The sequence below is a fragment of the Dendropsophus ebraccatus genome, chromosome 2 (assembly GCF_027789765.1).
Source record: "Dendropsophus ebraccatus isolate aDenEbr1 chromosome 2, aDenEbr1.pat, whole genome shotgun sequence".
NCBI classification, from domain to species: Eukaryota; Metazoa; Chordata; class Amphibia; order Anura; family Hylidae; genus Dendropsophus; species Dendropsophus ebraccatus.
The window spans coordinates 93,162,495-93,223,595 of NC_091455.1; the positions used below are offsets into that span (position 1 = coordinate 93,162,495).

Sequence of the window (61,101 nt, forward strand, 5' to 3'; positions counted from 1 at the left end):
TAAACTTATATGCTTTGCAGTATTATTGCTGATGAGATAATGTATCACAATGTAAAGTTGTTTCAAGGTAGTGAATTAAACAAACTCTTATCCATGCCATCTAGGTAACAATGTTGTGGTTTAAAGGGAATATGTCAGCTCTATATTATGCTCAGTGCTTAAATGTCAAAGAATCGGTACTGAGACGTAGCATGTATGTTTCCTCCCTCCCCCACTCCTCCATGTATTGACTTATAGTTCTTGGCTTCCAGCACTAAGCACTGTAATAGTCAAGGCAAAGAGGGTGGGAAAGGGAAGAGGTATACAGTACATGGTGCACATCAGGCCCATCTCCTTGACACTTAAGCTCTTAGCATGATATAGAGCTGACAGATTCCCTTTTAAGGCTGAAACATGGAGCCTAGAATATGCAATACAATTAGCATTAAAGGGAATGTGTCTTTAGAAAATGACCAACTGTTTAAATAATGTTTTTATGTTAAACATATTTTTAAAGATTTTTGGTGACATTTTCATTTTTTCTATCTATATTATGAAATAATGCTGAAATCTTGCAGTTTTCATTCTCACCACTGGGGCTAAAGCTGAGACTTCCTGTTGTGTCTGTAGGGAGAAGAGAGGGCTGCAGTAAAGTGATCTGTACAGAATTGCAGCGATATGTGACCAGTAGATAGAGGAGACAATAGCAGCTCCCTGAGGAATGACCTTTTCAAAGGTCAAAGATTATGCTCAGTAATATTTCTCTCAAGAGGACAGAGTCTGTCTATTCTCGCCTATGTCCATGAGTCTTGCTGTGAAGCATGTCACTAAATTCTGTTAAGAACAGCCCAGGCAAGATGGCAGCTCCGATAATGTACAATAAGTAAAATAAAAAAAATTACAGTCAAAAAGTAGATTAGAAACAGATTAGCATGAAATAACAGTTTAGTATCTGAACCTAATCAGTAAAAGAAAAATTAGGCTATACATGCCTTTTAAGTAAGGAGAGTTCTATAGCTAAACATAGTGGCTTAAGATCCCACTCAAAATACAGTGGTCCCTCTAGTTACGATATTGGTTCTAGGGTAAAAAAAAAAAAAAAATTATGTTAAAACTATTGTTTCTTTAGTGGTTCTGCAGCCCCCAAAATGTCATCCAAGAATTAGAAAAAATTAATATTGGAGAAAATAAAGCAGATAACTAAGACATAAAGCAAGTCTTACATATAAAAGTCAGAAAGAGCTACTGGAGACTGTAAACATTTCAGTGCATGTAACTGGAGTTTTTTTAAGGTCCTGAACAGCACACACTTTCATCAGAAAAATAAAATGGAACTGTCCTCACCTGGCATCCAAAGGAGCAACCAATCCTGGCACAGCTAAACAGCAGTACATTACTGCACTATACTATAGGTGCAACTACTACTAGACAGACAATCATTGCATGTAATTCAGTAATACAGAGGTTTTATCAGTAAACTGCCCTCTCTGATTGGTCGGATCCTCCAGCCAGTCACACGAGACATAAGTTCAGACTGTCTGTGGCATTGTATATTGAGTAAGGTTTCAAAATGCAATGGTCCAGGAAAGACCATTGTATGTTGAAAATATTGTAACCTAAGGCCATTGTCAGTTAGGGGTAACTGTAGTTGAAAAGGTCCATACAGACTTGGGTCTGAAAAGTATGACACATAATAGGTTTTCCCATATTTCTAAAGGGCATAAGTTAAAGTAATATCGGTGTGTACAGAAACATGCCGAACACAGATCGCAACAGGAGAGAAGACAAGTGAACTTTTGCAGAAGATTAATTTTTGCTAAAAACGGTTGTTGCCCAGACCGCTGTTACATTGGCCGAAGGTGACTAATACAAATGTGCAAAAGAGCATAAAGAACCTGATCTCCAGGATGTCATCTTGATTTATGAATTATTACCTTCAGCAGTTATTGGAAGTGTCCATCTCTGCCGCTCGCTGCAGGTAATCAGTTCAGAAGCAGGGGTAGCATCATTTTCACGTTAGACTTATAGCTGCTGTTTGAAAAATGATAAATTTGTCAGCACTGATAAAATAATTAGATCCAGTAGATAGCAGCCGGCATCACTCACAACGAGAACTTTTACTGTTTAGCTGCTGTGATTGATGCTTCTCTTTAGCTATTGGCACACTGGGAGAATGAATTAAATGGCTAATGCAGATTTTTACATTTATAGGGTAGTCCTATTTCAGTATTTAAATCTAGCAAAGGAGTAATATAAAGCCAAAATTTTAAAGAATGTCCATTACAGGATGGGAGGATGAAGAGAATAATTGTGGGTATAGCTGAAGCAACAATTAATGCATGGCAAATGTGTGAAGGAAAAAGATATGATGGAGAGATAACAATGATGTAGAGAGTTAACAAATAATGCTAATCAGACTTGTGAAGGCACTAAAGTTATTATATGAATACTTCAATGTCACTTTAACATAGCCAAACCTATTAGTCAGCCAATATTAACGGATGGGTCTAAATGTATCAAGTTGCCTGAAACCCGCATCATCTGATTTTTCAATACAGAGTGGGTTTCAGGCAACCTGATAAATCAGGGCCACAGAGTGAGCTTTATAGTGGGCCTTAGGGGACTTAGCTCATGCAGCAGCATCTGGTGGTGTCTTTTTTTGTAGGGCAAATGAAAAGGTGTGTCCTGGTAACAGATTCCCTGATATTATGTGACAAGGTTAAGCAGTTACATAAATGATGCTATTGCAGATGTTATACAAGGAGTCAAAGCTAAAATTATTTGCAGGCAAGTATCTCTAGCAGTGTTCTACAGACTCAGGATATTTGAGTTAATCGGCTTCTAACAGGCTTTACGTTAAAACTAACATACTCTATCAAAGGCATATGATATTTTCATGGGACATTAACAGTGTTGGACTGATAGCATTGCTAGAGTATATATAGATAGATAAATAGATATATAGATATACCATCATGGCCAAAAGTCTTGGCACCTCTGAATTTTTCCAGAAAATGAAGTATTCCTCCCAGAAAATTATTGCAATTACACATGTTTTGTTACACATGCTTATTTCCTTTGTGTGTATTGGAACAACACAAAAACAGAGGAAAAAAGGGTAGATTTTAAATAATTTTACATAAAGCTTCAAAAATAAATGAAATCGCTTGCTTCCTATAACCATCAACCAGCTTCTTACACCTATCAGCTGGAATTTTGGACTACTTTTCTTTTGCAAACTGTTCCAAGTCTCTTATATTTGAACGGTTCCTTCTCCCAACAGCAATTTTAAGATCTCTCCACAGGTGTTCTATCAGATTTAGATCCGGACTCATTGGTGGCCACTTTAAAACTCTTCAGCGCTTTGTTTCCATCCATTTCTGGGTGCTTTTTGAAATATGTTTGGGGTCATTGTCCTGCTGGAAGACCCATGACCTAGGACGCAAAAACAGCTTTCTGACACTGGGCCCTACATTGAGACACAAAATCCTTTGGTAATCTTCAGATTTCATGATGCCTTGCACACAATCAAGGCACCCAGACCCAGAGGCAGTAAAACAGCCCCAAAGCATCTTTAAACCTCCACCATATGGGACTGTAGGTACTGTGTTCTTTTCTTTGTAGGCCTCAATCCGTTTTTGTTAAACAGTAGAATGATGTGCTTTACCAAAAAGCTCTATCTTGGTCTCATTTGTCTACAAGATGTTTTCCCAGAAGTATTTTGGCTTAATAACATACATTTTGGCAAATTGCAGTCTAGCTTTTTTATGTCTGTGTCAGCAGTGGAGTCCTCCTGGGTCTCCTGCCATAGCGTTTCATTTCATTCAAATGTCGTAGGATAGTTCGAGCTGACACTGATACACCCTGCGCCTGCAGGACAGCTTGAATTTCTATGGAACTTGATTGGGGCTGCTTATCCACCATCAGGACTATCCTGCGTTGCAACCTTTTTTTTAAATTTTTCTCCTCTGTCCACGTCCAGGGAGATTAGTTACAGTGCCATGGGTTGTAAAGTTCTTGATTATGTTGGGCACTATGGACAAAGGAACATCAAGATCTTTGGAAATGGACTTGTAACCTTGAGATTGTTAATATTTTTCCCAAATTTTGGTTCTCAATTCCTCAGACAGTTCTCTTCTCCTCTTTCTGTTCTCCATGCTTAGTGTGGCACACACAGACACACAATGGACTGTGACAGAAGTCCCAGCCCCGGCGCACAGGGAGGTCTGTGATGCGCACGCTGCCGGGGATAGGACGGGACACCCCCGGCAGCCGCACATCAGCCGGGGGCAGACGGAGGCTGTAGGAGGAGAGAGGCTCGACTGGGGAGCACGTTGTGAGGTGAGTTGTGTGAGGGTTTTTTTTTTTGTTTTTTTTTATCTACCTGCACAGGGGGAGCTATCTATAAGGAGGGGGGAAGAGGGGGCTATCTATAAGTAGGGGGGTGAAGAGGGGGGCCATCTATAAGGAGGAGGAGGGGAAAGAGAGGGCTATCTATAAGGGGGCGAAGAGGGGGCCATCTATAAGGGGGGGAAAGAGGGGGCCATCTATAAGGAGAGGGGAAGAGGGGGCCATCTATAAGGAGAGGGGAAGAGGGGGCCATCTATAAAAGGGGGGGGAAGAGGGGCCATCTATAAAATGGGGGGGAAGAGGGGCCATCTATAAGAGGGGGAAAGAGGGGGCCATCTATAAGGAGGAGGAGGGGAAAGAGAGGGCTATCTATAAGGGGGCGAAGAGGGGGCCATCTATAAGGGGGGGAAAGAGGGGGCCATCTATAAGGAGAGGGGAAGAGGGGGCCATCTATAAGGAGAGGGGAAGAGGGGGCCATCTATAAAAGGGGGGGAAAGAGGGGCCATCTATAAAATGGGGGGGAAGAGGGGCCATCTATAAGGGGGGGAAAGAGGGGGCCATCTATAAGGAGAGGGGAAGAGGGGGCCATCTATAAGGAGAGGGGAAGAGGGGGCCATCTATAAAAGGGGGGGAAAGAGGGGCCATCTATAAAATGGGGGGTAAGAGGGGCCATCTATAAGAGGGGGAAAGGGGGTCATCTATAAGGGAGGGGGTGAAGAGGGGGCGATCTATAGGGGGGAAGAGGGGGCCATCTACATGGGTGGGGGAGTGAGGGGGCCATCTACAAGGGGGGGAGAGAGAGGGGGTCATCTATAAGGGGGGGAGAGGGGGCCATCTATAAGGGGGACAACACAGGGGGCCATCTGTAAGGAGGCTACATAGAGGTGGTGGCATATATTATTACATAGAGTCAGCTTACCCACTAAATGAGGGTGTAAAGGGGACAATACAGATGTGCACTTTGTAAAGAGATGAGGATGGTGAGGAGTGAGGAGCCTAATATGTTTCTCTGGCAGATTCTCTGGATTCTAGTCTCAGAGAAGTTCTCATAATGCTTTTCTTCTCCACCACTCACAGGGATTATTACATCACCTGTAGGAAGTCGTCACATGGGGAGAGAAAGCATACACCCACACCTAGTCAGTCTTTGTCTACTGGCTGAGCAGAACAGACATACAGTATATGGGAGACTTAGACAACCTTTTCTTGAAAGCAACACTTCCACACACTATGCAGTGTTAAGCTACTCAAGGGAGAGGACAAGTCGGAGAAAACCCCAACCCACGCTGAGAACCAGTGTAAAAGTGCAGGACAGTATGCTGATAAGAAGAGGAACTGATCTAGATAGAATACATAGGCTTCTAGCAACTTTGCTCTATCTCGCAGCGCAGGTGTAACCAGGGAACCTTGGCCACTCTGCTCAACCCAGGTAACAAGGTCTGGGGCTTGTGTCACCCTCTAGGATGGGTCACCAAACACTGAAAGGCAAAAGGTGGTGTAAAGACAAGACGTCAATACACAGGTACAAGTAAATGTCTATTCTCAAGTCTACAGTATTCTTCTTTTTCTTCTTCTAACATTTCGGCAGAGCACATTTCTACCCTGGGTTGGGACTCTTACGACATATTCCTCTCTACTTCTGTGAACCTCCAGTACAAACTCTGCTGTTCTAAACTCTAAACTTCTCTGAACCACTCACAACTCTTCCATATGAAAGGTCCTCAGTGCAGTTCTAGTCTTGTCAGATTAAAAGTATATTATCCGCTATTGCACAAAGTTTTCCTATAGCAAAGGAGATCTATTTATGCTAACAGGACTCAGTGGTTATTACTCCAGCACCTACACAGTAGACACCCTTGGGTCATCTCCCCTTTCTGTGGGTCATGGTCATGGTCACCGATAGTCCAGGTGGAACATCTTGCTGGCTAGGATCGGGCACCATCTTGGGTCAGTGATGTGTCTGCTTGGTGGCCCTGGTCCTTGCGTTGGGGCATGTAAGAGAATTTTTGCAAGACTTGGTAAGTGAGCAGATAGTGATGGCCCCTGCCTCTGTATCTGATGTTACTAAGTCTCGCAAGAGATAGGAAGTGGGGGAGGAAAAAGGCGGCCTCTTACATGCGCCTAGGAGCAGGGCCACCAAGCAGACATATCACTGACCCAAGATGGCGTCCGATCCTAGCCAGCAAGATGTGACAAAAGCATTTTTCTATAGAGTTCAAGACTGCGGATAATGAGTGAAGATAATATGGCACTATGCGGCCAGAAGCAGTATAGGCAGTATATTTAGATGTTATATAACTTTTGTGGGGCAATACAATAGTTAAATATCGATATGGTAGGAGTACCCTTTTAACTTTTGCAATATGTATGAAGTTTAGACTGGTCAGGGTCTAAACCCCCTCCAATCCTTAGCTATAGCCAAGTAAAATGCACAGAAGCATGGTTCACTCCCCAGCTCAGTGCACAGTAGCATGGGTCACTCCCCAGCTCAGGGCATAGTAGCATGGGTCACTCCCCAGCTCAGTGCACAGTAGCATGGGTCACTCCCCAGCTCAGTGCACAGTAGCATGGCTCACTCCCCATCTCAGTGCACAGTAAAAGGGTCACTCCCCAGCTCAGTGCACAGTAGTAGGGTCACTCCCCAGCTCAGCGAACAGTAGCATGGGTCACTCCCCAGCTCAGTGCACAGTAGTAGGGTCCCTCCCTAGCTCAGTGCACAGTAGTAGGGTCACTCCCCAGCTCAGTGCACAGTAGTAGGGTCCCTCCCTAGCTCAGTGCACAGTAGCATGGCTCACTCCCCAGCTCAGTGCACAGTAGCATGGGTCACTCCCCAGCTCAGGGCACAGTAGTAGGGTCACTCCCCGGGTCAGTGCACAGTAGCATGGCTCACTCCCCAGCTCAGTGCACAGTAGTAGGCTCACTCCCCAGCTCAGAGCACAGTAGCATGGCTCACTCCCCAGCTCAGGGCACAGTAGTAGGGTCACTCCCCGGGTCAGTGCACAGTAGCATGGGTCACTCCCCAGCTCAGTGCACAGTAGCATGGTTCACTCCCCAGCTCAGTGCACAGTAGCATGGCTCACTCCCCAGCTCAGTGCACAGTAGCATGGGTCACTCCCCAGCTCAGTGCACAGTAGCCTGGCTGACTCCCCAGCTCAGGGCACAGTAGTAGGGTACAGTAGCATGGGTCACTCCCCAGCTCAGTGCACAGTAGCCTGGCTGACTCCCCAGCTCAGGGCACAGTAGTAGGGTCACTCCCCGGGTCAGTGCACCGTAGCATGGGTCACTCCCCAGCTCAGTGCACAGTAGCATGGTTCACTCCCCAGCTCAGTGCACAGTAGTAGGGTCACTCCCCAGCTCAGTGCACAGTAGCATGGCTCACTCCCCAGCTCAGTGCAAAGTAGCATGGCTCACTCCCCAGCTCAGTGCACAGTAGCATGGGTCACTCCCCAGCTCAGTGCACAGTAGCATGGGTCACTCCCCAGCTCAGTGCACAGTAGCATGGGTCACTCCCCAGCTCAGTGCACAGTAGCATGGCTCACTCCCCAGCTCAGTGCACAGTAGCATGGCTCACTCCCCAGCTCAGTGCACAGTAGTAGGGCTCACTCCCCAGCTCAGGGCACAGTAGCATGGTTCACTCCCCAGCTCAGTGCACAGTAGCATGGTTCACTGCCAGGCTCAGTGCACAGTAGCATGAGTCACTCCCATGCTCAGTGCACAGTAGCATGGGTCACTCCCCAGCTCAGTGCACAGTAGCATGGGTCACTCCCCAGCTCAGTGCACAGTAGCATGGCTCACTCCCCATCTCAGTGCACAGTAAAAGGGTCACTCCCCAGCTCAGTGCACAGTAGTAGGGTCACTCCCCAGCTCAGCGAACAGTAGCATGGGTCACTCCCCAGCTCAGTGCACAGTAGTAGGGTCACTCCCCAGCTCAGTGCACAGTAGTAGGGTCCCTCCCTAGCTCAGTGCACAGTAGCATGGCTCACTCCCCAGCTCAGTGCACAGTAGCATGGCTCACTCCCCAGCTCAGTGCACAGTAGCATGGCTCACTCCCCAGCTCAGGGCACAGTAGTAGGGTCACTCCCCGGGTCAGTGCACAGTAGCATGGCTCACTCCCCAGCTCAGTGCACAGTAGTAGGCTCACTCCCCAGCTCAGAGCACAGTAGCATGGCTCACTCCCCAGCTCAGGGCACAGTAGTAGGGTCACTCCCCGGGTCAGTGCACAGTAGCATGGGTCACTCCCCAGCTCAGTGCACAGTAGCATGGTTCACTCCCCAGCTCAGTGCACAGTAGCATGTCTCACTCCCCAGCTCAGTGCACAGTAGCATGGGTCACTCCCCAGCTCAGTGCACAGTAGCCTGGCTGACTCCCCAGCTCAGGGCACAGTAGTAGGGTCACTCCCCGGGTCAGTGCACCGTAGCATGGGTCACTCCCCAGCTCAGTGCACAGTAGCATGGTTCACTCCCCAGCTCAGTGCACAGTAGCATGGCTCACTCCCCAGCTCAGTGCACAGTAGCATGGCTCACTCCCCAGCTCAGTGCACAGTAGCATGGTTCACTCCCCAGCTCAGTGCACAGTAGCATGGGTCACTCCCCAGCTCAGTGCACAGTAGCATGGTTCACTCCCCAGCTCAGTGCACAGTAGCATGGCTCACTCCCCAGCTCAGTGCACAGTAGCATGGCTCACTCCCCAGCTCAGTGCACAGTAGCATGGGTCACTCCCCAGCTCAGTGCACAGTAGCATGGCTCACTCCCCAGCTCAGTGCACAGTAGCATGGCTCACTCCCCAGCTCAGTGCACAGTAGCATGGCTCACTCCCCAGCTCAGTGCACAGTAGTAGGGCTCACTCCCCAGCTCAGGGCACAGTAGCATGGTTCACTCCCCAGCTCAGTGCACAGTAGCATGGTTCACTCCCAGGCTCAGTGCACAGTAGCATGGGTCACTCCCATGCTCAGTGCACAGTAGCATGGGTCACTCCCCAGCTCAGTGCACAGTAGCATGGGTCACTCCCAGGCTCAGTGCACAGTAGCATGGCTCACTCCCCAGCTCAGTGCACAGTAGTAGGCTCATTCCCAGGCTCAGTGCACAGTAGCATGGGTCACTCCCCAGCTCAGTGCACAGTAGCATGGTTAGCTCCCCGGCTCAGGGCACAGTCCAGTTGATCACAGGAAATAAGCTCCATAGACTATAATGGAGCCCGTCTCCCATAATCAGTTGCACTGTAAAGCCCCTATTACACAGGGTGACTGTGAGAAGCAAACAAGCACTGTCAGGGCTCGCTTGCTTCTCTTTTCCCGCTCGCAACCGCTATTACACAGGGGAGGCCGCAAGGAGGTGCAGGGGGGCTGCCCGGGTGATCACTAGATTGTCCGGGCTGCCCATAGAAGATAGTGGCGGTCTACTGTCGCTGTTCCTATTTCACGGAGCGACAGCAGCAGATCGCTGCTATCATTGTCATTTTTATTTCAACATGTTGAAAGACAAACAACAGCAACGATCAGCCGACATCGTTCATGTCGGCTGATCATTCCCTTCTATTACACAGGATGATTATTGGCCATAACGGACGATATCGGCAGATATATATATAAAATCGTTGGCGATGTCTAAGCAGCCCTTGCCCTAGTGTAAAATAATAAACCTTAGCACACCTGCCCACGCTTCCGGTATTCTCACTTCTGTCCGCAGTCGCCACTGGAGCTTCTGAACTTATCTCTGAGGTAACAGGCCGCTGAGTCAAACATTGGCCGAGACGGAACCACTCTGGCCAGTAATTGGCTGAGCGGCCTGTCACCTCAGAGACCGGCTAAAAAGTTCCAGCGGCAGCGGCTGCTGGGAGGAGGCAGAAGATAGAAGGACACCGGGGAACGTGGAGAGGTGTGCATAAGGTTTATGTTTATTTTTTGCACATTCATCAGCTGGCTGATAGTTTCATTTATCCCAGCCTAAAAATCAGCAGCAGCAGGGCATGCATCACTACGTGTAACCTCACAGCTGATGATTTTTAAGCTGGAATAAATAAAATTATCAGCCAATGATCTTTTTATCAGCTGATCGTTGGTGATAATCTGCCAAATCAGCATGATTTGGCAGATTATCGCTCCGTGTAATGGTGCGTTTACACAGAGAGATTTATCTGACAGATTTTGGAAGCCAAAGCCAGGAATGAATTTGAAAAGAGGAGAAATCTCAGTCTTTCCTTTATGACCTGATCCCTGCTTATAGTCTGTTCCTGGCTTTGGCTTCAAATATCTGTCAGATAAATCTGTCTGTGTAAACGCACCCTTATGCTGGGTTTACAGGAAGCGATAATTCGCCCAATCAATCGTTTAACGATTTTGAAGCAACGATTTGGCTGTTATAACGATCAGCATTTAGACTAATAAATCGTTAGAAAAATCGTTAGAACATTCGTAAGAAGAATCATTATTGCGATCGTTTTTAAGATCGCTTAAGCCCATCTTTTACATAAAGTAAATCGTTGAAAGGCTGTTTACACGAAGCGATCTACGAATTTTTAGCGAACGACAAACGATGATTTAAGAACATGTTGAAAGATCAAAATGAACGATTTTTCGCTCGTCGATTGATCGTATGCTGTGTTTACACGGAGCGATTATCGCTCAATGCAATCGTTATCGCGAAAAATTCGCCCGATAATCGTTCCGTGTAAACCCAGCATAAGGGTATGTTCCCACTGAGTAAATCAGGTGGAATTCAATCCCACCCGCCTCAGTGTGCCATAGCCTGTCTATGGGAGAGCGTGCGCGAGCGTGAGCGTGCGCGTTCTCCCATAGACAGACTATGGCACACTGAGGCAGGTGGGATTCTGTAGCAGAAAGTTCCGCTGCAGAATTCCGCCTGGTTTACTCAGTGTGAACATACCCTAATAGGGCCCTAAGCTAAGCACTCTGACAGATCTTAATTCTTTACATGTTTGTTTAACATGTTAAAAATTTATTTAAATTACAGAAAAACTTAACTCCAAAAACTGCTAGTGTTTTTTGATTGTGTGACCCTGCTGATCTGTCACTGTAGCCGCCAGGGCAGTTTCTAGGTCATTTTGACAACAGGGCAGATCTTGATAAAAGCGCAAGCCCCCCCCCCCCCCCCTCACTCAGTTCAGCCCTGGGGAAGGAAGGGGGGCTTTTATCAAGATTCGGGTTATTAGAAAGAAGCAGTTTGTATATTGCGGCATAGAACAGTGTTGCACCCCTGCCAAATAATGTTCCACTGAATACAAAATCATTATACAGGGACTCACAGGTGACGTCTTCTTTGATCTGACGGGTCCCTTTTCCTCTGCATCCCGCCCCGGCCTCCATGACGGTTTCTTGCAGCTACAATTCATCTCTTCTGAACCTGCCAGACAAACATCACAGGCTCCGCACTCATTTCCAGCAACTTCCTTCCCCCTTTCCCACTTATAAGGTCCCAAATTGTATGCTGGGAAAGCTGGTGACCTCCATTATACACTGACATACAGGATACTGGGAAAGCTGTGTGACCTCAATTATACACTGACATACAGGATACTGGGAGAGCTGGGTGACCTCCATTGTACACTGACATACAGGATGCTGGGAAAGCTGGTGACCTCCATTATACACTGACATACAGGATACTGGGAAAGCTGGTGACCTCATTATACAATGACATACAGGATGCTGGGAGAGCTGGGTGACCTCCATTATACACTGACATACAGGATACTGGGAGAGCTGGTGACCTCCATTTTACACTGACATACAGGATGCTGGGAGAGCTGGGTGACCTCCATTATACACTGACATACAGGATACTGGGAGAGCTGGTGACCTCCATTATACACTGACATACAGGATGCTGGGAGAGCTGGGTGACCTCCATTATACACTGACATACAGGATACTGGGAAAGCTGGTGACCTCCATTACACTGACATACAGGATACTGGGAAAGCTGTGTGACCTCCATTACACTGACATACAGGATACTGGGAAAGCTGGTGACCTCCATTACACTGACATACAGGATACTGGGAAAGCTGGTGACCTCCATCACACTGACATACAGGATACTGGGAGAGCTGGATGACCTCCATCACACTGACATACAGGATTCTGGGAGAGCTGTGTGACCTCCATTACACTGACATACAGAATGCTGGGAAAGCTGTATGACCTCCATTATACACTGACATACAGGATGCTGGGAGAGCTGGATGACATGTAAACTTTGGCGCGGTGGGGCGGGGCTTATCGCGGGGGCGGGGCTTATGGCGGGGGGGGCTTATCGGGACATATCGGGGCTCCCTCTGTGCAGGATTCCCCCACCAGATACTCACCTGTCACCCTGCTGCCTCCAGCTCCTCTTCTCCGTGAGTCCGTCCTCTTCTGGCTTCCGGTGCAGGCAGCCATCCTGTCATACAGAGGCCGCCTGCACAGGAAGCCTCTGTGTCTCTGCCCCGGCTGCTGTTCCCTTTAGCTGTGCGTGCTGTACGCACAGCTAAAGGTCTCTCTGGCCAGCCCTGAGGATGCGGGGGCTGCGGGCTGGGTTCTGTCGGGTGCCGCAGGGCGCCCCCTAGCTGTGGGCGCCCTGTGCGGTGGCCCGGCTCGCCCGCCCCTAGAAACGGCCCTGGTAGCCGCCCAGCTCCTCATTCCTACAAATTCCTATAAGAACAGCTCTGAAATGAGGAGCGAAGCGGCTACACTGACAGATCAGACATATGGATAACCTTGCTGAGTTTAATGTACAGAATCCTACATACAGGTTATATATATATATATGTGTCCACACACACACACTTTACATACCATACATCATATACACACAGACATACAGTATACAATACATATAGTGACACTGTACACAGGTATACACACCTATGCACATTACATACTTACATCCATACTAACACACACACTTTACATACCATACCGCACAGACATACAGTATACAATACATACAGTGACACTTTTCACAGGTATACACACCTATGCACATTACAGACTTACATCAATACTAACACACACACACACGTGCATTTTCCATACTATATATCATACACAGACATACAGTATACATTACATACGGTCACACTTTACACAGATATACACACACTTATGCACATTGTATACTTATATCCATACTAACACACACACACACACACGCGTGCATTTTCCCGGGGGTAACGTGGAGGGGGCCCTGTCTGTGTGTACACCCTCCTGCCTGTGTATAGTAGACACAGAGACAGGCAGGAGGGAACTGTGCGCTGTACAGCTGTCAGGTCGGCCGGGCCCCTCTGATCCTGGTCTGGGCCCGGGCCCCTGACAACTGTACCACCAATACTGCCCTGATGGCGGCCCTGCCTGTGTGCCCAATCGGCCCTGGCCTATACCATCTGGCTAAGCTATATTCCAAAAAACCACCACAGAAGTGGCGTCACACGTTACCATCTAGCAAGTGACCGGTCAACGGTCAAGCACACACCACACCAACACTTTAGGCCATGACTGTATATAGTGTATGTATCAGGCATAGGTGTAAGACAATTTTCTAGGTATGATGTTAAATACCAATGTGAATACACACACGAATACAAATGCGATTTTTCTTTCTTTATATGCAAATTTTCACATCTTACATGTAGTAAACATTTCACCCTTGGTGCAAATAACGCTTGTGAACGAGGAAGAAATGAATCAAGTCCACGGCTCACATGGAGCTCTTACGGTCCTCTCGGAGCAAGGTCTTGACGTCCGTGTTGACATGCTGCGACGTTTCGAGTGTATTCACTCTTTTTCAAGCAAAAAAGAGAGTGAAAAAGAGTGAATACACTCGAAACGTCACAGCATGTGAACACGGACGTCAAGACCTTGCTCCCAGAGGACCGTAAGAGTTCCATGTGAGCCGTGGACTTGATTCATTTCTTCCTCATTCACAAGCGTTATTTGCACCAAGGGTGAAATGTTTACTACAAGTAAGATGTGAAAATTTGCATATAAAGAAAGAAAAATCGCATTTGTATTCGTGTGTGTATTCACATTGGACATTGTTGCTGGGGTGGCAGGCCCCCAAGTCACACGCACTTTGGTACGAGGAAGTGGCAGCCTTTATTTATTTATATTGCATGATGTTAAATACTTCTAAGTAGTACAGTCATAGGCTATGTTGCATCGTTGTCTTTTTTACGTGAAAAATGTCCGTCTTTTGATAAAGCCATATTTATATATATATACATAGCCATACAGTTACCAAATAATATCAGTATACAATGAACAGATATCTCCACCATACATATTACCATCATGCTGACCAATTCTTGTATACCAAGACCAATACTACCAGTAATACTGTACTAGCATACAAGAAGAAAATATTATGACCATACATATTACCATCATACAGTTCTTGGCCAAATCCAGTATACAAGACCAATATTACCAATATTATTAGTATACAAGGAGGAATATTATCACAATACATATTACTACCATACTGTTACTGACAAAATCCACTATTCAGAGTTAAATAATACCACCACACAAACCACATATAACCACCACATAGTAACTCTAACATACACAAACCAATATTCCCCTTATACAGTGACCAAATAGCTGTAAATACCAGCTGTACACAAGCTCTGTATACCATATAAGTAACCATACAGGCTCATCCAGTGAGACACAGGTGACATCTTCTCTGATCAGAGCTGGTCAGATTTCTTTTCCTTCTCCATCATGAAAACGTCTTCCAGCCACAACTCATCTGCACAGGATCTGCAAGACCCTCTTTCCTTTCTCTATACAAACTTCCATCATAGTGCCCCCAAACAGTAATCAGGCCCTCCTTGTGTCCCTCCCTTTTTTATGCCTTAATCTGTAGTTGGAATCCCATCTATAGTAAGACCCCTTCTTTGTACCCATATCTGTTGTTAGGCATACCCCTATCTGTAGTTAAAGGAGAAGTCCGGCGAAACATTTTATTAAAGTATTGTATTGTTCCCAAAAAGTTATACAAATCACCAATATACACTTAATACTGGAAATGCACATAAAGTGGTTTTTTTCCCTGCACTTGCTACTGCATCAAGTCTTCACTTCCTGGATAACATGGTGATGTCACGCCCTGACTTCCAGAGCTGTGCGGGCTGTGGCTGCTGGAGAGGATGATGGCAGGGGGATGCTCAGTGTCCCTCCAGTGCCCTGTGTCCCTCAGTGTCCCCACAGCTCTGGGAGTCGGGTTGTGACATCACCATTTTATCCAGGAAGTGAAGCCTTAACGCAGTAGTAATTGCATGGGGAAAAAAAGCACTTTATGTGAATTTCCTGGAATAAGTGTATATTGGTAACTTTTGGGGGCAATACAATACTTTAATAAACATTTTCGCCGGATTTCTCCTTTAAGTTCTCTCTTCGTGCCTCCATCTGTAGTTAGGCCCCCTCTTTGTACCCATATCTGTAGTTAAACCCCTTTTGAGCCCCCAGCATCTGTCATTAGGCCTCCTCTTTGAGCAAAAAAAAGTGTCACTGATGAACTTTGCCATGTCCCCCTAAGTGTGCTACTGCCCCCTAATAAGTTGTGTCACTGCCCCCTAGATAAATTGTGCTACTGTCCCCCTAAATAACTGTTTCCTAAATAGTGTCTCTTCAGCTGTTGCCTTAATACAATTCCTATTATATCCTGCCAGCAGTCTATGATAGGAGTTGTATCTCTGCAGCAACTAAAAATCCCATTAGAAAACACTGCACTAATAAATTGTTCCTCATATGATTGTTTCCAAAGTGGCTCTTCAGCTGTTGCCAAAATTCAATTCCTGTCAGCACGCTCTGCGAGGATGCTTGACAGGCAGAGAGACCCTTTAGTGGCCTCTCAGGCCGTCAATGATCCCAGCGGAGCAACTAGTCACAGAAGGCTTTCCACACAAATGACCAGTTGCCGCCCCTCTCTCGGTCGTGTGTGCAGGAATAAAACATGTTTTTTATGGGCATAAAGAGACCACTGCAGACACTGCTTAGGGTGGGTTCAACACTGCGTTTTTGCAATCCGTTTTTTTCATTCGTTTTTGTGAAAAAAACGGATGAAAAACGGATTGCAAAAACGGATGCAGTTGTGTGCTGACACTATTTTTTTTGTCCGTAAAAAAAAAACGGATCCGTTAAACTGATTGCAAAAACGTAGTGTGAACCCAGCCTCATATGGTAAGGGAGCTATGCAAGAAGTGTATTGGGTGCAGCAGGGAGCTATATAAGCAAAGTTGTGCTGACTGGTTTCCTTTAAGGACACCAACATAACGCAATGCAGAGAGACTGGATGACTCCTCTTTCCAGCTCTCTGCTATCTCAAGACAGACTCCTCCCACTGAGCCCCAAGCTGGCTCGCTTCGGTCTTTTAGTGGGCCAGACCGACGCAATATATATGGCCTTACAAAGATGCGATCAGCTGACTATGCAGAGTTTACTCATTCTTCAGTTGATCTAACTTTTAAGCTGTGTTCATACATTGAGGTTTAACTGCCTTACTGTTGCAGTACTGCATTATTTCAGTGAAAAAGCTGCAGTACTATGTGTATGAACACAACCTTACATGGGCCCTAGGATATTCTAACTGTTCTAAAAAAGTTTACAATCTTACTTGATGGACTGTATACAATTTCTGAACTTCAAAAGATGGAAAATAAAGTTAAAGGCTCTGTTCACAATAGTAATAGTACTATGAACCTCTGTTGGAGAGTGTGTTGAGGATTCCAACATTGTTGATGGTAAGGATGGCGCAGCACTCAACATTATTAGGGATGAGTGAACTCGAACCTACGTGTTCGTGGATACAAACAGATACACTAACAGTAAGCCGTCTGGTCTTTTATCTGTTCACTGTTCTGCAATAAAGTTTGTTGAAACTTGTTTGTGTCACAATTGCCCTGGCAATCCCGGTTACACCTTCTGCTGCTGCTTAATGTAGGGAGAGGTTGGCACTGCAGGCAGGGGGAGATAGGTAGGCAAAAAACTTTACTTACTCTGTGCTAAGGAGTTGACGGCTGTCAGAACGTGAGAATGGGAAGAAAATTGTCTGCAGATTCAGACCTCTGTTCACACTAGAGAAACGTTGCTGATTGTAGGCATTGATAGAAAAGCCTGAAAAAGTGTACTGAAACAGTGGTATCATCTCTGCTGAGGAACTGGTGGCTGTGAGAACATCAGTGAGACAAGAAAAGGGGGGGGGGGGGGGGGTAAAAGGTGTGCAGATTCAGACCTCTGTTTACCCAAGGGAAAGGTTGCTGGTTGTAGGCAGGGATAGAAAAGCCTGAAAAAGTGTACTGAAACAGTGTTATCATCTCTGCTGAAGAACTGCTGGCTGTAAGAACATCAGTGAGACAAGAGAAGGGAGGGGGGTGCAGATTCAGACCTGTGTTTACCCTTGGGAAAGGTTGCTGGTTGAAGCCAGGGTTAGATGGAAGAGTCGGAGGCAACTAGCATAGTTTGTTTCTCTGTATATGAAAATAAGGGTTCTTGTTCAAATTGAACCACAGTTGCGCTCATTGTTAGGAAATAGAGGCCACTAACACAGTTTTGTTCTCTGTATATCAAATATGGGTTGTTCTTTAACATCTTCACGTCCACAACATGGCTATATACATTCTTGCTGCAGATGCCCCCTGCAGCAGGAATGTATATAAACGATTGTGGCCATGAAGGGGATTTGATGTGTACAGGGACATTTCAATGCAATCGGCCCCACACACATTAGTGTCCCCGGAGTTTGAGGTAAGGACAGGCACACAGCTGCCTTTCATTAAACCCTTAAATGCACATCTAGGGGGAAGCGACAGCAGGCTGTGCTGAAAATGATCTGTCTTGTGGACAAACCCAACGTGCAGGAACTGTGGGTGAGAACAGGGCTGCAGACAGATGAGTGGTTGTTGCTGCTGATCCTAAAGTCCAATAAGGTGATGTGCGATAATGGGCGAAATCTGGTAGCGGTTCTGGGCATAACTGGTTAGGAACACATCCCTTGTCTAGTGCATGTGCTGAACTTGGTATTGGAGAGCTTCCTGGCACATTACCCAGATATGCCATGACTAGGGGTAGGGCAAATTACGGGGGTTACATAAAATGATAACTTTAAAGCACACCCCCGCCATTATCTTACTTTACCCCTCCCCACAATACACCTCCCCTTTACCTTAAAAGAAGACATGACACCTGCTAACGTTGGAATAATGGCCACAGCAGCCTTTTATTGAACAATAAATAACATGTCAAACATAAACACAAACTATTTAAACCCCGATAACTCCCACCCAACCTAACAACATACCCATCAGGGAGGTCATGGATGGCCCAGCAGCAGTATGAACTATTGGTCCCCCCGTCGCACTGCGCCGACTCAGGGCTGGCAAATATGCCCCAATACTGCTTCCCAGAGAACAATTATTCCTCCGCCTAAGCGGTAAGCACCACCAACCATGCCCCATCTCCCTGCAACCTAAAGGAGAGGGGATTGCCACCTTCATGATCTCACCTCCAACACCTCACACAGTGCCATCCACGACCACCCCTCCACAGATGCCGCGACAATAGAGCAACAACCACAGCCAACCACCCACCTACCAACAAAGCAACAGGGCGGGCGGGCGCTTCAGGTCCGGGACACGAGGAGCTGGTAAGTAGGAAACCCCTCCCCTTCCCTTTATACCTCAGCTCTGCTCCCCTCCCCGACGCTATCCCTTGCCCCCCTATTGGCCTTTGCCAGCATCCCCACTCCCCCTGCTCCATCCCCCTTTCCCACTGCCTGACCATGCGTTGCCCTCATGCTCCCCTAAGCCCAAACCCTATTAACCCCCCACTGCCCACCCCTTCATGTCCGGGCTGCAGCTATACTGCGCCCGCTTACGCCCTCCCTTGACTAGGGGTAGGGCAAATTACGGGGGTTACATAAAATGATAACTTTAAAGCACACCCCCGCCATTATCTTACTTTACCCCTCCCCACAATACATCTCCCCTTTACCTTAAAAGAAGACATGACACCTGCTAACGTTGGAATAATGGCCACAGCAGCCTTTTATTGAACAATAAATAACATGTCAAACATAAACACAAACTATTTAAACCCCGATAACTCCCACCCAACCTAATAACATACCCATCAGGGAGGTCATGGATGGCCCAGCAGCAGTATGAACTATTGGTCCCCCCGTCGCACCGCGCCGACTCAGGGCTGGCAAATATGCCCCAATACTGCTTCCCAGAGAACAATTATTCCTCCGCCTAAGCGGTAAGCACCACCAACCATGCCCCATCTCCCTGCAACCTAAAGGAGAGGGGATTGCCACCTTCATGATCTCACCTCCAACACCTCCTCACACAGTGCCATCCACGACCACCCCTCCGCCACCACGAGCGAGCTCGACCCCTTGAACTCGCGAGTCCCGCCACACACCGACCGCCTTCTCCAGCCCATCCTGAATGTCAGAAGACCACAGATCTGTCCCCACCCCATTAAGGTGCACCCCATCACTGTCCATAAACCCCCTAGTAGGGACTTCCAACTCCCGGTGCCGGACCACAATGCCCCGTTGCGAGCCACAAAGCGAGACACCTCGCGGTTAACTCGCCCACGTGCCCGATTCAACTTGTCCACAGAGCGCGCGTGCTTCCACACGAACCTTGCCACTATCTCAGACCATACCACAATCACGCCGGGGAACAACGACCACAGACGCCGCAGATCGCACTTAATGTCCCTGATCAGATCCCTAGAAGATCTGACGCCGAGGTCATTACCCCCGACGTGAAGAGCCAGAATGTCAGGCGGCCTATCCAATCTGGAATAGTAATGGACTTCTGGCAGAACTCCACTCCACAGCATGCCACCTATTCCCATCCAATGAACCTGAATCTCTGCCCGTGTGAAACCCAGCTGACTTCCCTCTGCCCGGATGTCAGCACGGCTCGCCCCCCTCAGAACAAACGAATGGCCGAGAATCCACACCAAGCATGCCGGGCCTACAATAAAACACAAAACAACAACAGCATGAAAAAACAACACCCCGTAAAGCAGCACGCCCCCCCCCCCTTCTATTTTAAAGCAAATCTAACCTAACATAGGACCTAAACCTAGCGGACTCCCACCGACCAATCTGGCGCACCACAGATTCCCCCAACCCCCAGCGAACCGCCTCTGTCGCCGCCCCAATCCGAAAGGAATGGGAAGCGAACTCCCGTGCCGGAAGGCCCAGTCTCGCCAGGCACTTCCGGAACACGGCCACAAACTGAAAGCGCGAGAGCGCTCTCCCATCCCTATGAATCAAGAAGGAGCCCCCAGCACCCCTCGGCCGAACCACACTAAACAACCGCACGCTCTCCACCGGGCACGCCACAGAACCGGAAACCGCGTACAACAACACCCTCCTACCCCTGCCCGCCTGGTCCGTCTTAGAGCGCCGCAACCAACAGGACACATATCCCTGCCCCAGCACCACATCCGCCAGCTGCATCACACCCTGGGCCCCACAAGACGAGCTGACCAACTCCCCGATCCTGAACGCCCCAAAGAACGCAAGCGAAAAGGCCACACTAAACAACAGGCGTTCATAAACATCAAAACAAACTCCTTCCAGGTCTCCCACCAATCGTCCCAAAACATCAAAGGACACCGGCCGTCTCCCGTTCCTAGACACCCGCGACCGTCGATACCCCCTCACCGCCTGCCGAACTACAAATTCTTTAGTCAAATCACGCACCCCAAGCAACTTAAACCAATACGCCAACCCTGACAATTTCCGAACCATCCCCGCACCCGACACCCCGGCCCCAAACAAATCACCAATAAAACACAATAACAAAGGAACGAGCTCACCATGCACACCATCTACCCCCCACTGCCCACAGAAACTCAGCCACTCCTGCCACGCCACCGAATGACTCCGCCACGTGCTTCCCGATACGGCCTGCTGCATCAAACCAAACGCTGTCCAGATACCACTTCCCACAAACAGCTCGGAACGGGCTTCCCCTGTTGCTCCGCCTCCGGGGCCAACAAACGGAACCGATCGAACTGCAAACGAGAAAGTGCATCAGCTATAGAATTAGCAGTCCCTGGAAGATGACACACCAATACCCACGCATTCAGTTCCAGCCCTCGCAACACCAGGCGCCGCAGCAGTCGAACCACCGGTGGGGAAGATGCCGTCAGACTGTTGACAGCCTGCACCACTGCCAAGTTGTCGCAACAAAAGCGGACCCGCTTGTTCCGAAACCTGTCACCCCATACTTCAAGCGCAGCCACTATTGGGAACAATTCTAACAGGGCCAGGTTACGGACCCACCCAGTCTCCTGCCAACTGTCCGGCCACTCTCCAGCAAACCATTCACCACTCAAGTACGCTCCGAACCCAACCGACCCAGACGCATCAGTGAACAGTTCCATATCCACATTCCCAATCCACTCCTCCATCCACACAGACCGGCCATTAAAACTCACCAAGAACTGCGCCCACACCTGCAAATCCGCCCTGTGATCCGCCGTCAACCGTATCCTATGCATCGGCGAACATACTCCAGCCGTGGCCTGCGCTAGTCGGCGGCAAAAAATGCGCCCCATTGGCATGATACGGCAAGCAAAGTTCAGCTTGCCCAGCAGCGATTGCAACTGCCGCAAACGAACCTTGCGCAATTCCAAGAAACAACCCACCAACTCCCGCAGCTCCACCAGTTTGTCACCAGGAAGTCGGCACTCCATTGCCACCGAATCGATCTCGATACCCAAAAACGGATGACCGTAGCCGGGCCCTCCGTCTTTTCCGGTGCCAATGGGATGCGGAACTTGCGGGCCACCTGCTCAACCGTATGCAACAGAAGAGAGCAACAAGTGGACTGCGCCGGACCAATGCACAGGAAGTCATCCAGGTAATGCAACACCGACTGCAAACCCGACTCCCTGCGCACGACCCATTCCACAAAGGTGCTAAATGTCTCGAAATATGAACAAGAGATTGAGCACCCCATAGGAAGGCAGCAGTCCACATAGTACGCCCCCTCCCACACACACCCCAGCAAATGGAAACATTCAGGATGCACCGGCAAGAGCCGAAATGCGGCCTCAATGTCGATTTTGGCCATTAGTGCCCCCGGCCCGCACCGCCGCACCCAGTCCACCGCCTTGTCAAACGACACGTATGAAACCGAGCAAACGTCTTGCTCGATCCCATCGTTAACGGACAACCCTGCCGGATAGGACAAATGGTGAATTAACCGGAATTTATTAGGTTCTTTCTTGGGTACCAAACCTAAAGGAGAAACACGTAGGTGGGGCCACGGCGGGTCCGCAAACGGACCCGCCATCCGCCCCAGGGCCACCTCCTTGCCCAATTTTTCGCCCACCACGTCCGGACGCAACCGTGCGGACTTCAGGTTTGGTGGGTGAAAAATCAGAGCCTCCGTCAAAAAGGGGATCTGAAATCCCCACTGGAATCCGGCCAACAATAACTCCGCCGCCGCCCGATCAGGGTACTCATTTAGATACGGACGCATCGCCTCTAGGCTCACTGGCGTCCGACCCTTTACCGCTAGTCTCCCCGGTACGTCCCTTCTGCTACTTGAAGCATCGCGATTGAGAGTGGTTCCCCCCGCAAGTTCCGCACTCATGCTTGAACTTGCACGAGGAACCAAAACGACAGTGTCCCTCGTTATATTGCCAGCAACACCCTGGCCTCTGGCTGGCCGAGGCTCCGGTAGATGACGCCGAACCCCCGGCCCCAGACCGAAACGGCTGCGACGGAGCGCGCGCTGCTGTCATGAGCCGCATCCACAAGGCTATATCCTTATGATCCCACCTCAGGGATGGGCGAACCGACTTGCGCTGTCTAAACTGCTCGTCATACCGCAGCCATGCCGTGCCACCGTAAACCCGATATGCCTCGCCTATCGAGTCAAGGTAGCAAAACAGGGCCGAGCAGCATTGAGGAGCCTTTTCCCCTACCACGCTGGCCAAAATTGCGAAAGCCTGAAGCCAGTTAGCAAAAGTGCGCGGAATCAGCCGATACCGCCGCTTCTCCTCCTCCTCCTTCTTGCTGTCATCAGGCTTTCCCTTATCTAAATTAAATTTTTCGAGGGGCAGCAGGGAAAATATTTCCACGTACTCACCCCGCCAAATCTTCTCCCGTACCTCCTGCTTGAGGTGGGCCCCCAGGGGCCCTTCAAAGCAGACGTACACCTCCCCGCGCGCCGCGTCATCCAACCTCACCGAAACCTCAGAAGCCGCCGCCCCCCCCCCCCCCGCGGCCGCTGCTCCGACTGCTTGCGCTCCCCCAGACACCCCCACTGACGCCGGCACCAACGCGCCACTCGCCGATCCGACCGCCGGAGCTGACGCAGGCGCAGCACTACCCCCCACCCACGCAGTTACCGGAGACCCCACACCCCCCCGGGCGGCCGCACCTTGCGACAACATCTCACGCATACCTGCCAAAAACTGCGCAACCACCTCACCCATACCAGCAAACTGACCCCCACCACTAACAGACCCCTGAACCCCGGCCCCACTCGCACCCACACCACTCACACCATACGACACAGGCAAAACAGACATGGACCGCAACTCACCAGGCTGACTCGGGACGGACGCCGGAACAGCCGCGACAGAGGATGCTGCACGCCTCGGTGAATCGCTGACGACTTCGCCGTCTTCCACGGCCTCGCTGTCGTCCTCCGGTGACGAAGCCCTCTGGTCCTCACTGATGCCCCCGGCGCCAGGGGCCGGGCTCCCACCCTGCCCCTGCAACAAGTTAGGGCTGCCGCTGAACAGGGAGACGGCCACTGGAGAAGCACTGCAGTAGGCCCCCTGCCGCCTGGACCGCCTGACCTCCACCCGCACATCTGCTGACCTTGCTGGCAGGGGCGCCCCCCCCCTGGGATACCCCCTCAGGCCGGCGCTGGGCCCGGGCGCTCGACTTCGCCCCACACTTCTTATGGGGCCTGTAGGAGGACTCGCTCCGTCCTCTGACTGCCCCCTGCACGAGCCGGTGGGAGGGGCCAGCCGCAACAGCTCCCAAAGCAGAAGCCGGCACCGAGGAGGCAGAGGCTGCTGCACGTGCCTCTCTCCCGGCACCGGAACCCCTCCGCGCTCCGGGATTCCTCCCAGCAGCCCTGCCAGACTGGCGAGGAGAGGACCGGTCAGCAGGGGCTGGAGGGTCCTGGACAGGGCTCCCTACACGGCGGGAGCGGCGGGGCAATTCGGGGCTCAGCCGCTCCGGCGGGCGCCGGCGGCGTACGGGGGGGTGCGCACCCTGGGAGCTTGCCGCCCCCCCCGTTCCCCCAAGTACCTGCTAGAACTGCTCCTGCAGCCAGTCAGCCCCATGGCGCGCCGCGGCCTCCCTCAGGGAGGCAGAGAAAGCCTCTCGGTCCATCCTGTAGCAGGGGCAGCACGTCGCTTCAGGTCCGGGACACGAGGAGCTGGTAAGTAGGAAACCCCTCCCCTTCCCTTTATACCTCAGCTCTGCTCCCCTCCCCAACGCTATCCCTTGCCCCCCTATTGGCCTTTGCCAGCATCCCCACTCCCCCTGCTCCATCCCCCTTTCCCACTGCCTGACCATGCGTTGCCCTCATGCTCCCCTAAGCCCAAACCCTGTTAGCCCCCTACTGCCCACCCCTTCATGTCCGGGCTGCAGCTATACTGCGCCCGCTTACGCCCTCCCTGATCTGCTGCTGCACTTTAGACGTTCCCACCCTGCTGCAGCTTGCCAGTCCGCGCTGCAGCAAAACTTTTGGCTACAAACCCACTGCCTCATATGCGACGTGCCCATGCACTGGAACTCCCACTTGCATATGCTGCAAAGAGTCTGTGAGCAGCAGCAGTTCACACCTTGGTCCAGCCAGGAGACAGTTTTGGAGGAGAACTAGGCGGTGTGCTTACAGCAGGGTTATACCCACAGCAGCTTATGGGTGGCAGTGGAGCATGGCTGGGAGGGGGCAGAGGAGCCAGAGGAGACATCTCTCACTGAGGGCAGGGCAGCATGTCCTGGACTCTGGGCAGCCATGCCCATATGAGGAATTATATGCAGCTCTGCCGCCTTAAAAATTACCCCCTAGTTACCAGGATGTACGCCAGTGCTTACTACTGAGTGTCCACCTTGCTGGATCCCAATATGTCCTTAATAACAAATATAGAGCAGGAGAGAATAACAGAGAGGGCTCGGAGGAGCAACAGGCTGAGGAGGAGGTCACTAAACCAGCTTGGGGACCAGCACTGCCTCGGAATAGAGGGCGAGCATGGCCGCCATGTGGAACACCTTTCTCAGCACTGCACAAAGTGCACCAACATCATCAGCAGATATGGCACGTATGAGGTAGAATTATAAGTACATGGTGGGTGTAATTGAACACCTAGCCAGAGCTCTCCCTCTATGCCTCGGAGGTACCGGCCTACTCTGCAACAAGTGTCCTCTCTAAAAAGGGTATTTAGTACCGCAGGGGGTGTCATCACCAGCAAGCAGGTACGCCTATCCACAGCCAATGTGTTATTATTTTAAATATTTTCCATACCACTTTATTGCCAGGGCAATTGCTTTGTTCACACCCACATTTCGGTTTCATTTCCAGCCCTCTACCCCTTCCTACACCCATTTTACAGCCATTTTTGGAGCACATAGTTTGATTCCCCATTGACTTCAATGAGGTTTAGGTCCATTCAAAAGTCTGGGTCAAGGTGTTTTGTTTTTTGTTTTTTTCCGTTCCAACGAACCAGTCAAATCCGAATATCCACAGATCTGCTCATCTCTAATCATAATTCGTGCTATTATAATGATGAAAACCTTGATGGGCCTTGTAAACTAAAAATAATCAATGACACCAGCATAAACAGAGCCTAACATCTAGGCTTATTCAGAAAGAGCACGTTCTATATTACATGTAGTCATATGAAGTCATCTAAAAGCACAGATACATCTTCATTACTTGTGATAAAATCTAATGGCAGTAGATTATAACTACGTATATTATACGTAGTTAAGTAAGTATATTATAGCCTTTACCTAGTCTCTCTGATGTAACAGCCATACTTACAAGATCTGAACTGGTAAATATGGCTTATTTGGTATTTATCTTTTACATGGCATTCTACATATTTTTGGAATTTTGGCTGTAAATTATGCTGATTGTTGATATTTAATACTTGTGCTACAACCCCTGTTGAATTAGTTAAGCATCATCAGATTCATGTTGCCATTAAATAGGAAATATATTTAGCAAGCACTTGCGCTAAATGTCCTAATTGATCTACAGAGATTTCTCTTGGATGATATCCCAAAGAAGAAAAAAGCAACTATTATGCATGGTAAACAGTTTACACTAACTAAACACAAGCAGTACCCAAGTGTTTTTCTTATTGTTATATCAGTCATTTGGAATTGCAGTCTCTTTTATGAGTAAAATGCAAAGAAACATTCTACATCATATCAAATATCATCAGAAAAGTGTGTTATATGAAAGGATACTTTTGAGACAATTCACCACACGTGGTGTATCCATTTTCTAAAATACTTTTTTAATATCCTCATATTAAGGGTATATTCACACAACTGTACTAACCTTGTAACATGTTGTGAGGTGAAAATACAGCTGTATTTTTATAATTATGGCCATAAATAAAAATCATGATCATTATTTACAGCCATATTTTGGCTCAAAAAATGTGTGAACGTACCCTATAAGTTGAAAACAGCAATGTAAACAATGTTAACATAGCACCTTCACACATCAGACAGGATGTTGTTAATCATACCGTATTCTCACATCCCTGCATATGTGTCGGCATGTCCATTTTAGCCACCTGTTCCTCAGCATGGATGTGTCAGCACATCCATGGACGAAACAGGCACAGAACCTGTGCCGGTACCAACTGCAGTGCGTCCTGACTGTCAATCATAGACAGGCACCCGCCAGAATCACGTTTAGATCCAGACATTTAACTCTATAGATTTTTCAGTCTGTTTACCATTGTGGCTCTGAGAAGCAATTGCAGAGTCACGATGGTAGGCTTGGATACCTGAGGACTCACTGAGGCCTCCAATGCCCTGGCTATGGAAGCCAATAAGGCAGAGGCTGATCTACTATGCCTGTCAGTTTAACCAGATAGGCATAATACATTGCAGTGCAGATCAGCATAGCAGTCTATTATATAGGTGATCACAAAATCAGATAGTCCCCTAGTGGGACAGTAAAATAACATGTAAATTTAAAATAAATAAATAAATAAAATAAACACATACTCCCCCAATGCAAATAATTAAAAAAAAGTAAACATCTGTTTTTGCCGCATGTGTAACAATGCTGGGAATAAAAATATATTGCATGATTTGTCCTGCTTGGTGACCATGGAAAATTCTGTTAGAAAAACGCTAATTCAGCGGTTTTTCATTAACTGTAGGTGTTTTTTGAAAGAAAACCGTAAGGATATCAGCCAAAATTTACCACTAACCTAAAGTACAATATCTCAGTAAAAAACTCAGAAACGCTTGGATAAGTTAAAGCATCAGGAGCATGCAAGCCAATAGGAGGCAGCCACAGGTTGCAGGTTTTTATCGTGTGTACACCGGGGGAAGTATATACGGTAAGCACTTGCATCTGTAAGTTGCTGTTGCACTTTCAGTTTTTTGCCTGTACTTAAGCCACATGCAGCGTGCAACCTACAGTGTGAACAAAGGCATAGGAGTTCTCTCATCGTTTGAAATTTTCCAACTGCAGTAGTTTTTGCTTGTCATATTACCCAAGCATACAGATGTTCAGAGAGGGTAACTTTTGCACATTTTCTTTTTTGTTTAAAAAAATAAAATAAATGCCTGCATTTCTGTTGTTAATGTATCAGTAAATGTACAATATAAATTAATAACTCAGACAGTGTCTTGCCAATGTATTTGCCCCTACAGTAACTTAATATTTTTGTCTCTCTAGAGGTCTAGAATCAGCAATGACTTGATCACTTACATAATGCGTTAGAACAGTGCTTCCCAACCTTTTCCACCTCGGGGCACCCCTTGAAAAAAAAAATTACCTCGGGGCACCCCTACTAAATAATGTTCAACAAAATACAAAAGCGTCATTCATTGACTCACAGGTGACGTCTTCTTCAATGTGAGGCGTCACTTTCCATTTCCTCTCCATCCAGTCCAGGCCTCCATGATGATTTCTTGCAGCTACTTTTCATCTTTTCAGAACCTGCGAGACAAAGATGTTAGGCTCCGCACATTTCTAGCAAATTCTTTCCCTTTCTCTCTCCTATAGGCTCCCGTATAGTAGTAACTGCAGTAAAGCGAGTAGGAATGTGGGCTGACCCTGTAAGTAAAATCCCCTGCTGTACCCTCATATAATGTCCCCCGACGTCCCCTCTTATACTAATAATCCCCCTGGTATGCCCCTTATACTAATAATGCCCCCTGCTGTGTACCCCATGAAACAATAATACCCCCTGCTCTGCCCCCCATCAAATAATAATGCCCCTGCTCTGCCCCATCAAATAATAATGCCCCCTGCTCTGCCCCATCAAATAATAATGCCCCCTGCTCTGCCCCCCATCAAACAATAATGCCCCCTGCTCTGCCCCCCATCAAATAATAATGCACCCTGCTCTGCCCCCCCATCAAACAATAATGCCCCTTGCTCTGCCCCCCATCACATAATATTGCTCCCTGCTCTGTCCACCATCAAATAATATTGCCCCCTGCTTCTCCCTTAGTAATTATATCCCCCGTGATTTGCCCCTACCTAATGTGCACCAATAGTTAAAAAAACAAACATCCTACTCACCTAATCCTAAGAGCAGCTCTCCTCCTCTTCTGGCTCCATCTTGCGAGCCGCGGGGACAGGACCTCCGGCAGGCGTGACATCATCACGCCTGCCAGAGAGGTCACGTCCCGGCATCCCATAGGCTGCTGGCATGAAGTGCCGGCGGCTTATGGGAGTGAATGTAAGAGCAGGAGACACTTCCTGCTCCTACATTATGCTCACTTTAATGTTCCGCCAGCTCACAGTGCGGGCGGAACATGAAAGTGATCCGTGCATCCCGAGAAGCTGCGCGGCCGCAGCTTCTCGGGATGCTTAAAGTGACAGTGCACATTTCCCACCGGGATCCCGCGGCACCCCTGGTGGGTTCTTACGGCACCCCGGTTGGGAAACGCTGCGTTAGAATACAAAGCAATGACAGGCAAACTAAGTCTGATGCTTCCGGAAGACCTGGGGCTTTTTCAAGCATCTAGCAGTCATGGAAACCCATCAGAAATACGGCATCTAAGAAGTTTCTTGGAAGGAACCTCTCTCTGTTAAAAGCCTTATCTACACAGTTGCTATTGTTGGTGGCATCTAAGGGGTTAAGCAGCTGGGATCATAGGTGGTTCCAATTCTGGGTATTGCAGATCTATGTTGGCTAAATGTTTTAGCAGGCAGCTTCTGCTGATAGCCATGACATCTTATTGAGGAAGGAATTCATCAATAAAGACACAATGGTATTAGGGATGGTCCGAACCTGCTGAGGTTCGGGTTCGTATGAACCCGAATGCTCAGCATCAGATTCCCGCTGTCTGCCCGCTCCGTGGAGCGGGTGGATACAGCGGGAGGAACGCCTGGAAAACTGGGATACAGACTATGGCTATGGCTGTATACCAGTTTTCCAGGTGGTCCTCTCGCTAGATCCGCCTGCTGCACGGAGCGGGCAGACAGTGGGAATCATTACCAAGGGTTTAGGTTCGTACGAACCCAAAACGAGCTCGGTTCGGACCATCCCTAAATGGTATGTTAATATATTTCTAGCACTGGATTTAAAGGGAACCTGTCACCCCCCGTGCCGGGGTGACAGGTTCCCGACCCCCCGTTAGAGACCCCTATACTTACCTCATTGCGCCGGGTCCCGCTTCTGAAGATGGTCGGGTCCCGGAGATCTCAGCCGCCGCAGCCCGGCGCGCGCGCTGAGAGATGAGTCCAACACCCATAGAGAATGACGGAGCGCTGGACTCTCCTGTCATTCTCTATGGGTGTTGGACTCATCTCTCAGCGCGCGCGCCGGGCTGCGGCGGCTGAGATCTCCGGGACCCGACCATCTTCAGAAGCGGGACCCGGCGCGATGAGGTAAGTATAGGGGTCTCTAACGGGGGGTCGGGAACCTGTCACCCCGGCACGGGGGGTGACAGGTTCCCTTTAATTTGCAAAAGCCATATATTGTGATAGGTCCCTGTAAATAATATATATTTTTTAATGGTGCCTTTTAAGGCCATTGGCACATTATTGGCCTTTTCAAAATCACAGCTCAAACCACATTAAATAAAAAAATAGGAACCATTAGGTAAATACAGCAGGTAGCTAGAAAGAACATTTTATTTCTATATTCATACAAATCCTACAAAAAAAAAAAAAAAAAAAAAAGAATAACGTTATTGAGCACCAGCAGCTCCGGAGTGGCCTGACTGAGCAGTCAGACTGCTCAGCCAATTACAGGCCAGGAGCTGCTGATGCTGTGCCACGGGACCCGGGGAGGAAGATGGAGCCGAGGAGAAGTCTTGCCAGGTAATGTATGGTGCAAGGGCTGCAAGGACATCGGTAACGATGTCCCTCAGCCCTCGCTCAACGATCATCGGGCCGTGGAATAGGCCCAGTAAATGAGCGCCGATCTAGCAGATCGGGCCCCACTCGGCCCGTGAAATAGGACCCTTAGGGAGAACATAACAAAGAGACTGTTCTTACATTTCTGTGCTCCCCCGGTGACTCATCTTCAGATCCCCAGCTGAATGACCCCGTCTCCACTTACAAGAGGGACTCATGTCTGCAGTGACATCCCACTCAGAAAAAGGTATAGTGTGTGTCGGCTCACCTGCTTGGCTCCAGGATACAAATCTAGAGAGGTGCAGAGATTCTGGGCAACCAACCTGCATTCGATAAGAAACACTGAAAAAGGGTGTGAATCTATATTATAAATTATACAAGACTCAAAATATAAGGACCAGAAGAATGCAATAAGGTCATGTGTAGCAAGGCAGTTAAATTGGAGCTGGGGGGGGGGGGGATAAACACTACAAATGCTTGAAACACAATCTGTATAGATGTCAATATATATTTATGCAAAGCTTTATGTAACGGCACAAACATGTGAAAACCATATAGAGGGGGAAAACGCTGCATATTTATAAACACCTATTAGTGTAAGGGTCATTATATACAAGGGAAACAATATTAAAGATGTTTGGGCATAACATACAAGTAGACATACAAACATACAAATAGACATTCCACTCAGCCAATCACGGGCCTTGGCGCTGTCCTGTCTCAGTCAGTGATTGGCTGAGTGGGCTGTAACTGCCTAGACAAATCCATCTCAGAAGTGAAGGTGGGATTATTCAGCCAGGACCCAAAGAAAATGTAAGAAACACCAGGGGAGCATGGAAAGGTAAGAATAGTATGTTTGTTATGCTCTCCACCAGGGTAGCAACACATTAAGGGTGCCTTCACATGTACCGAATTGCTGTGTATTTATCGCTGCGAGTTTCCCCGCACATAAATTCACAGTGATACTGATTGCTATCAAGCCAATGTATGTGTATTCTCACTGCGTGTTTTGTGCGATTTTTACATGCAAGTTGTGATTTTCATATGATTTTCACAGGCGAGTTCAACACCACAAAAAACGCATCGACTTTCATGCAAGTTTGATGCGAGTTTTGTGCGAGAAATAAGCAGCAATACGGTACGTGTGAAGGCACCCTAAAGGAGAAGTTCGGTAAAATGTAATTTTTAATATGTTATTACTTATGGAAAGTTAGACAAATTTCTAATGTACATTAATTAGGGAAATGCACATATAGTGCTATTGCCCTTAATTTAGTAGATCAGAGAGTCTTCAAATTCTCTCAAAAACCGTGACGTCACAAATCAGGTGTAATTCCCATGGAGTGTCCAGCCAGGGGCGCAGTATATGTAAAAAGCCTTTGGACTGTATTGAAGTATATGGAAAAATTTTTAATGTAAAAACTACCCTTTATTGATGGACTATGTTTATGGAATAATTTGGGGAGCAAGGACACTTGCTCCCCAAATGGACGGCACCGAGCAGGGAGGGAGAGAGGTGCCGGTGCATCTAACTACCTCCTCCCTCCCCTTTTGGTGCAGTGGGACAGATAGACACTACTACTCCTCCCATCATCTGCTCATAGCATGAGCAGATAATGGAAGAGTAGTACCAGGGAGATCCCTCATCACCAAGCCCCCTCCTTCAGCCGACATCCGATATTGTTGGTGATGGGGACCAGATTTGTTACTATGGGGGAGGTTACTGGCGGCGGCTGCTGCAGGGGTGGAGTGGGTGGGGGTGATGTCAACTGAGGAGGGGCTTGGTGATGGGAGATCTCCCTGTTACTACTCCCCCATCATCTACTCATACTATGAGCAGATGATGGGAGGAATAGTAGTGTCTTATCTGTCCCACTGCACCAAGCAGGGAGGGAGGAAGGGAGGAGGTAGTTAAATGCACTGGCACCTCTCTCCCTCCCTGCTTGGTGCCCTTTATTTGGGAAGCAAGTGTCCTTGCGCACTAAATTATTCCATAAACATAGTCCATCAATAAAGGGTAGTTTTTACATTACATACTCTTCTATATACTTCAATACAGTGCCATAGACTTCTACATATACTGCGCCCCCAGCTGGACATTTCATAAGAATTACACCTGATTTGTGACGTCGCGGTTATTGAGAGAATTTGAGGACTCTCTGATCTACTAAATTAAGGGAAATAGCACTATATGTGCATTTCCCATAATTAATGTACATTAGGAATTTGTCTAACTTTCCATAAGTAATAACATATTAAAAAATACTTTTGGCCGGAGTTTAAGGCTATGTTAACATGATGTTTTATTATGACATCAGCTATTTTGCATTTTAGACACCCGTCATTACAGTGACAGCTGTTGATATATGATTAAAGTTCAGTTTCCCTCATAATTCTGCACTCAATGACCCATAATGGCAAAAAGAAAACAGAATGTTATAAATTTAATTAAGAAAAAACCAAATATTGCATTTAAATCCTTTTTGGTTGAAGCACCTTTGACGCGGGAGGGAAAAAAAATACATTTTCAAATAGACGAAAGCAATGGCAAACGAGCAGTTAATATGGTAGGAAACACTGCAGCATTCTTCAGAACATCATTATTGTAACTCGGAACCCTAAATCCTCATGGTTGCTTCTCTTTAGTGGGGCGTAGTGGCACATTAGTCAGAGATAGCCATAAGAAAGTAGTTGCCATATAAAAGGTAAAGCTGCCAAATTGATATGGGTTCTGTGCAAACAGAGACCTGAGATAAAAATAATTTACAATTGGATTCATTAAAATTGGGTTAGTCAGTATGGAGCTGCAGATCCCAGCAGATAGATGCCATGGTGATAAAATGAACTTTTAGTTTTTCTGATTGCTGTTTATAAAACTGTAACGCTGCCTTTTTTGTTAGGGGGCACTAAGGGGATGGAAAGTCCAGGCACATTGCAAACTGAACAGAAGACAGAAAAAAGGGGTCCACAGGGGAAGAGTTCTTAAGATCAGTACAGTGACCTCATGTCTGTGTACAGAAAGTTATGTTTAAATGTTTGAGTATTCCATGTCAACTTGTAAGGGTAAGTGTGTAGTGGTCTGTGTGAAAGCTGCGAGCGTGTTAGATTCCAGAAGGTTTAAGATAAGACAAGATAATCCAAGATGTTAAGGCATCACAGTAGGCACAGAGAAAAAAGGCAAAAAGATATAAAGGTAGAAAGGATATCACAAGCTTAAAAAAATAAATAAATCAGTTCTCTGTATGGAATGATCTCCGCTCAGGTCGGTGTTGCTTGTACAACCCAACCGCAGCAGGGAGGAAAGACTTCCAATAGTGTTCCTTCTCGCACTTTGGCTCAAGGAGTCGGTCACTCACTGTACTTCCCAGTGCTATCACAGTCGTGTGCATGGGGTGGGAGTTATTGTCCAGCATGGAGCTCAACATGGACAATATCATTCTGTCACCCACCACCTGCAACGGGTCCAGGGGGCTATCCAGGACAGAGCTGGCCCTTCTAATCAGCTTGTCCAGTCTGGTCCTATCCCTACACCTACCCAACATCACTTGTCTGGGGAAAAGTAACCATTACACTTGTTCCTTTGTAAAATGAAAAAGAGAAGTAAAGACACCTGTTCAACTTCACAGTTGGTGATCTATACTTTAAAGGGGAAATTCATCTACAACTTAAACACCATGTTACAAATCAACTCTAAGACCATTCAATGGGGAAATGTTGTTCCTCTTATTAGCAATCTACAAAAAAAGGCAGAACATTTGTTCTTCTGTACAAAACACTGGTAAGGTTCTGTGAGACTGTTCTACGTTTCATTGCAAAGTTTGCAAGAAGTTTATCAGATATAGGCTGGGTTCACACTACGTATATTTCAGTCAGTATTGTGGTCCTCATATTGCAACCAAAACCAGGAGTGGATTACAAACACAGCAAAGGCTCTGTTCACACAATGTTGAAATTGAGTGGATGGCCGCCATATAACGGTAAATAACTGCCATTATTTTAATATAACAGCCGTTGTTTTAAAATAACAGCAAATATTTGCCATTAAATGGCGGCCATCCACTCAATTTCAACATTGTGTGAACAGATCCTTTCTGTGTTTTCAATCCACTCCTGGTTTTGGTTGCAATATGAGGACCACAGTACTGACTGAAATATATGTAGTGTGAACCCAGCCATAGACACGCATGGGCTCCCACAGACCTCAAATGCAACATACTAAAAAAAAAACTGTCACTATATTTATGTTGCATTACTTATTTGTATCAGAGGCTCCGTTTATGACCTCCATCTCAGATTGCAGCAACAAACGGAGCCAAACAGTCTGCTACACAAGGGGCATCAACAGAGCCCAATGATCCCTTTCTGGCTTGTGCCCATTAATATATTGGATTTTAAATTGAAAAAAAGTGTGCTTGCTGAACAGAGTCTGTGATGCAGATGTGACACGAAGGAATACATGTAGTAATATGCCCACAATTTTGTACCTGCTTCTAGTGAATTAGCAGAGGGTTCTAATCGGTTTTCTTCCATGTTATCCCTGTTATCAATTCTGTGATCAATCTGTTCTTTCCCAATACGTCAAAACTGCCTGTCTGCAGATCACTACCCCCCCCACACACACACACACACACAGACACTGTCTGACACAGCATCAGAAAAATGAATGAGCAGTGCTACCCTCAATGACATCCAGCACCAGTGTGAAGTATCATACTATGTACCAAAAGATGACCATGTGTGCAGATGCTCTCTTTACCAAACAAGTTTGCAAAAAATGCAAAAAAGTTGAAAAATTTAACTTTTTTAAATAAATCTAAACATTTAAGTTTTGATAATCTAGTACAATATTTATGTTATACAGTCATGACAGATTTATTATTAGACACAGTCAAAAGCTCAAGCAGACGGTTGGCACAGAGCCAGAAGCAAGAAGAAGCATGAACACTATCACATGAAACCACCATTGCTCACCTCTTTACCTGCTCCATGTGTAAATAAAGCATCAACATTGTTATTACCCGCTGATGGGTGCTGCAGTTCCTTCTCTTTTGCTATTGATTTATTATTAAACTTAATGGCACAAAAATAAGTCTATGGAACCATCTTGCTCGCATAGACACAGAGAGGGGAGAGAGGCGCGTGACCACAAGCCCCCTCTCCCCGCTACTACTTCTTAGACCCCAGCAAAACAAGACAAAACTTTTAAAATGTTACTGGGACTTAGAAAAACAGTCCCTATGCAGGTGCATGCTACCATGGCTGAAACACAAAAAGAAAATAATGCAACAGCATACTGCAAGTGCTCAGATATATATGCATAATATAGATAATCAGAATTGCAAAACTGCTGTATAAAAAAATGAGGTTCTTAGCATATCATTTGATAGAGTGTACCATCAAATAGAGTGTACCATCCCTCCACACAGGGACGCTTCTGCCATGAGGCGGAGTGAGTATTCCGCCTCAGGCGGCAGATTCTGCGCCCCTGCAGAGGGCGGCAGACAGCTGCCCTGCAGCCGCTCACCTGTCCTGCCGCAGCCGTCCCGTCCCGCCACCAACGCTCACCGCTGTCCCACGCCGTCAGTCAGCAGCTGTCATCGCCCTCCATCGATTTGTGAGTGCCCAGGGTCTGACCCCGGGCACTCACGACTCGCTGGAGGGCGATGACAGCTGCTGACTGACGGCGCGGGTGCGCAGAGGGGGACAGCGGTGAGTGTTGGCGGCGGGACGACTGCGGCAGGACAGGTAAGCGGCTGCAGGCCCAGCGAGACAGCGGCGAGCGTTGGCTGCGGGACGGGACGGCTGCTGCAGGACAGGTGAGTGGCTGCAGGGCCAGAACGCCTGGGGGGGGGGGGGGGGTTGCGGGCGCGGATGATTAGGTTACGGCGCGGGGGGGGGGGGTGCTAGTGAGGATGTGGCCTCAATAGTGCAACCTCAGAGAGGGACAGACCCTACACTGTACACTGGCCTCTCCTGGGGTAATACTAAACCTATATATTCTGGGCCAAATCTGCTTTGGAGGTATATACACAGTAAGATCCATGAACTGTTGTTTCAGACGCATGTATAGTAGCCCCCTGGCTTATTTCAGCGATGAGCCACTTCGCTGTAGGGTGTTGGTCCACCCTTTATAGCCAATGTTCACCTGTCACATCAATGGCACCTTAGCGAATACGCAACATTGAACCTATAGAGCACTAAGGTGCCAATTTTCAACTCACTATACACTTTCAGCACAGCAGCATCTGAATGGTTCACAAACTGTGCAGTTCAACAAATACTGACACCCCTGACAAAATCCTTCACCACAATCCCTCCACATGGTGCTCTAACCAGTCATGGCTAGGATCTCTGTAGTTAGAAGAAATAAAGTAGCAGTCCCATACAAGAATCCTGGCGGTAGGCCAGGGTGTGGAGGAATACTCTTAGTAGGTTCTGTGTCTTTACACTCTCTCATACACTGGAACAACTAAACTGCACCCATTAGTGCCACCCCACTATATATATAAGGATAATGTGGAGGGGTCTGATTGGGCAATAGACATAGGAAAACCCTCTGTGATAGGGCAAGAGAACCTGAAGTAGATAGCTCAGGGATTGGTTTGTAGAAATCATCAGACAGTGGCAGGAAATACACATCATCAATAGAGACTTAAAACTTACAACAACCTACCTTCCCCATGAAATGACAATACAGGTGCATCTTTTATTACAACTATCCATTGCTCCTCTATTAGGAAATTAAAATCAGGGCCTTCCCATCTCCTTAGCTGGCACTGACCAAACACTTTCAAATTGTGTAGGAATACACCCCACTGACCAGATGAATAAGAGCTTCCAGTTCTCAATTTATTCATACATTTACAAGAGGAGCAAGAAAGGAAATGCATGGTGGATGCTCCCAAATTATTTCTAGTATTAAAATAGACATGTCAGGGGACCTAAGGGACCCTCTTTACATTTTATTATACTAATATGACATTCTTTCTGGTGACACAAAATGAGGCATTTTTTTTCTATCAAGTTTCAATATGCTTTAAATGGTGCAGCTTTTTGCTATTTCTTTATGTAAACTATACATCATTTACTGCCACCTACTGGATAACATAATCTCTGCATGGGATGACACGATTGCTCTCTCTATATATAGACTTTGGCTTCAAAAGTCTGTCAGGTAACTGTGTGTGTAAAAGGACCCTTATGAAAGAAGTTAAGCCTTAGCTGTGCAGTATTGCATAAGGCAGCTACAGTGCCTGCACAATGGCAGCAATAATGTGCGGCACAGTTAAGAGTATTCTAAATATGAGCAAGACCAGAGGCATTTTCACAAAACACTTGTCACATCATACTCTGTGGATCTTGTGTGACCTTTAGACTGATAAGAGGTTACAGTGGTTTTCCAGGCAAATCTAATACTGTAGTATATGCTTCCCTATGCATTAAAACATAAAAGCCAGCATACTTACTTTGTGAGCCAACATCCTCAGAAAGCAGCTTTCAGAATTACAGTATGGTTGGGCAGCTCCAGTGTTTCCTTAGGCCAATGTTTTAGAGGAACTTGTCCATTTAAAGTTGAATAAGGTGATAGGTCTAAAAGAAGTCCACCCTACAGAACTTCGATCTGTGATTGTTGCCCCAACTGATCTGTATAACCAATCCCTCCTAACAGGAGATGGTCCTAATGATTGGAGAACAGCCAATGTTATACCCATCCACAAAAAGGGGAGTAGAGAGGTCAGAAAAAGGTATTTTGCTACATAGCTTTTTCCAGGATGTAGTTATGTGCTAGTACAGGTAAGGGTTAATATGGTTTTAAGCAACACAAAAGATCTGGTAGGCAACATTTGTCTGTTTGCTAATGACACTAAAGTGTTCAATAGGGTGGATATTCCTGGAGGAGTCAGTAGTATGGAAAATTATTTAGCTTTACTAGATAAGTGGTCCAAACATTGGGAACAGCAAATCAATGCTTCCAAATGTAAAATAATGCAATGATTGCATCTTACCCTAGGGTGTCTTAAAAAGTATAAAAAAAAATGTTTTTAAAAAGAACAATAAACCTCTTCCCTATTAAAAGTTTAAATCATGCCCCTTTTGCCATTTTTAACCCCTTCCGCTGCTGCACAGTAAATTAATGTCGCTGCAGCCTATGCCCAAGGCTGCAGTGATGTTAATTTACGATCGAGGATAACACAGGTACAGAAGCTGCGCCTATGTCATCCGCGGCGGGTCCCGGCTATCCCGCGCTGAGAGTTAACCCTATAGATTCTGTGGTCAGCCCAACCGCAGCATCTATAGGGCTCCAGACAGAGAATTCTCCCTCTCAGAGGGAGAATTCTCTGTCCACTGTCCATCGGGGCTCTGGGAAGTGATCGCAGAGCCCTGATGGTAGCCATGGAAACCTGAAGCCTCAGTCTTCCAGTTTCCTGGCTACAGAGGGCAGTGGGGGGGGGGGGGAGAGAAGGAAGGCAGGGCGTGCGCTCTGCCCTATCCCGCTGTCACCAGATTGTAACAGCGACAGGGGACAGAGGAGAGGGGGCAGACATAGGGACATCAGCTTATGGGATCATTATGATCCCATAAGCTGATGTCCAAATATGACCTGTGCATTGATGCATGACCCATTGAATCCTTGTTGCATAGTGTTCATATATTCATTCTTCATATTCATATTATTTACAATTATTTTTAACCCCTTCATGACCAAAGGTAATTGATGCATGTATATGCAGGACACACTAGAGTACTGTTTCTCCTCGCCTTCTAAGCGCCATAACGCTTTTCTGTTTGGAGACTGATTTTTGCGCAATGATCTATAGTTTTTATTGGTACCATATTAGTGTAAATGGGAATTTTTGATTTCTTATTTATTTCCTGATATATAATAAAAAAAATTAACAGCAATCCTGGTGCTTTCCTTGTTTTGTGAACCCTGTACGCTGTGTGGGGACATTATTGTTATATTATAATAGAACGGACAATTCTGCATGCTGTGATACCAATATGTTGTTTGTTTCATTTTTTTTACATATTTTTATTTGTAAAATGGTAAAAGAGGGTAACTTCAACTTTTATTGGAGGAGGGGCTATGTAATATCTTTCAAATATGGCATTTCTGGCACTGCTGCATAAAATAGAGAGAAAATGGAGGGAAAGATAGCAGATGCATCAGGAGCACAGACAGGTAAATTCTAGAGATGAGCGAATCGGGTTCAGGTTCGAGTCCATCCGAACCCGATCGTTCAGCATTTGATTAGGGGTGGCTGCTGAACTTGGATAAAGCTCTATGGTTGTCTGGAAAACATGGATACAGCCAATGACTATATCCACATTTTCCAAATAGCCTTAGGGCTTTATCCAACTTCAGCAGCCACTGCTAATCAAATGCTGAACGATCGGGTTCGGATGGACTCGAGCATGCTCCAGGTTCGCTCATCTCTAGTAAATTCTTGTAAGATACATATTCCATATGCAATCCCAAACACTGCTAAAGTGTCCATGTACTTAGCAAGGTAAGGTTGATTTATATAGAACTACTGATGAAGCAGGGGCTTAAAAAGTTGCTCTCAAGAATCTGCTGAGGTTTCCCAGTGATGGTGGGGTGCTTACAGCCTAGGGCCACACTAATACCCCAGGACAGTTACCAGTACTTTGGTTTCTGACAAAGCAATTTCAGAAGTTGTTTAAAGGGGGGGGGGAAATGTGCATTCTTTGCTCAATCCAGTAGCGAATGTAGTTCCATATCTCTCTCTACAGAATCACTGCTACAAATATATTAAGTATAACCCACCCCATTCCCCTTCAGATACATGTGCCCATTAGTACAGAGGTTTTACTAAGCTCTAGAGAATGAGACCTTACAAATATAGATAAAGTAAGTATAAGGTGTATAAACAGTACACAGCCTTTAGTGGATTATAATTGGTCAGCTTGGGGCAGTATCCCGGGGCCCCGTACTCCTGGGGGGGCCCATGACCACCCAAAAAGACTTTAACTTTCAGTAGAGTATTGCCTCCTGGCTACAGTTCTGCCATGATTTGCAAAAAAAATTGCTGCTTTATTTTTTACTGCAATTTTACACAAAACAGGACATCATGACATTATCCATCCTGTACTATGAACATCATGCTAGTGCTGCCATTGTTACAGTGGGTTTGGGGGCAAGGCTTAGTGAACAGCCCAGGGCCTATGGTAAAGTTAATCCGCCACTGTACACAGCCAGTGGCATAGCTATCATGGAGGCAGACTACGCAACTGCTTCATGGGTCCAAGCAGCTATGCAAAACGTGGTATACCTCCATTGTAGCTACGGCTAACATCACCCAATGGTAGGAAGCCCTACTAAGGCTGAAGGCAGCATTGCACCTCTAGCCAAAAGAACCCCCCCCCCCCCCCCCCCAAGAAATGCACATACATGACCCAGTGCAGTCCTTTGCGTTCTGTTCTCCCCGCTCCCCTGCGTTCCAGTGACGCCATTCATGCGCCACAGATCCAGGAGAATGTAACGCAGAGGGCCTGCATCAGGTCATGTGAGTATGGGGGGGCCCACACAGAATCCATGGGGCCCTGAGTATTTTTGCTATGAGGCTCCATGAATCCTAGTTACACCCCTGTACACAGCCTATTATAATCTACACATTTTGGTGCTTTTAGAACACATGATAACAAATAAAAACTCTAGGCATAACCTTATACAATAGCATACAACAGACCTGTATAGAGAACAATTGGGCTCCAAAGCTAAGAGTAAGGGATAAGTAGATTATGAAGGCCTTTTCATTTCACCAAGGGTTGGGACCTCCTTTCATAATCCCTTGGATTACTTATCAGCACTCTTCTTGTTAATGCTTCTGCTTGACTGAATTCAGGAAGGCTGCTTCCACTATTTCATCCTAAAAAGGGAAATTTGATGACTCAATGAGGGACTACATGGCAACATAGCAACCAGCAATTCAAGGCTGAAGATGTCAATCTTAACAAGGGAGAAACAACAAGCGGCTTGATAACTTTCAAAACTTAATAGCGACTTGTCTCGAGGAGTAAGCAGCGATGCCTATGCAAAATAATAAGGTGGCCGTTGAAGGGCAGGCAAACTTTCAGAGAGTGAGGGATGAGTGCAATGCTGTAGTGGAGGCACTGAACAAGGTATTTCATTGTTACTGTTCTTTCTGCATTCTGTTTAAAACAATGCTAAAGCGGCTGTTTTTGTGTGTGATCACGTGGTATAATTCTTCTGGTAATTTCATTTATAACTGTTTACACTAAATTAACTCTTAAATTGCTCTTTGCCATTGTGTTATTCTGTATCTGTTGTGTGGTTGACAAGTGCTCAATGTCAGTACAAGGATAAGTGCTGCCAACTGAATGAGATGAGACAGATGACCAGGCAGCGTAGCTGGACAAGAATAGATATGTAGTAGGATTATGTGTACTGTGGGAAGCTGATGGTGAAAGCAGAGCTTCTCTCTTTCAGATACATGAAGAAAAAGTGACAGTAATATTTGATTATACAATTCTGAAGTTTAACGTGTACCACTAGTGGTGAGGGTCACTTTGTGAAAAAAACACTATTGAGCAGGACTGGGCACAAATCATTTCTCTAATCTATTTTTAATTTGGCACTGAAATAGACTTCCCAGCGCCTGTGCTACCCGCTCTCTGTCACATCTAACTATACCCTATGAGACAAGCTTCCCACTGTGTTGACTTACATTACAATGGGTCTCGCAGGAAACTGGAGTTATGGAGACATGGTGAATCTTATAAGGGATAGTTATATGGGGGTTAGAGCCACATTTTTCTGTAAAAAAAAAAAACTGCAGGCTCAATCTCCTGTCACACAGTAATAAAATGTACTTTTTATCCTCACCCCTCCACTTTTATATTTAAATAGGTAAAAAAAAAAAAAAAAGAGTAGAGCTGATTAAAGGGGTTGACCACTTTATAGCATAATTTGACAGTGTATTAGGGAAGGTATTCACTATACATACTCATAATTCCTCCCATTGTGCCCCATCCTTTCTCTTCTGTATGCTGAGCAGCAATTCCATCCGTAATAAGTCCTCCACTGAGCCTGCATACGCCTGTTGAGGATGCCAAGGGAGGTGCATGGTCTTGTGCTCCTCCAACCTGTTCGTATTATGCATGGAACTTTCTTCCAGAAACAGCACCTCTCCTGTCCTCATCTTGGGTGTGGTTTTGCAGCTTAGTTTTATTGAAGTGAATGGAGCTGAATTGTAATACCACACACAACCTGGGGACGGGGTGGTGCTCTTTTTTCAAGAAAGTAGTTGTGCCTCAAAAATGTCATTTTATATTGAAAAATATCAAAAGGTGCTTTTTTTCAGTTGGAAAACATTATTTTAACTTTTTTTCTTAAATTGCTATGGCAGTAAAATTTGAGAGAATCTGTCAGCTCTTAGGCCTCGTTCACACACTGTATTTTGTTGTTAAAGGGGTACTCCAGCAGGAGGGGGGGGCACTTTTTCGCTGGGAACGGGGACGAGGTGGCCAAGGGAAAAGACATCCACTCACCTCCCCGGTTCCAGCGGCGGGTGCCGCATCACGGCGCTCCATTGCCCGGTTTCCGGCCACTTCCTGGTGTCTGACGCGGGCCCGAGACGTGACGTCTCAGCCAGTCAGTGAAGGGGGCGGGATCTGAGCGGACTTGAAACAGATCCCGCCTCCTTCACTGACTGGCTGAGCGGACCTGAGACGTCACGTCTCGGGCCCGCGTCAGACACTAGGAAGCAGCCGGGAACCGGGCACCGGAGCGCCGCGATGCGGGACCCGCCGCTGGGACTGGGGAGGTGAGTGGACGTCTTTTCCCTCAGCCACCTCGTCCCCGGTCCCAGCGAAAAAGTGCCCCCCCACCGCTGGAGTACCCCTTTAAACAGTGGCCTTTGTTGCTGGTTGCATAAACGCACATTGTTTAAAAGCACTGCCTAATTACATAGCAGTGTATGGAGCAATGGCCATAGTGCATACACTACAGCCGTTGTTCTCTGCGGCCACACAAAATAATTGACAGGTCTATTTTGTAAGGCAGCAGTTTGGTGAACAGTGATCGTACAAAATAGGCTGTGCTCACAATGTAAAGTACGGCTCCCGACTGTACTTTACACTGTGATCTATGGCAAATTGGAGTGCGGGCACACCCGAATGCGCCTGCATTCCAAATTAAATGAAGTGATGTTCATCCTGCCGATACTTCAGTATCGGCCGGGTGAACATGTCAGACAGTGTGTGAACATGGCCTAAGGCTGAATTCACACGTCCGCAATTTTCCGGACCTTATGGACAGGGAAGGCAAGTAATGGACTGGTTCACCGCTCAGCATCATGTATCAATATCATGCCTGCAGCGGGGAAACTCTTTGAATCGCTGTGGCACTGTAATGATAGAGCCACGCAGCTCTGTGACTACAGTGCTGCAGAGATTCAAAAAGTTTTACCACTGCTCTTATGATATTGATACATGATGCTGGGCGGTGAACCTGCCCATTACTTGCCTTTCCTATCTGTAAGGTCCGCAAAATTGCAGACGTGTGAATGCCGCCTAACTCATGTTCCAAACTGCTGACAATGTTAAATAGCTGTTAGGTCAAGAAGACACTTGTTAGCTTTCAAATATTCAGCTGTGCTTCTAGGATGTAGAGAAATGCTTCAATTCTTCAGTACAAGGAGTCATATAGGCTTTTCCAAGCTCCTGAATAGCTGGGATGCCTCCTCTCTCTCCCCTCCCTATTGATTGAGACCTGGAAGCTGAATCCCAAGCAGGATCATGTATGGGGGGGGGGGGGGAGGTAAGTAGGTGTTACAGCTTGCTGCACTTCAAGAGCTCAGGAAAGCCTTTTCGACTCTCCTTACCATATATGAAAGGAATCACAGACAGATGTACAGTATGAAAGGGGCCATGTGTCTCCCTGATCTAACACCTAAGGGTCCGTTTACACAGAAAGATTATCTGCCAAAGATTTGAAGCCAAAACCCGGAATGGATTTGAAAAGAGGATAAATCTCAGGCTTTCCCTTATGACCTGATCTCTGTTTATAGTATGTTTCTGGCTTTGGCTTCAAATCTTTGGCACATAATCTGTCAGATAATCTTTCTGTGTAAATGGACCCTAACTAATAGTGCCAGCAGTTTGGAACGCGAATTACAGCTTCCCAATTAGATTCCCTTCAAGTGCAAAGGACTACAGTAATTATGGGCCACTTACTGTATGTGCCAAAATATGTCCATATGTTTGGCGTATGTCTCATCTGCTAAAAACAAGTCTGCAAAATCCTCAAAAAAGGAATCCTCAAAATGGGCTGAAAAAAACATTTAAAGGCAAAGAAAAGTCTAAAAGCTTAAGACATTTTTTGCCTATAAAATTGACCGATTTTTCAACCTCAAAATATGTTGTTTTTTTTAAACCTGTGTGTGTACATAGCAATACAGCTTTGTCTGCAGTCAGGTCAAAATTTTTCCCTAGTATCAGCTAAAATATTAGTTAAAAAACCTGTGTGTCTACAAAAAAATCCTATTTGTAGACTGATCACATAGTCATGAGGTTCTCCCTTCCATCTACTAAACTACTGTGTTTGACCTTACCAGCTAATAACTCTGTGGCAAATGGAAGCTATATTTGCTTTAGTTTATTTTACCTTTTATATATCAATGGGTAGGTGGTGGCCTGCTACAGACACTTGGCAATCACTGTTGGTGGCTCGTCAGACAGCAAACACCTGCGTGATGAACTAAGACGCACAAGGGAACGAGCACAAGAGCTGGCAGTAAGCAACAGGAATGTACTAACTGCTGCTCTTCGGGACAAGCAGCTAAGCAAGGAAGACCGACGGGTGTTGGAGCGACTATGGGTACATTTTGCCAGTTGCTTGGAGCTTCTACACAATGACATGTGCAAAGTGTTTGACTTGGGCCTGGCTGTTCCACTCTCTGCAACCCATCAACCGGCAATACAAACTGGTGTTACAGGTAGGCAGCACACTGAAGAGTCATACATAAGCTAAATAACAGAATTACCAGGAGTCATAGAGGGCTAAAAAAATATAATGTTCTTTACTGTGTTTAGGATTAGAAGTCTAATCACTTCTTCTACAGACCTAATCCCTTATGCACAGAAATGGAAAGAAAAGGATATTATCAGTTTGCTGCCGTATGAGACTCAAGCATTTCTAATATATTAGGGGAAGGAAGGCAATCATAAATGTAATTCTGTGTTTCCAGCAATGGTTCAGACAGGGCTGTTTCTAGGTAATTTTGACTACAGGGCAAATCTTGCTAAAATTGCCCCCCCCCCTCTCAAATGATGTCAAGTGGGGAGGGGGGTGTTACTATGGAGTGTATTATGGCATAGAGCCGTGTTATTCAAACTTTTTTTTTAACTTGTGGCAAAAAAAAAAGAGTCTCACAGGTGACGTCTTCTTTGATCTGAAGCGTCACTTTTCCTCCCCTTCTGACCCAGGCCACCATGATGATTTCTTGCAGCAACAATTTATCTCTTCTGAACCTGCCACACAATCATCTCAGGCTTCGCACTTTTACAACTTCCACTTCTTTGTGTCATGTGCAGTACAGTCAGTAGGTATGTGGCTTGCCCCCTGTATGTACAATCCCCTGCTCTACCCCCATATAGTAATAATACCCCCTGCTTTGCCCCATGTAGTAATAATGCCTCCTGCTTTGCCATATATAGTAATAATTCTCACTGTGCAGTACCCAAATAGTAATAAGTGCCCCCCTTATAGTAATAATCCCCCCATTGCTCCCCCTTATAGCACTAATCCCCCCAGTGCTCCCCCTTATAGTAATAATCCCCCAGTGCTCCTCCTTATAGTAATAATCCCCCAGTGCTCCCCCTTATAGTATTAATCCCCCCAGTGCTCCCCCTTATAGTCATAATCCCCCCAGTGTATACTCACCTTATCCTGGCATACGGCGGGGTCCTTTTCTCTTCTCATCTTCTCTTCCAGCCTGCGAGGAACAGGACGGATTCTCCAGCAGACGCAATGACGTCATGTCAGTGCTGGAGGGAGAAGATGGGGGCTGCGGCCTGGTGGCTGAGGGCGGTCCGGAGGGGAACTGCGGGCGGTCATCTGGGCAGGTGATGGGCTGAGCGCAGGGGCAGATGATGGGGCGGGCATGCGGGCGGCGCGCATGGCGCTGAGTGAGGTCCGGAGGGTGCCACCAGCGCCCTCTAGCTGTCAGGGCCCCGTGCGGTCGCCTGGCCCATCCGCCGCTAGAAACGCTGGGTTCAGAAGTCAAGAGAAATGTCCAGTTTGCAGTAATGATCAGTCAGTCACATAACCTTAATAACAATGAACGTAGAATAGTCGATTGGTCGACTATTGGCCGCTCCAGCCGATAACTGCTTCATGTAATAGCTCATGTTGAAAGCCAACGTTTACCCAACATGAACAATGTCGGCTGATCGTTGTCATTCAGCATGTCCTAAATACACGATGACAATAGTGATTGGTTGCTGCACATCACCTCGTGTAATAGGAGTGGCATCGGCTGCTCTCTTCTATGGGAAACCCTTAGCTGCTCCTCTCACAGCTGCCCCCCCACACACACACACACACACACTCTCTCTTCTCACTGCTCAATGTCTGTGCGTGTAATTGCACAGACAGTGAGCAGGGAACGATGATGAAGCGAGCACTAAGCTCACAGGCGGGCGTTCGCTTCCTTCTGGAGGTCGGGCCATGTAATACGGCCCTAAGTCATTGTTTTGGCATCCATGGTGAAAAGGAGCCTGGCACAAAGTTCAGCTCTAACATATTGATACATGCAGTACCTATTAGACGCTAACATCATTAAGAACAAACAAACGCAGTGTAGGTGATATATTCCGTAATGATATTGTGATCTCCCTTTTGCTAAAAAAAACACTACATTATGCAGTTCTGCCCTCTTTCCTGTCCTTGGGTGCAGTGGAACAGGGCTCCCATCGATAAGACGGAAACCCTATAGAGGGGCATCAGACTAAACTACTTCACTGTGCCTCCTCCACTGCACCGATGCTTGCTCCCCAGGTGCAGTGTACTACTATGAATAGTGCAAAGTGCCATGTATATGACGTAAGCCCCCCAGGACCCAATCTTATTAAAGGGGTTATCCAGTGCTACAAAAACATTGCCACTTTCTTCTAGAGACAACACGACTCGTCTCCAGTTCAGGTGCAATTTGCAATTAAGCTCTATTCACTTCAATGGAACTGAGCAGCAAAACCCTGCCCAAACTGGAGACAAGAGTGGGGCTGTCTCTAAAAGAAAGTGGCTATGTTTTAGTAGCGCTGGATAACCACTTTAAGGGAGAAGTCCAGCAAAATCTTTTTTTAAAGTATTGTATTGCCCTCCAAAAGTTATACAAATCACCAATATACACTTATTACGGAAAATGCTTATAAAGTGCTTTTTCCCTGCACTTACTACTGCATCAATGCTTCACTTCCTGCATAAAATGGTGATGTCACGACCCGACTCCCAGAGCTGTGCGGGGATGATGGCAGAGGGATGCACAGTGTCCCTCCAGTGCCCTGTGTCCCCCAGTATCCCCCTGCCATCATCCTCTCAAGCAGCCACAGCCCGCACAGCTCTGGGAGTCGGGTCGGGTCGTGACATCACCATTTTATCCAGGAAGTGAAGCCTTGATGCAGTAGTAAGTGCAGGGAAAAAAGCACTTTAAAAGCATTTCCCGTAATACGTGTATATTGGTGATTTGTATAACTTTTGGGAGGTAATAAAATAGTTTAATAAATATTTTCGCTGGACTTCTCCTTTAACAGAAGATCTGTTCTGCCACACACAAGGACAGATTGTGGAGCTGCATAACACAGCATTTCTAAGAGAGGCCTCTGTAAATCAGTAAGGGACATAGCACCAATACTGCATTTGTATACAGAACAAATAAAAATGAAAAGTGTCCAACCCCTTTAAATATTAATAGATATTTATTGGAATGGCTGGAATATAATGTATGACCAAACATGGCAACTGCTAATTACAGGGGGGTTAGCGTGGCCGGACATATGGAGATCAGCTCGTTGCTCAGGGGGCTTCTTTAAAAAAAAAAAAAAAAAGTTTCCAGCCAAAACATAAAAATTTCCCTTACTGCCTCTTCTTGCATTAAAACCACCGAAGAGCCCATACATATCCATCTTGCTTCCCTACAACTCCCACTGTGACTGGGGTATCGGGGAAGTGGGATGTCATCAGATGCTGCCACAATGGGAACACAGCTGGGACCAAAAAATGTGACAGTTATGGAGCATAGTTAAGGCCATATATAATTTATAAGGTACAATATAGGTTGCCAATAAAACTTGTCTTCACATAGTTCTGTCAACCTAAGATTTTAATAATTAAAGACTTTAGAAGGAGTTGCATTTGAATTGCAGTGTATTTGGCCTGTTCTTTTTACTGACAGACAGCCTATTACAATATGCTATACAACAAACCTGGGCAACCCAATGGCCCCTCTGCTTGCATCACAGGGACACATATAGGGTGACAAATGGGGCCTCCTCTAACCACTAGATTCGGATGGGTCTACCAACTGCTAAATCTAAAGAGCTGGGAATTAGTCACTGCACCCACCGGGATCAAGCAACAGAACACAAAGCCAGGACACTGCTGCAACTGCTGGGAATGAGCTGTAGTTTTTCTTTTTAATTGGGGCTATTCTGAAGTTTGTAAAACATCTTTTATTTTTTGATGCAAGGGATGGATAGAAAAAGAGCAATTCTGCAAGGTGAGTCTGTTCCCCGCATTTTACATGCTGTGCACAAAGGGAGGGGGCTCCTTCTCCCACTGTCTGCACTGTTCTAGTTAGAGCATTAGGCTCTCTGTAATACACAACTAGGAGTCTGCTGCTACTGCTGGGAACAGAGGCAAATCCATTCCCAGCAGTTAACTCCTTACATGCTATGCGGTCAAAATAGACCAGGTGACATCTAATAGATCTAAACAGGGGAGTGAGTGCCCTCTGTCACCATTTGCATGCAGAGATAACAGTGCACCGATGGTTGCCATGGCAGCAGGGAGTCTTATAACATGTCTCTCCTGGGACTGCCATGGCTATGTAGTTTAACATGTATTGGGCTGTACACTGTAGAGACACAGTCTACAGTATATTATCTATCGGTATAACACTGTCTGTCGGTATGACACAATAATAATGCTTTGGTATGTTCAGGATACCAAAGCATTATAGAAAAGGCATTAAAAAAATTGCCCAAAAACCCAAGCAATATAGTACACATTACAACATAAACACTGAAAAAAAAATTGCAGCATTGCTTTTTTTCCATCTCACCCATCCCCCCCAAAAATAAAAGATATTAAACTTCAGAACAGCCCCAATAAAAACTACAGTTCATCCCGAAAAAAAAAAAAAGCATTGGAATCTGATACAAAAAGTACCATGTATTCATAAAAATACTGGAAAAATGCTAAAATATGAAAAAACTATAAATATTTTTTATCATTGCCTTTATACAGGATAAAGATAAAATGTTAAGTTTTACTGCATGGTTGAATGGGAGAAGACACTATAAGTTATGGCTAGAGATGAACGAAGCAAGATTAGCTGTGAATCACGCTGTCAATTCGCTTTGTTCTGCGAAGCAAATTCACATCCATTCGTTAATGAAATTCTCAAAGAAACGAAATGGCGGCCGCACATGTTAGCTGTCTGGAGCAACACTGGACAGGAGAAAATAATTAACCATAATCCCTAGCGCCCGTCAAATCAGCTGCAGGCCCCTCTGTGAGGTCAGCACCTCACCCTCTATATAAGGCGGTTCGTCAACAGAGGTGGCCAGTCGGCTGTGTGTGGAGGAGAGTGCAAAATCGCAGCACAGCAGGGAGAGACTAACAGAGTGATATGGGGACAGGGAGGAGAGGATAGGAGAGAATAGGAATTCACTGGGACTAGTGAAGACACAGTCCATATTATTCACTTACTGGGCACTGCAAACTCCTGTAAACTCTTACTGAGTTATACCAATTTACTGGGATCAGTGAATTGAATGTGCGCCTTATATAATCAGTGGTCAAACTCCATTCCTACTGTGTTCTAAAAATTTGTTTTCATTACTAATGGAAAACATTTTCTAGAACACAGTAGAAGTGGAGTGTGACCATGATTACGTAAGGTGAACGCTCAGATCACTAATAAATCATTTTGACACTTTTACAAGAACATGTTAACAATCTCGTCATTCTGTAAGAGTCCCAGTATTGTAGCTACTATAGTTTGGCTGTTTTATTGAAATTTGTTAGAATTCAATTTGAGAATCTTAAAAAGTTTGACCCAAAGTTCGTAAACCGAATTTTCGGCTCATCTCTAGTTATGACTGATGACATATATATATATATATATATATATATATATATATATATATATATATATATATAAATAAAACAAAAAGTGCAAAAGCAACCTTTAGGTGCAGGGGCTTACCATACATACTCCCCCTGGTGTACACGCAATAAAAACTTGCTGTAGAGATATTTAAAAAAAAAATAAGCAAACTATTTTGCCTGGACTAACATTAAAGGGGTTGTCCAGTGTGGGGGCACTTTTTTGGGGAGGAGGTGGCTGAAATAAAAGACGTTCACTCACCCCCCCGGTTCCAGTGGCGGCTCACTCATCGCGGCTCTCCAGTCCGCGGCCGCTTCCGGGTGTCTGACGCCGCCCGAGACGCTACGTCTCAGGGCCACTTAGCCACTCAGTGAAGGATGCGGGATCCGAGCGAACTTCACACGGATCCCGCCTCCTTCACCGAGTGGCTGAGCGGCCCTGAGACGTAGCCTCTCGGGCGGCGTCAGACACCCGGAAGCGTCCGGGAACCGGGGACCGGAGCGCCGCGATGAGTGAGCCGCCGCTGGAACCGGGGGAGGTGAGTGAACATCTTTTATTTCAGCCACCTCCTCCCCGGTCCCCCCAAAAAAGTGCCTCCACACTGGACAACCCCTTTAAGCCTACAAACTGGGCAGAGTCCAAGCCAACAGGAGGTAGCCTCACTCCCCCCACACATACATACAATAGGGGGAGAAAAAAAAACAGAAATTTGCAAACATCTCCAATGCTTCTGTTCACACTGCATGTGGCTAAAGTACAGACAAAAAAACAAAGAGTGTATTGCACACACAGATGGAATAGTCTTAGCACTACCAGGACTCTCACTTCTGCATTTACTCTGGCACCTGTGGAATGTTTCCACTGCTGACTCTCAGCCGAGGTGTTGCACACCTTCATAAGATATAGTTCATCAAGAATGCACATATAGACAAGAAGCAGCACTCGCCATCTTGCTGATATAAAAATGCTTGCTTTATTCCATGCAATTAAAAGTGGGGTATGGACGATGGCAAGTCAAAGCTACGGCTGTTTCGCACGCATGCGTAGCACGCTTCCTCTGCCCCCAGCACTGTTTCCGGGCATATAAGTAAATACTATAAGCATTACTTATGTCCCCAAAAAGTAATTTTCTAAACGTATTTCTCTAGGCATGTGGGTGGTCTAGAGCTACTAATTAGTCACGGCTGGTGGGAAATCCTGCCGGTAATCACGCCTTCCTGAAAGCATCACAGTTTCAAAGCAGTTTTAAAGAGTCACAGAGGGACCTTCCTGAGCGCCAACGCTCCCAGGGCGGCGAGATTGCTGGCAAGTTTTCGTGTCAACATCATAACTAGATGAATAAGTTTTTTAAAAAAGTACTTTTTCAGGGCATATAAGTAACACTAATAGCATTTACTTTCATGCTCAGAAAAAAGGGGGCATGTAGGTGCATATTTATAGCTGTAACAGTGATTTTGTTTTTGCATGATTGGTTCCCTTTAAAGGTTAGATTTTCTAGTAATTATTTATTAAAGAAAATCTTAATGTGCATAATAATAGATGTATATTAGTTTTATTGAGCCATAGGAGAAGGGCCCAATTACACAGAAAGATTTGCCAAAGATTTGAAGCCAAAGCCAGGAATGGGTTTGAAAAGAGGTGAAATCTCAGGCTTTCCTTTATGACCTGATCTCTGTTTATAGTCTGTTTGTTGCTTTGGCTTCAAATCTTATAATCTCATAATCAGATAATCTGTCATATAATCTTTGTGCAAATGGACCCTTAGAAATCCCTTGCATGTATCCAATGCTCCTCTTTAAGTATTAATATAGCAGTGTCTAAGGAAAACAGACATGCTTTAAATATTGCAAGGGTTTGATTTAGGGTTTTCAATTGTTTGTATGACCTATTTTCCAAAGGCTGTTTTTCTTTTTTTCCCCAACATTTTATTACCAAAAGAGTGGTTATTGCCCTGTAAGCATTCTGTCTGTTCCTCTTTAATGTACAATGTATAACATAGCTCTAAATATATGCACTAGGACTTCTAAAGTACCTTTTATGTTCTAGGCAGCACTTCAGCTATTGCCTCCAGGGCACTGAGTGTCCAGAACATCAACTACAGTGATTCACCAACTAATAAAGAAAAATTGGAGCACAGCGAACTAGAAAATGAAATTCTGAAGGTGGACCAAATGATCACTGACATGGAGCTGAAGGTTAATGTGTTAAGGTGGACTGTGGAAGCCACAGCAAACATGAATGATGAGCTTGACAGCACCGATGTCTCCTCAACAGCACTGCTGTCTGTGGAGGAAGGAGGAGACAGGCGCCAGTGCTGTAATGGAGGACAATTTATTGTGTCATTGATACTGTGTGGTGTGGCTCTTATAGCAGTTACCCTTTCCTCTGTACTCTAAATGTGGTATAATACATTACTACATTACTGGCTAGCACTGTTGAGCAAATATTACAAGTCATTAATTAAATGAATTTTATTGCATTTGTATTTGTTGAAGTCACTTTTTAATTTGGATACGAAGTAGAATTTCTGCAATTCTGTTAGGAGTTTGGATTAATAAATAAGTGAAATGGATTTCATTTCAGTTGCATCTTTGTGTAAAATGTTATCTTACGATATTGTCCTTGCCTCTCTTATAGGGAATGTACCATCAGGCCTGGGTTGAAGCACTGGAGGCGGGCTGACCCACCCCCAGTGGGAGGAAACCCCCGCCCCTCTATAATACAGCTCTATTGATTCTAATGGAACAGTGTCATAGAGGGGCTAGGGTTTCCTCCCACTGGGGGTGGGTCAGCTCGCCTCCAGTGCTTCAACCTGGGCCTGATGGTACATTCCCTTTATAACTCATGGGTGCTACTCATATTTCTTAAAGTGTCACTGTCATTATAACTTTCAAAATCTAAATCAACAGTAGATATGAAATAAAGCAAGTTTGCAATATACATTCATTATATTTTTTGTTGCTATCATGCTGTAAAACAAAGCTTAACTTACCAGAAATCCAGGTCCAGTCTCCTGAAGGCAGATTTTGAAGAAAAAAAAAAAAACAGATTAAACACAGGAATTCTGGCCAGTACAGAGAGTCAGAGCTCAATGTGTCAATCAATCACATGACTACCTTCTCTCTGTGAGTGCTCAGATGATCTGGGAAACGCTGGACTTCCTGTTTTCTGACTCTGAGAAAGGAGGAGTCAGAAAACAGGAAGTGCCGTGTTTTCCATGATAACTACAAAATAAATAATGAATGTAAATTGCAAACTCTCTTTATATCACATCTACTGTTGGTTTCAATTTTAAAAATTTTAACAGTGACACTTTAAATAAAAATATATTTTTAAATTGAAGCTTTATAGTTCATAAAAAGTTTGGAAAACTCAGAAGCAATTCCCAGTTTTAATCTGCACATCAGATTAAGGCTGGGTTCACACACAGTATATTTCAGGCTGTATTTGGTCCTCATGTCAGGTCCTCATAGCAACCAAAACCAGGAGTGGATTGAAAACACAGAAAGGCTCTGTCCACACAATGGTGAAATTGAGTGGATGGCCGTCATATAACGGTAAATAACGGCCATTATTTCAATACAGAAGCCATTGTATTAAGATAACAGAAAATATTTGCCATTAAATGGCGGCCATCCACTTGATTACAACATTGTGTGAAAAGAGCCTTTCTGTGTTTTCAATCCACTCCTGGTTTTGGTTGCTATACAGCCTCAAATATACAGCCTGAAATATACTGTGTGTGAACCCAGCCTTAAACTGCAAGAAGATAAAACTGTGATCTGCTCAAATCACCCACTTGTCTTTTAAATGACATTTAAGCATTGCAAGATCAAAACCACCACCCGGGTTATTAACCATATATAAGGCTGTACAAAGAATCTGAAATACAGCCAGCAAATCAGATTACTATAATACCAGGCTTTTTAAGAACTAAAGCCATGGATGTGATTATGAGGCCAACTGAGGCAGCAGGGCTTTGTTTTTATTGGGAGCAGGTGTACAAGGTAATACATTTACATTATTGTTTTAAAAATGTAGTCTAGATATTTATCATATAAAAATTTTACATACTACGATGAAAAAACAACAACTATGCATGTGAAGTAATAAAATACTCACTTGTTCTGTACAGGTCGTGCTGTGTTGTCTGTAATATTTAATGTACACATAGGCACCTGCTATGGGGGTAAGGAAAATGAAGAGGATCACCACCAATGTAATAGGAATTTCATTGATAAAGGGTAGGTAAGGCTCTATTACACAGAGAGAATATCTGCCAAATCAGGCAGATTTTTTACCATGTAAGGCTGGGTTCAGACTACGGAATCTGCTCGGATAAATTCCGGCGGATTCTGTTGCCCGTACCCACTCGCAGCGGCGTGCATCTCCACCCATCCTATTCACTCAATTCTATGGGCAGGCGAATTGCGTATTCCACAGAAAGAAAAGACATGTGTTAGGAACCGGACAGCAGGACAAGACAAGACAGTGAGCCCTAAGCTCAGCCCCGCCCACTGTCCTCTACCTACTTGCCACAATCCGCCCTAAGATGGCGGCGAGCAACTTGGCGGCGGTCCCTGCACTGGCTAGGTGAGACACAAAGACAAGACAAACAGACAGACAGACAAACACAATGAAGAATAGTCAACAGTCCGGGTCACAACAATCAGGCAGCAAAAGTACAAAATCACAATCCAATAAACATAGTCAAAGGGCAGGCGGCAAGCAAGGGAAGTCAAGGAATAAGGCAAAGATCAGGAATAGCAAATACACAGAAGATACAAGCAGGCAGAGACTAAGTCAATAACCAGCAATGATATCCCAGACTGAGGAAGTTATATAGGAGGCCAGGGTTCTGATCCAGAACATCATTGGACCATCCCCCTGATCTCCAAGCACAGACACCTGAGAACAAAACAGATCCACTGGCAGGAAGACCTGGCAGTCACAGCAGAACCAAAACACAGATTAAGGCTACGTTCACACAGAGCAAAAGGAGCGGATTACGCAAGGAAATATTTCTGCCTGAAATCAACTGACGCTGAATTCCAAGCAGAAGACTTGAGATTTTTTTTAATAGAAGTAAATTACAAATCTATATAACTTTTTGATACCAGTTGATTTGAAAGAAAAAGATTTTTGCTGGACAACCCCTTTAAGGGCTGTATTATACTGCCCGATATTCTATGTAAGAAAGCTCCGATCTGCTAGATCAGTGATTGCTTACAAAGCCTATTAAATGACCGCACTGACGCACAGCAAGTGCTTCACTAACATCATTAGATGTTCGTTAGCGAGGCTGTGCAGCCCTTGCTGCATACAGTATATAGAAAATAATAAAGCTATACTTTACCTCTCCAAGCTACCTTATGGCCTTCTAGTTTCTCCTTGCATTCCTCGCAGCCGCCTCTGGCACTTCTGAGATGTCTATGAGGTGACAATCCTCTCAGCCAATCACTGGCCGATGCGGTACAGAGCCACAGCCAGTGATTGGCTGAGTGATCTATTACTGCAGTGATGACTTCAGAAGCTTCAGCAGTGACTGCGGTAAGCTGGGAGAAACCAGAAGAACACCTGGAAGCATGGAGAGTTAAAGTATAGCTTTATTATTTTTCTCTGCCCTTTTATCTGTCGCCGACCACGCATCTCCTAATAAACGGAGCCATGCATAGTTGGTTGCCTGTTATTTTTAAAACTGCTGAAAGACAACAGTCAACCAATGATCGGGTCCTCTGCTGATCATTGTCTTCATTACACAGAGCAATATCTACCCGAATCAGCCTGATTGGGCATATAATCGCCTGGTGTAATAGGGCCCTAAACCGGTCAAACAATAATTCACCTTCGGCCGCACATCTCTCCATGTAATAAGAGATGTTAGATATTAGGGGTCAGATCCCCTTTATTTTACCTTTCCTAAGATGGGTAACCATGCAAACCCTTTCTGTTTTTTTTTTTAGCTGTACTATGTAACATTATAAAAAATAAGCAAGAGAAAAGCTGGACACTATAGTAAAGCGCACACCACTATATCCAAACCAAATGCAAAGTTTATTGGGACAAACAAAAAACACACCACAACAAACAGCGATAAAATCAATTAAAAAACCACATAGGTATGTAGAAAACTAAGCAGGAGGACAATGTACTCTCCTACTTTGATCAAATATAAGCTATAAAGTGCATAAGATAAAATGGCTGGCAAAAATACAAAGAAGATCTATAATGAATAGTAAACAATGTGAAAAGTCAAAAGTGCTACAGTGCAAACAAATCATTCAATCATTGTAAACACCAGTGTAAACCTCTAACATAGCAAAAAGAGCCAGACCATATTTGCAATATCAATTAGGTTACATGGGAGCAGATGCCCTGGTGCAGACCCAACGCGTGTCGTCTACATACCTATGTGGTTTTTTAATTGATTTTATCGCTGTTTGTTGTGGTGTGTTTTTTGTTTGTCCCAATAAACTTTGCATTTGGTTTGGATATAGTGGTGTGCGCTTTACTATAGTGTCCAGCTTTTCTCTTGCTTATTTTTATAAGGTTGTTTCTTTGGACACTTAGCTGCACCCCTTGTTTTTCCTGTATTTTTGGTGAGCTCCCCCATATCTTAGATTGTACTATGTAACATTGACTACTGCATCAGATGTGCAATTTACACATGAATCAATGCCATCTTCTTTCCAGTTATCTTAACCAATAGACAGATATGTGTAAGGTAAAAAAAAAAAGATTTCAACAAGTACAAAGCGACCGTGCCAGTGTCAGCATTACTGGGATTCAGCTGTAATTTAAAGCGGTACTCCAGCGGGGGGGGGGGCACTTATGTGCTGGGACCGAGGAGGTGGCCAAGGGAAAAGGCGTCCAGTCACCTCCCCAGTTCCAGTGGCGGGTCCCGCATTGCGGCGCTCCGGTGCCCAGTTCCCGGCCGCTTCCGGGTGTCTGAAGCGGGCCCGAGACATGACGTCTCAGGTCCGCTCAGCCACTCAGTGAAGGAGGCGGGATCCGTTTTAAGTCCGCTCAGATCCCGCCGCTCAGATCACGTCTCGGGCCCACGTCAGACACCCGGAAGTGGCCGGGAATCGGGCACCGGAGCGCAGCGATGTGGGACCTGCCACTGGAACCAGGGAGGTGAGTGGACATCTTTTCCCTCGGCCACCTCCTTCCCGGTCCCAGCACAAAAGTGTTCCCTCCCGCTGGAGTACCCCTTTAACTTCGAAACTGCTGACGTATTACCTCCATTCTGGTGACTGTTTTGGCCCTCTACTTTGTACCTGATGTTCCTTGTTTTCTAACTGCCCTGACCATTTTGCCTCACTTTGGACTTTGCTTCTGAATTGTGATTGTGGACCTTTGCTGCCTGCCTGTCATGACTCGGACTGTCGACCCTGCTTTATTGTTTGTTTGTCTAGTCTTGTTATGTGTTACACCTGCCCAGTGCAGGCACTGTCACCCAGTTACCTGCCGCTGACTAGGGCAGATTGTGGTAAGTAGGCAGGGACAGGGGGCAGTTTCCAGCCTATGGTCCACCTGTGTCTGCTTTTTTTCCTGTACTCCATGACAGTCCCTACTACAGCATTACTATTGTCCTTTGGTCACCTGAATTTAGAAGGACCTCAAATACTCAAGAGACAGACTTGTGACTGGGTCAGTTAGAGACAACTGTACAAAGTTAAGTGCTGGCCTGGGGAACCAGGGGCCACCAGTCAAGAACCAGTGAGAAGCAACAGGCTGATCCCGTCCCAAGCTGGATTGATTTGTATCTGTGACTACAACTCTCAGAATGCCCTACAGTTATGAATCTCTCAGGGTATGAACCCTAGAGTTGTCTGTTCATTTGTTCCTTAAATCACAACATATCCTGATGGCAGTCAACTGCTAGTAAATGCTGGGCACTGTAGTGTTTGCAGCTGTTGTAGATGGAGGGTTATAGGTGCATTGTACACTGGATGCTTTATGAGAGAGAAGGATAAGCACCTTTGGTTCTTTGTACTGAACCCAGGTTGTAGGAGTACAGTTATACGTACCTCTATCTATGCTGCCTCAATGGATACACAATACTGTCCTTGCTACTTGTATATGCACACTGTTACTGTATATCTAACCCATTGGTGCTGTGTTTATACTGATCACCTTGCATATGTACTTAATGTACTGTTTATTTCATATGCTACTTTGTCACTGCTTTACATTATTGTTGTAAAAAGTAAATTTCTTCAATAAAAACATTGAACCAGAGAAGGATAAGCACCACTTCCAAGAACCAACAGTAGTACGGCATGCATTGGCCATACCAACGGCCTTCATAGAGGCCGCATCACTCTCTGTGCATCCATACAGTATTTAGGCCCCTCTGTCCCCTGTATAGTAGTTAGGCCTCATTTGTGCATCTACACTACCGTTCAAAAGTTTGGGGTCACATTGAAATGTCCTTATTTTTGAAGGAAAAGCACTGTACTTTTCAATGAAGATAACTTTAAACTAGTCCTAACTTTAAAGAAATACACTGTATACATTGCTAATGTGGTAAACGACTATTCTAGCTGCAAATGTCTGGTTTTTGGTGCAATATCTACATAGGTGTATAGAGGCCCATTTCCAGCAACTATCACTCCAGTGTTCTAATGGTACAATGTGTTTGCTCATTGGCTCAGAAGGCTAATTGATGATTAGAAAACCCTAGTGCAATCATGTTCACACATCTGAAAACAGTCTAGCTTGCTACAGAAGCTACAAAACTGACCTTCCTTTGAGCAGATTGTGTTTCTAGAGCATCACATTTGTGGGGGCAATTAAACGCTCAAAATGGCCAGAAAAAGAGAACTTTCATCTGAAACTCGACAGTCTAGTCTTGTTCTTAGAAATGAAGGCTATTTCATGCGAGAAATTGCTAAGAAATTGAAGATTTCCTACAACGGTGTGTACTACTCCCCTCAGAGGACAGCACAAACAGGCTCTAACCAGAGTAGAAAAAGAAGTGGGAGGCCGCGTTGCACAACTAAGCAAGACGATAAGCACATTAGAGTCTCTAGTTTGAGAAACAGACGCCTCACAGGTCCCCAACTGGCATCTTCATTAAATAGTACCCGCAAAATACCAGTGTCAACATCTACAGTGAAGAGGCGACTGCGGGATTTTGGGCTTCAGGGCAGAGTGGCAAAGAAAAAGCCATATCTGAGACTGACCAATAAAAGAAAAAGATTAAGATGGGCAAAAGAACACAGACATTGGACAGAGGAAGACTGGAAAAAGTGTTGTGGACGGATGAATCCAAGTTTGAGGTGTTTGGATCACAAAGAAGAACGTTTGTGAGACGCAGAACAAATGAAAAGATGCTGGAAGAATGCCTGACGCCATCTGTTAAGCATGGTGGAGGTAATGTGATGGTCTGGGGTTGCTTTGGTGCTGGTAAGGTGGGAGATTTGTACAGGGTAAAAGGGATTCTGAATAAGGAAGGCTGTCACTCAATTTTGCAACGCCATGCCATACCCAGTGGACAGAGCTTGATTGGAGCCAATTTCATCCTACAACAGGACAATGACCCTAAACACACCTCCAAATTGTGCAAGAACTATATACAGCAGAAGCAGGCAGCTGGTATTCTATCGGTAATGGAGTGGCCAGCGCAGTCACCAGACCTGAACCCCATTGAGCTGTTGTGGGAGCAGCTTGACCGTATGGTACGCCAGAAGTGCCCATCCAACCAATCCAACTTGTGGGAAGCATGGGGTGCAATTTCTCCAGCTTACCTCAACAGATTAATAGCTAGAATGCCAAAGGTGTGCAATGCTGTAATTGCTGCAAAAGGAGGATTCTTTGACGAAAG

At 46.0% G+C, this 61,101-nt stretch overlaps 1 protein-coding gene and 1 long non-coding RNA gene across 2 annotated transcripts; one reads left to right on the top strand and one right to left on the bottom strand.

Moving 5' to 3' along the window:
• Window positions 1-971: 971 nt before the first annotated feature.
• LOC138784564 (uncharacterized) lies at window positions 972-41,782 on the bottom strand. The gene is made up of 3 exons (XR_011361878.1): window positions 41,607-41,782; window positions 1,914-2,010; window positions 972-1,059 (listed from the first exon to the last, which is right to left on the bottom strand). It is a non-coding gene; the product is annotated as an uncharacterized lncRNA (long non-coding RNA).
• Window positions 41,783-41,886: 104 nt separating this feature from the next.
• Window positions 41,887-53,885, top strand: LOC138784565 (regulator of G-protein signaling 9-binding protein B-like). Its single transcript, XM_069960168.1, has 3 exons — window positions 41,887-42,039; window positions 45,566-45,875; window positions 53,316-53,885. Exons 1-3 carry the CDS (start codon window positions 41,944-41,946, stop codon window positions 53,663-53,665), a joined length of 756 nt encoding a protein of 251 aa, XP_069816269.1. The 5' UTR covers window positions 41,887-41,943; the 3' UTR covers window positions 53,666-53,885.
• Window positions 53,886-61,101: the final 7,216 nt, after the last annotated feature.

What these genes read in the sequence shown, in the direction of transcription:
- LOC138784565 (XM_069960168.1), top strand. Translation starts at nt 41,944, where the DNA reads ATGCCTATGCAAAATAATAAGGTGGCCGTTGAAGGGCAGGCAAACTTT. An exon ending in TAGTGGAGGCACTGAACAAG is followed by an intron (nt 42,040 to 45,565) that starts GTATTTCATTGT and finishes ATCAATGGGTAG; the next exon opens with GTGGTGGCCTGCTACAGACA. An exon ending in AATACAAACTGGTGTTACAG is followed by an intron (nt 45,876 to 53,315) that starts GTAGGCAGCACA and finishes TTTATGTTCTAG; the next exon opens with GCAGCACTTCAGCTATTGCC.